This window comes from Helianthus annuus, chromosome 14 (genome assembly GCF_002127325.2).
Source record: "Helianthus annuus cultivar XRQ/B chromosome 14, HanXRQr2.0-SUNRISE, whole genome shotgun sequence".
Classification (NCBI taxonomy): Eukaryota; Viridiplantae; Streptophyta; class Magnoliopsida; order Asterales; family Asteraceae; genus Helianthus; species Helianthus annuus.
Window position 1 is genome coordinate 123,853,885 of NC_035446.2, and position 72,089 is coordinate 123,925,973.

At 41.4% G+C, this 72,089-nt stretch overlaps 1 protein-coding gene and 1 pseudogene across 2 annotated transcripts; both read right to left on the minus strand.

Moving 5' to 3' along the window:
• Positions 1–33,790: 33,790 nt before the first annotated feature.
• On the minus strand, positions 33,791–34,920 carry LOC110909262 (probable disease resistance protein At5g66900). The gene has a single exon (XM_022154295.2). It carries the CDS (start codon positions 34,742–34,744, stop codon positions 33,890–33,892), a length of 855 nt encoding a protein of 284 aa, XP_022009987.1. The 5' UTR covers positions 34,745–34,920; the 3' UTR covers positions 33,791–33,889.
• A 4,193-nt stretch (positions 34,921–39,113) lies between these two features.
• On the minus strand, positions 39,114–42,549 carry LOC110909263 (annotated as a pseudogene). The gene is made up of 12 exons (XR_002575304.2): positions 42,435–42,549; positions 41,284–41,323; positions 41,039–41,142; positions 40,880–40,928; positions 40,660–40,766; positions 40,445–40,532; positions 40,235–40,363; positions 40,066–40,140; positions 39,920–39,973; positions 39,784–39,821; positions 39,534–39,693; positions 39,114–39,394 (listed from the first exon to the last, which is right to left on the minus strand). The product of XR_002575304.2 is annotated as a glutamine synthetase nodule isozyme-like (transcript).
• Positions 42,550–72,089: the final 29,540 nt, after the last annotated feature.

Sequence of the window (72,089 nt, forward strand, 5' to 3'; positions counted from 1 at the left end):
CGCGTCGTTTGCGTAAAACGCGCTTGAAACGCCTAACTAGCCCTATGACAAGCAAGATATGCCTTAACACACTTAATATTGTTGCTAAATCAGTTTAGGTGTCAAAATTTATGTTACATAAGTTTAAAATGAATTTTAGTGTAAAAAGGGCATTTTGGTAATTTACCTAAAGCATAAGAACCACTTGTCATACAACTACTCAAATGGCGTGACCATAAGGTATAACCTTGAAAGGTTATTCCCTATACACTATGGTCACCTAATGTGTTTGGTCGGATCCTAATGATCGACCAAATGGGTCGGGTTCGTAAGAATAAGCGATTGATTAGATCGCTTACCCTTACGACCCTAAACAAGCACAAACCTAAAAGCGACGAGCTAAACATGCTAGAACATGTTTAGTAATGTTAGAAAACAGGTTTGGTATTAAAACAAACGGTTTTAATACCCTAAAGTAGTTTGGTTACAAAATGCGCAAGAAAACGCATTTTGACCGAAACTACGGCTCGTCACTAAGCCTAGATAACGTGGTAATCAGTAGGTATAGTCGCTAGGGACTATAACCAACGTGATTACGCTCACGTTATGAAGTTCAAACGAACTTCGCATTGACCATAAACTGGTCAATGCAGAAAGTCAAACAAAGTTTGACTTTCGGACTCGAAAAGCAATAAAAGAACGAAAGAATACTTACAACGGGTCCCCGCAAGATTGAATTCCGAGTACTCTCAGGTATGAAGTGTCAAAGCACCCCAACTTAGAGAGCAACCTCAGAATTCAAGTGTGAGGGAAATGGGCAAGACATGGAGGGGTATATATAGGATTTGGTGAACCGTTAAGATCGTTCCTCGCAAAGCGTGCTTCGATCTTGGCCATCCATGTGTACCCATAGTTTTTAAAAACCATTTGAGCCCATTATTTCAGTCCCCTGATTCGAAAATACCATTTGCAATGGGTTTTTGAGTGCATAACAGCTGTTAGCAGCTGTTAAAACTGTTTTTGCAGTTCTGGGGACCTCACGCGGCCCGCCTAAGGTTTGGGAGAATCCTTACGCGCCCCGCCTGAGGAAAATTTGACAGATTTGTCACTTTTGGTCCCTGCAGCTTAGAAACATGCGTTTCGGCCCATTTTTGACACGTTTAAGCCCCGTTAACCTCATTTCAAGGCTCTAAAATGAAGTTAAAGTATAGGGGACTCAAAACATGCTCAAAAATATCTCGGATGTCGGTTCGTTTGGTCGTACGATCGCTATGTTCGCTTAATTACGACGGAATGCGCATAAGCGCGAAAAACGATCCAAATTGCGCGACGAATGGATTTTTCTCATGCCAAACATTAAAACATAATATTTTAATGCTTACATAAATTTTTGGATGTCCGGAAGTAATCAGAACGTAAGATATGCGCGAAAGTGCAAACTTATGCACTTTTTGACACTTTTAGTCCCTGAATGAGCATAAAGTTTATTTTAGCACACCGAACCCCTCAAAGCCTATTTCTAAGCTATGTAAAGGATATTTAAGGTGTGTTTAACTTATGATCATGTTCCGGAATGTTCGTTACAGTTCAAATCGGCATACTTTCGCAGTTTGTCAGTTTTAGTCCCTGTAAGCGAATTAACTGAATTTTGCCATACCAAAGCCTTCGAAACTTATTTCTAAGTTATGTAAAGGTTATTTAAGGTATGTTAAGCATAAAATGATGTTCCGGAGTATTTGTTTCATATAACTGATTACGTTTTCGTACCAGTTTGCGTAAAATTCTCTAGAAAGCGATATAGAGTTTGAAATCGAATAAAGCCAAAACATGAAAAACATCAAACATGAATAAACAAACATTGGGATCAAATAACTTTATTTCATTGATAACCGAACTGTTTACAATGATTACAAGCACAAATGTCACAGTCTCCCCTACTTGTGGGAATTTCGTCCCGAAATTCGTTTAGAGGAAACTCGTGGGAATAGATGTGGGTACTTCGCCTTCATTTGATCTTCACGTTCCCAAGTAAACTCAGGTCCACGTTTAGATTCCCAGCGAACTTTAACCAATGGAATGCGCTTGCGTTTAAGCCATTTGACTTCACGATCCATAATTTCCACAGGTTTCTCAACAAAGTGTAGTGTTTTATCAACACGAATCTCGTCGAGAGGTATGTGGAGGTTCTTATCAGCTAAGCACCTTTTGAGGTTGGATACGTGGAAGGTTGGATGAACATTTCCAAGTTCAGGAGGCAATTGAAGTCTGTAGGCTACCTTACCGATTCTTTCAACGATCTGGAATGGTCCAACGTATCTAGGTGCAAGTTTTTCTTTCTTTCCAAATCTGATCACACCTTTCCAAGGTGAGACCTTAAGTAATACTCGATCACCGACTTGAAAATCCAAGGGCTTGTGTTTTAGGTCCGCGTAACTCTTATGACGGCTTCGAGCTGCCTGTAAGTTATCACGAACTTTCTTAACCTTGTCAGTTGTCTCCAGAATGAGGTCAGGTCCAGTAATCTGAGCCTCACCTATCTCATTCCAGCAGACTAGTGAACGACATTTTCGACCATAGAGAGCCTCGAAAGGAGCCATGTTGATGCTGGAGTGATAACTGTTGTTGTAGGAGAATTCAATCAATGGAAGATGTGAATCCCAACTACCACCGAAGTCGGTCACACAAGCTCTAAGCATATCCTCCAAAGTCTGGATTGTTCTTTCAGTTTGGCCATCAGTTTGTGGATGATAGGCTGTGCTCAGATTGAGTTGGGTCCCCATAGCAGATTGCATGGCTCTCCAAAATCGAGAAGAGAAACGAGCATCCCTGTCCGAAATAATGTTCAAAGGAACACCATGTCGAGATACAATTTCATCCACGTAGATTTTAGCCAAATCTTCAGCAGAAAAATCCTCACGGATTGGCAAGAAATGCGCTGATTTAGTAAGACGGTCCACAATTACCCAGATGGCATCGTGACCTTTCTTAGTGCGCGGAAGTTTAGTAATGAGATCCATAGCGATGTTTTCCCATTTCCAAACTGGAATCTCTGGTTGCTCCAAAAGACCATAAGGATGCTGGTGTTCGGCCTTAACCTTAAGACAAGTAAGGCATTTTGAAACGTATAAGGCAATGTCTTTCTTCATACCAGGCCACCAATACTGAGTACGAAGATCCTTATACATTTTGTCTGAGCCAGGATGGATAGAATAACGAGATTTATGGGCCTCATCCATAAGCAAAGTACGAAGATCATCTTGGCTTGGGACCCACAAACGGTCCATGAAATAATACGACCCATCTTCCTTTAGAACAAGATCAGGCTTAATGTGATAGGGTAATTCCTTACCCATCAAGTCTTGTGAAACACAAGCATGCTGAGCCTGAGAAATGCGGGCTTGAATATCGGATCGAGCTTGGATAGCAGTTTGATCACGAATACAATGAAGCATAGTACGTTCCTTACGACTTAATGCGTCAGCCACGACATTCGCTTTACCAGGATGGTAGCGAATTTCGCAATCATAGTCGTTTAGGAGTTCGACCCAACGTCTTTGCCTCATGTTGAGTTCTTTTTTATTAAAGATGTGCTGGAGACTTTTGTGGTCAGTGAAAACCACGCATTTTGTACCGTACAAATCGTGTCTCCATATTTTGAGAGCAAAGACAACTGCACCCAACTCAAGATCATGAGTGGTGTAGTTTCTCTCATGTACCTTTAATTGTCTAGATGCGTAGGCTATGACTTTGTTCCTTTGCATCAGGACACAGCCAAGACCCAATTTCGATGCATCACAGTAGACAACAAAATCATCGTTGCCTTCAGGCAAAGTCAGAATAGGTGCATTACAAAGCTTCTGCTTCAAGGTCTGAAACGCTTCTTCTTGCTTAGAACCCCATTCAAAGGGTTTGTTTTTCTGAGTTAGAGCAGTTAGGGGAACTGCAATCTTCGAGAAGTTTTTAATGAAGCGGCGGTAGTAACCCGCAAGACCAAGGAAAGAACGAACCTCAGTAGGAGTAGTTGGCGTATCCCACTCCTTAATCGCACTGATCTTGGAGGGATCTACATGAATACCTTGTTCGTTGACAATATGTCCCAAAAATTGAACTTCCTTTAGCCAAAATTCGCACTTAGAGAATTTGGCAAAAAGTTGCTCTTTCTTTAGGAGTTCCAGAGTAAGACGAAGATGTTGCTCGTGATCAGCTCGCGTCTTAGAATAAATCAAGATATCATCAATGAAAACGATGATGAACTTATCTAAATAAGGCTTGCAGACCCTATTCATCAAGTCCATGAAAACAGCAGGAGCATTGGTCAAACCGAATGGCATGACTGTGAACTCATAATGCCCATATCGAGTGCGGAATGCTGTTTTGGGAATATCCTCTTCATGCACACGAAGTTGATGATACCCAGAACGAAGATCAATCTTCGAAAAGCAAGTAGCACCCTGTAACTGGTCAAAGAGATCATCAATGCGAGGTAGGGGATATCGATTCTTGATGGTAAGCTTATTCAGCTCACGATAATCGATACACATTCTGAAGGATCCATCCTTCTTCTTGACAAAGAGAACGGGAGCACCCCAAGGAGAAAAGCTAGGACGGATAAAACCTTTGTCAGAAAGCTCCTGAAGCTGCTTAGATAGCTCTTGCATCTCAGATGGTGCAAGACGATATGGAGCTCTGGCAATAGGATTTGCACCAGGTACGAGATCGATATGGAACTCGACTTGGCGTGCTGGGGGTAGACCAGGTAATTCTTCAGGAAACAGCTCCGGATAATCCCGAACAACAGGGATATCTTGAATAGACTGACCTTGGTCTTTATCTGCCGTAACATGTGCCAAGAAGGCCACATAGTTCTTTCGCAGATACTTTCGAGCTTGAGAACAAGACATAAGCTTGAGGCTAATAACAGGTTTGTCACCACGAACCTGAAGGATCTCACCTGACGGGAGCGGCACACGAACGATCTTCTCAAAACAAACCACCTCTGCGCGATGCTTGGCTAACCAATCCATACCCACAATAATGTCGAAACTCCCAAGACGCATAGGCGTGAGGTCGATAGGAAAAAGATGGTTGCTAAGGTTTAATTGACAGTTGCGAAGAATGGAATTAAGAACAATGGGTTCACCATTCGCAACTTCAACAGTTAAAGGCTTACCTAGTTTTGTTCTAGACACGCGAAGCAATGGTTCGAAAGATAAAGACACAAAACTTTTATCGGCCCCTGAATCAAAAAGAATAGACGCAGGTTGATTATTAACTAAGAACGTACCGTTCACCACCTCGTTGTCTGCCTGCGCCTCAACAGCATTCATATTGAAAGCTCGTCCACGAGCCTGAGCCTGAACTGGATTTGCATTAACCAGCCTTGGACACTGGTTTCGATAATGAGTCAGGTCTCCACAATTAAAGCATGAGCCGGGAGGGTAGTGAGGTCGTGCAGCTTGCTGTTGAACAGGTGGTTGAGCTACCTGATTTCGAGCAAAACGACAAACTTCTGCAAGGTGACCCGACTTTCCACAGTTGGTACAGAAACGACACGGGAGTTGTTGCTGATGATGACTATTGCACCTATTGCACAAAGGTGCATTCCCTTCATACCGTTTCTTCGCGGGAGGCTGCGCTGGCTGATTGGGAGCTGCCTGGTTCTGTTGGGCAGTGATGGCAAAATTTTGGGAAGCCTTTCGCTTCCTAGAGCCCCTTGATGAGCCAGAATCCTTCCCCTTCTTACCTTTCTTGCTATCCCCTTTGTCAGAATCCTGCTTCTTACCCTTGTCACCCTTCCTATGCAATTTACCCTTTCTGACCTGCGATTCTGTTAATGTCGCAGCTAACTCAATTGCCTGACGGACAGTGGTAGGTTTACTACCAGTAACAATGTCTTGCACAGAATCAGGTAGACCATCGATGTATCTTTCGATAGCTTTGTCAAGTGGGGTGACCATTGTTGGGCATAGCAAACTCAACTCTTCATATCTATCAGTGTACGCCCGGTGCTCACCACTAACCTGTTTCAGATTGTCAAACTCTCTTTCCAACTTTCGTAGCTCATGACGAGGACAGAACTCACTCATCATGAGAGTCCTTAGCTCAGCCCATGATTGTGCTAAAGCGACTTCAGCACCTCGATCTCTCATAACCCCGTTCCACCATGTCAACGCCCTCTTCTGAAAGACACTTGAAGCAAACTCGACCTTGCGATTATCAGGACACTGAACATGACGAAAAGTATTCTCAATGCTCTCAAACCACTGAAGAAGCCCAGTTGCTCCTTCAGTACCACTGAACTTGAGTGGTTTAGCCGAATTGAAACTCTTAAAGTTACAAGGAGCGTTCTGATTGACGTTTGCTTGGTTAAACTGAGCAATAAGATTCGAGAATGCCGCAGCCATATGCTGTGCGATGATTTCCGCCAGTTCGGCATTGGGTAGCTGATTTTCGCGTCGAGGAGGCATGCTAAAAAGAGGAAAAACACGAGAGGAATGAGTGAGAAGATTAGATGAAAAGAACGAGATGAAACAAAATCAACAAAGCAAGGATGGTGGTCATTTGTCTGTATCACAAAGCAAACAAATGACGCACAGTGACTAATCAAAGTAAATGGATCCATAAACAATGCTTAACGAAGACATGCTCGCCTATAAGTGAACACTCACCCCAAGAGTTCCCAGGTAAGAGTGACTGGTCCGATTATGTGGATTTGTACGAACACTCTAGCCTTAGACAGAAAACTCAGGGTACAGGCATTCACTCTTCCAGTTTGCACGTGTTCACATCATTTAGACCCAAACTTTGACGGGATTTTGAAAACTCGAAAGGCACTAAGCCAAATATGAGTTAAACTGGAAGGGTTCAAAATAATAAAATAAATCATTTGAAAAAAATAGAGGATTGTTTTTCAGAAATCGTTTTAGAAATCTGGGTTCTTGTTTTGATGATCACCTAAGGATAGGTGAAGTGCATGTTTTAAAATCTAAACACAAGACAACTTGTGTTGGGGTCCTAGAAAGGTTATAGTCTAGGTCAAAGCATTACTAATAACCTAATTCCCTATAACCATTGGCTCTGATACCAACTCTTCTGTCACACCCCGACCACGTAAAACATCAAATCGTGGCGGAAACGTCGGGGAGTGTTGTAACAGAATTATTGTTTCACAACCATGGCATTTAAAGTTATATTTTATTTATCAATAAAAGAGGTACATTGACTTGAAATAACTGAAACATAGAGTACATAACATGTTTTAATTAGACTAGCTTCATTTTAAAGTCACTAAGGCCCAAGTCCACCCTAGCGTATCACGATCAAGCTATGCATTTGCTCCTGAAACACATGTGAAAATAAAGTACGTTAGCATAAAAATGTCAGTGAGTAACATAGGTTTTGTGAAAATAGGATTCATGACTTAGGTTTTAGAAAAGGGTTGTTTAACAAAGTCAGTCATGATCCTTGTAACATGTTTTGTTTTATAAATCATTTGAAAAGCGATGATAAAGTAGATGATATGTGAAAAAGTAATGTAAGGTTAAATGAATAACTAAGTAAAATGAGTTTGTATATATATATATATCGAACAGTGTTGTAAAACAATGTCTTATGAAAAATGTGTTATTTGTAAGAAAAATGATTAAGTCCAAGTTGAATGACTTAAATAAACCACCCAATGAAAGTTGCCCATGTCTAAACCATTTGCCCAATGTTATTGTGAAAACCATGTCAAAATGTATATATATCTATATCAACATTGTCTATGTCAAATATCAATCATGTAATGTGTAATCAAAATGTCAATGTATGGTTAGTGAAATATGTATCAACTAAACCATAGAAAAAATGCACAAAACAGTGTATTGAAGTAAAACATGGTTTAAATCAACGCTATGTTTTGTGGAAAATGCATGCTATAATGAATACAAACATTTATGCGGTATTGTGAAAATGCATACATTCAAGCCTTGCAACTGTGGTGATAAACCTTTAAACAAATTAAAGGTCTATCTGTCTAAATGTTTTAATCGAATTCGGTCATTCCTTCCAATCCAAACATACCCAGGATTTCAGGAACGGGAGTTGTCAATTCCTATGGTACCATTACCTACTAACGAGCGGCGTGATCAATGTTAATGAATGTATATTGTCCCACTTAAACAAACCAAATGTCATACCCAAAATGTAAGCATGAAAATGTCATGTAAAACAAATGCACTAAGTATGATGAACATACATAGCGTGAAAATGTCATGTAAAACAAATGCACTAAGTATGATGAACATACATAGCGTGAAAATGTCATGTAAAATAAATGTACTAAGTATGCGCTAAACGAACATACGTAGCATAAAATGTCATGTAAATCGAAGTATTTAATGAACATAGCAAGTGTATGATGAGAAAATCATGAAAGCACGAAAGTAACAAGTAGGCACATGTGTTTCACCCCAAAATGTTTGAAAAACAGTAAAAGAGGGGTCTATGTACTCACTTGAGATTGCTTAGAAGTCGTAGAACAACCACCAAGCAATGTTAGAAGATCACGGAATCAAACAGCACCTATAAAGGCACCTACATTAATAAACGGACCTATCGGAGGATCGGGTAGTACGAGGGTTCGCAAACCAAATAAGTGTGGGAACTTATGTAATATGGTTTGACAAAGCCTACATACTAAAACGAAACTTATCCTAAGTGCTTTTGACCCGTTACGACCCGCTTAGGTAGCTTATGCTACTTTAACGCGTCGTTTGCGTAAAACGCGCTTGAAACGCCTAACTAGCCCTATGACAAGCAAGATATGCCTTAACACACTTAATATTGTTGCTAAATCAGTTTAGGTGTCAAAATTTATGTTACATAAGTTTAAAATGAATTTTAGTGTAAAAAGGGCATTTTGGTAATTTACCTAAAGCATAAGAACCACTTGTCATACAACTACTCAAATGGCGTGACCATAAGGTATAACCTTGAAAGGTTATTCCCTATACACTATGGTCACCTAATGTGTTTGGTCGGATCCTAATGATCGACCAAATGGGTCGGGTTCGTAAGTATAAGCGATTGATTAGATCGCTTACCCTTACGACCCTAAACAAGCACAAACCTAAAAGCGACGAGCTAAACATGCTAGAACATGTTTAGTAATGTTAGAAAACAGGTTTGGTATTAAAACAAACGGTTTTAATACCCTAAAGTAGTTGGGTTACAAAATGCGCAAGAAAACGCATTTTGACCGAAACTACGGCTCGTCACTAAGCCTAGATAACGTGGTAATCAGTAGGTATAGTCGCTAGGGACTATAACCAACGTGATTACGCTCACGTTATGAAGTTCAAACGAACTTCGCATTGACCATAAACTGGTCAATGCAGAAAGTCAAACAAAGTTTGACTTTCGGACTCGAAAAGCAATAAAAGAACGAAAGAATACTTACAACGGGTCCCCGCAAGATTGAATTCCGAGTACTCTCAGGTATGAAGTGTCAAAGCACCCCAACTTAGAGAGCAACCTCAGAATTCAAGTGTGAGGGAAATGGGCAAGACATGGAGGGGTATATATAGGATTTGGTGAACCGTTAAGATCGTTCCTCGCAAAGCGTGCTTCGATCTTGGCCATCCATGTGTACCCATAGTTTTTAAAAACCATTTGAGCCCATTATTTCAGTCCCCTGATTCGAAAATACCATTTGCAATGGGTTTTTGGGTGCATAACAGCTGTTAGCAGCTGTTAAAACTGTTTTTGCAGTTCTGGGGACCTCACGCGGCCCGCCTAAGGTTTGGGAGAATCCTTACGCGCCCCGCCTGAGGAAAATTTGACAGATTTGTCACTTTTGGTCCCTGCAGCTTAGAAACATGCGTTTCGGCCCATTTTTGACACGTTTAAGCCCCGTTAACCTCATTTCAAGGCTCTAAAATGAAGTTAAAGTATAGGGGACTCAAAACATGCTCAAAAATATCTCGGATGTCGGTTCGTTTGGTCGTACGATCGCGATGTTCGCTTAATTACGACGGAATGCGCATAAGCGCGAAAAACGATCCAAATTGCGCGACGAATGGATTTTTCTCATGCCAAACATTAAAACATAATATTTTAATGCTTACATAAATTTTTGGATGTCCGGAAGTAATCAGAACGTAAGATATGCGCGAAAGTGCAAACTTATGCACTTTTTGACACTTTTAGTCCCTGAATGAGCATAAAGTTTATTTTAGCACACCGAACCCCTCAAAGCCTATTTCTAAGCTATGTAAAGGATATTTAAGGTGTGTTTAACTTATGATCATGTTCCGGAATGTTCGTTACAGTTCAAATCGGCATACTTTCGCAGTTTGTCAGTTTTAGTCCCTGTAAGCGAATTAACTGAATTTTGCCATACCAAAGCCTTCGAAACTTATTTCTAAGTTATGTAAAGGTTATTTAAGGTATGTTAAGCATAAAATGATGTTCCGGAGTATTTGTTTCATATAACTGATTACGTTTTCGTACCAGTTTGCGTAAAATTCTCCATAAAGCGATATAGAGTTTGAAATCGAATAAAGCCAAAACATGAAAAACATCAAACATGAATAAACAAACATTGGGATCAAATAACTTTATTTCATTGATAACCGAACTGTTTACAATGATTACAAGCACAAATGTCACATTATTTGCTATCCTAATTAGTGATCCTTACTTCTGTGACAGATAGTGATCCTCAGAAGAGCTTCAGGATCAGGATCATGGATCACCCTAAGGATCCTCATACTAACGATTGGCTGTTTGAGTTTCGTATTGTTTTGCAGGAGTACTGAGCTTGACTTGGTCTTGGCAATGTTACTATGGAATATTCCACGGGTATTTCGCACACATTTGAATAGAAATGGACGTTGTGGAGAACGTGGGAGCATGACACAAAAGTCGGACAATTAGTTAGCTTAGTTAGCTTTCATTTAAAAAGGGGTGACGAGCTAAATTTAGAACACTTAGCCATTTTCGATTACACACACACACTCTCGTAAAATTGTAGTCTCAAAGATCTCAGCAAACACTTAACAAATCTCACACTTTTACACGATTAACCATAGTGATCCTTGTACTTAGCTCGTCACTATCCGAAGTTGTAAACTTTTATTGATTTATTTGAGCTTGGTGATCGGTAGTTTCCATCACCCGAGGTTTTTTATGCCGGAGATCATTCATTGATCAAGGGCTTTTTCCTCGTATAAATCCTTGTGTTGTTTGTGCAAGTTACATCGAAGTGGTCCTTATAATTGTTCTTCATTTCAAAGATCATTCCCCATAACTAAGAGTTTGGTTGCATTATCCTCATTAGATTTTTGACCAAAACAGTTGGTAAGCTCCCTAAGGCACCTGGTGGAAAAGTGTTCATGCTAGCCATGACTGATTACTTCTCCAAGTGGATAAAAGCTGAAGCTTTTGCCCAAGTCAGAGAAAAGGAAGTTATATCCTTCATTAAAAGAAATATTATAACTAGATTTGGTATTCCTTATGAAATTATATGTGATAATGGTTCCCAATTTATTGGGGGCAGAACTACTAACTTTTGTGACAGCTGGGGGATTAAGATGATAACATCAACACCAGTCCACCCACAAGCTAATGGTCAAGCAGAATCATCCAACAAGATCATCATCAAAAATTTAAAGAAGAAGCTTGGATCCAAGAAAGGGAAATGGGCAGAAGAATTACCTTATGTGCTTTGGGCTGATAGGACAAACCCTAAGAATGCTACTGGTCAAACACCATTCTCTTTGGTATTTGGGGCAGAATCAGTGATCCCAACAGAAATGGTGGTTCCAACTGCTAGAACAAGTACCCGTGATCCTAAGGAAAATGATGAGAACTTGGCTCAAGACCTGGATACTATTGAGGAAATCAGGGATCTGGCTAGGATAAGGATGGCTAGTTATCAACAAAGAATGGCTGGTGCTTACAACAAAAATGTTAGGATTAAGAAATTTCAGATTGGTGATATGGTATTAAGGAAAGCATTTCAGAATACCACCAATCCTACTGATGGAAAATTGGCACCAAAATGGGAGGGCCCTTATTTGATTGAAGCTGAAGCAGGAAAGGGGGCAAATAGATTACTGACCATGGAAGGTGATTTGTTACCAAGAGCTTGGAATGCTGTCCATTTGAAGAAATATTTCATGTGAGCAGGATCCTCATTACACAGATGATCCTTACATGAGGGGTATCCTGGAAGAATCCTTAAAGTATCAATGATCCTTACTATGGCAACGTCCTAATCTTGAACTAGTTCATTTCCTTATTTTCTCATATAAGGATGAGGATCATATGTCCTTCATCCTTATCTCACATGATTTTGAGTTTTGAAAGTTCAGGTATCCTTAGCAAAGCGTTCATTATCTACAGAAGCAATCCAGTTCCTTGGGTTTAACCCCAGTTATTTGGGCTTGACCCCATTTCCGCCTGTAACGCATGATGATCCTCGTATTGTTCAAGGCAATGGGACCAGTACTCGCTTTAGGGGCTGATAATTCCATTGTACTGGCTATACCTAGGATCCTACGTATAATGGTAGACGTACCATACATCCGTTCCTAAGGTTTCTAACGTTTTCACGTTAGCTAAGGTTTTGGCATTGTCATGTCACTAAGTTTGGATAGTTGCCAGTTAGGGCCATACTCCAGTTTACAAACGATCCTTGGGCTTGACCCCAGTTATCCTTGGGCTTGACCCCAGTTATCCTTGGGCTTGTCCCCAGTTATCCTTGGGCTTGTCCCCAATTGCTAACTCTTATCTTATATTGGCTTAGCCCCAAGTTATGCTCTATTTCAGGTCCTTGAAGTTAAACAGCTAGGGATCCTTGATCCTTACTTCTCCCTAAGGTTTATCTTATAGTTATCCTGATTATGGTTAGGATCCTAACTTGGATCCTCAGGTATAATCCTTAACTATTTCAATTCTATTCGTTGATTATTTGAATAACCCTTATACTTTGACAACTGTACTTATGATCCTTGAAACATATACTACTTTTTGGGATTTTTCAACTATAGGATATTTGATCATGGATCATATCCTAAATGTTTTCAATCTGACTTATTCAAAATTGCTTATTTAATAAGTGCACATCAAAACAATTGGGAATTAAAGGAACCAAAAGGATAATAACACAAGATAGGCGACAAAAGATTAAGATTTTATTTATTAACAAAAAGACTAACCCTTCAAAGGTTGTCAAAATTACCTACCCCGAGCATCTACCAGCAATACGTGGCCCATCCGCTGGGGTAGGTAAAGGGTGTCCATGATAATAGGTTCAAAGTAGTGCAGGAATATAAAGGCGGCAGGATCACAATGGCTTCATCCACCAAACAGAGGATCCCTCCACCATTTACAATCCTGCCTATTGTCTGAAGGATCCTAGATCCTTAATCCTAAAAACTATTGTTCAGTACAAACCATTAAATTGTTCAACAAACTACCATCAAACAAAAAAAATTGGGCTCCGGCTATGTCTAGAAGTTTCCATCATCGCCCAATCCTGCAGCCTAAACCTTCACTGCATCACCACCTCCGGCTCCACTTGCTTCACCACCTTCACCCTTGCCTCTAGCCTCAATCCTCCAGTTCAGCCAGCCTTGCCTTCCAGCCCTCCACATCCCAGGTGCTCTTGTCAAAAGCAGGATCCTGAGCTTCCAGGGCCATTTGTAGCTTGGTTTTGTACATTGCTATGGCGGCGGAGACCTTGGCATCCTTGGTGATCTCATGCCTCTCGTAGTTAAAGTTGATCAACACCTTGGCCGTCTCGTTTCTGGCATTCTGGAGATCCTTCTGAAGATCGGCAATCTTGAGGTCCTTTAGCACTGCAACCTGTTGAAGATCAGCAATCTTACTATCCTGATCCTCAACGTGGCCAACATAGCCCTCAATCTCAGCGAATTTCTGCAAAGAAGATAAGGGATAATGTCAGAACCAAATGATCCTCATATCAGCAGGATATAGGAGCAGGGACGGTGATCCTTACCTCATTGAAGTAGTCAAGGAATTGTTGACGGATCAAGGGGAGACCTTGCAGATCCTCAGCTTCAGAGGCCTTTCTCTTCTTGCCTCCCTTTCCTTTGAAGGGTGCCTTGGGGATCGAAGCTGACGGGCTGGTAGGAGCTTTTCTCTTGGAGATCTGACGGTGGTGAGATCAGTGACACTGAACTTTGAAGCAGATTTGGTGGATTTTCCAGCACCTACACAACCAAAACAAGATAAGTATCTTAATTTCACTTGTATTTCATTATTTATTTGAATTTTTAAGCAAAGATACTTACTTGACATTGTCACAGAACCTGAGGATACTTCCTGAGAATCTTGGGTGGTTGTCTTGAAAGATCTTGTTTCAGGATCAAGCCTTTTGAACGCGGCAAGTCTCTCTTTAGCAGCAGGAGTCAGTCTAAGATGAGAAACGGAGATAACTGCACAACAGGAAAGCAAAAGAATGTCAGTGATTCTTATATTAAAGGATAAGTTCTCTAGTGATCCTTCTCAGGATCCTCCATCCTACCGTGGGTAGCCCACTTCCTGGGTAGATCCTTCCCATCAGGGATAGAATCTCTCTTGACAAAAAAAGAAACGTCGCTTCCAGTTGGTATCATTTTTGGTAGCTTTGAAGATTGGGTGTTCCTCACCAGGTTTACGTTTGAACAGATAACGATGGGAACCAAAGGTAGTGAGATCATACAATTCTCCCAGTTCTGCCATGCCTAAGTCTATCCCCTCCTGCTCGATGATCCTTTCAAGGGTGTGCAAAACCCTCCAAATCATCGGCATGGCTTGGATGTAAGATATGCCGGTTAGGGAAAAGAAAGATTGGGTGAAAGCTGGAAAGGGATATGTGTAGCCTATGGTGAACGGGGTAACAGGAAACGCAACCCAGTTATCAGAAATATGATCATTGAGGGTGTTGGGATCAAACGATTTAAATACAGTGTTCGCCGGGAAGCAGTAGCGGATCCTATCAATTTGCCGATCGGAAAAGCAACATCGTTCTTTTATGGAATCTTCGATGATTCCCTAGCTCTTTAGCGGGCTGTTCTTCGTGTGATCCTTAGATGGGGAGTTCCGGAGCAACATTTTGACAGAATAATGAAAAGAGAAGGAAAACAGAGCAAAAGAAGGAAGAGGATGAATACCTGTTTATCTTCGGAATGCGGTTATAAAGGGAGTAACTCTGGAATTTAAATGCATACGATCCTATCTATATCCCCTATTTATAATCATGATTCTGCAGGGATGTCACTTCTGTGACGTCATAGTTGCAACGGATAGTTCTACATCAACGGCTATATATCCGTTAAGTTAGTTGCGGATAAGATCAAGAAAACATAACTCGCTCATTTTACATATTACTCCTTATATTTTGGGGGCAATTGTTAGGGGAGGATTTTCTAACAACTAGTGATCCTTACTTGTTATCCTAATAGTGATCCTTACTTCTGTGACAGATAGTGATCCTCAGAAGAGCTTCAGGATCAGGATCATGGATCACCCTAAGGATCCTCATACTAACGATTGGCTGTTTATGTTTCGTATTGTTTTGCAGGAGTAATAAGCTTGACTTGGTCTTGGCAACGTTACTATGGAATATTCCACGGGTATTTCGCACACGTTTGAATGGAAATGGACGTTGTGGAGAACGTGGGAGCATGGCACAAAAGTCGGACAGTTTGTTAGCTTAGTTAGCTTTTATTTTTAAAGGGGTGACGAGCTATTTTTAGAACACTTAGCCATTTTCAGCTACATACACTCTCGTACAACTGCACTCTTGAAGCTTTCAGCAAACACTTAAGAGTTTTCACACACTTTTACACAATTAACCATAGTGGTCCTTGTACCTAGCTCGTCACTATCCGAAGTTGTAAACATTTATTGATTTATTTGAGCTTGGTGATCGGTAGTTTCCATCACCCGAGGTTTTTTATGCCGGAGATCATTCATTGATCAAGGGCTTTTTCCTCGTATAAATCCTTGTGTTGTTTCTGCAATTTACATCGAAGTGATCCTTATTATTGTTCTTCATTTCAAGCATCATTCCCCGTAACTAAGAGTTTGGTTGCATTATCCTCATTAGATTTTTGACCAAAACAGTTTGGCGCCCACCGTGGGGCAATTGGTGCTTCATTCCTAAGAAGTTTTTCTGTTGGTGATCATTCCGGTTCATTGCACACAAGTACATGGCTTCATCATTGAAGAATACCTCTACTGCAATGTCTGCGGTCAATTCGTCTCAGGGCATTCCACCTTTGACTCCACCACCTGCTGGATCTCAGAAAAATGCTGAGAAGAAACCAATCATGTTTTTAATATCACGGGTTGGGATAAGTTTGATGTCAACCGGTATCGAGCCAGTACTGGAATCGAAAATACCGGTACGGTCCTGTTCGGTATCGGTACATGAAGATAAAAACCGACACTAATACAGAAAACACCAAAAGTTGGTGTCGAATTGATATTGAAAATCTTTTGGTTCGGGAAATTCAGCGCTGCTACCCGGTACCATTTGCTCATCCCTGATCACGGGCACCGTACGAACAACAACGGTATTGTACAACTTTTTTCTGTTGATTTTCTTCAACTTTTAATTTTTTCTTTTTTTAGTTTCAGGGGTAGGGATGAGCTCGATGTCAACCGATACAGAATCGATACTGATACCGAAATTACCAGTTACGGTACCGGTATATGAAGGTAAAAACGGTAGTAAACCGGTATCAGAAACGCCAAAAGTCGGTACCGAATTGGTACTTAAGATCTTTCGGTTCGTCAAATTTGGTATCGGTACCTAGAACCATTTGCTCATCTCTGACCACGGGTTTCATACGAACAACATCGTTACCATACAACTTTTTTGGTTGATTTTCTTTTGGTTATCTTTTAGTGTTTTTTTTTCTACAGTTTCTTTTTATTCTTGTCAGTAGTTTCGTTCGCAACGCATTCGTAGTAATTTCAAAACACATGTAAAGACAGACTAAATAACAAAAGAAATTCGTCGCAATGTGATGTGTGTGTATATATATATATTACTTATAATACATAGGGGATGGTTCAAATGAAAACCACTTTTATTGTGAAAACTCGAAAACTAACTACAAAAAGGCTAAAAAACACACAAAAAAATTTGTTTTTTCAATTTTTTTTATAAAAATCGCTGGTATTTATATATAAATTTTTTTTTTCAAAAAAACAAAAAAAAAAATTTTGTAGTACACATGTGTAGTACACATACACATGTGTAGTATTACACATGTGCACTACACAATTTTTTTTTTTGAAATTTTTTTTTATATATAAAAACCTGCGAAATTTGGTTTGCAAAAAAAAAAAAAAAAAAATTGTATGTTTTTTTGGCTTTTTTAATTAGTTTTCGAGTTTTCACAATAACTAGTGGTTTTCATTTGAACCTTCCCCATAATACATAACTTGTAAATTGTAGTACTTACAATGTGTGTATATATATAAATATATTAGAGTTTTCATCTTACGTTAAATTATGGTATGAGTTTTTTGAATAACGTTAATGCTATTTGAATAAGAACTAGGATTGCGACCCGCCGCAATACGGCGGAGATTCTTTAGTTATAACTAAGTTGATCTAGGACCTGCACGTTATGTTAAATCTATCAAACAGGGAAATAAATAGACGATGTAAAAACGTTCACCCACACACACACGTTACGTCGTGTTAACTCGCAAAATTTAGAACGAAACGTAAAAACGTTAAACTAAAGACGCACGTTGCGATGTGTTAAGTCACAAAATTTAGAACAAAGCATAAAGCGAAAAATTTGCGGAAAATGAAAACTATAAAGGACCAAAGTTGAAAGTAAAAAAAGTTATGAGGATAAATTGCAAAAGATAAAAAGTTTTGGGTTAAAAGTAAAAAAACAAATAGTTTTGGGTTAAAAGTAATTTATGAAATACTTATGGGTGAAAAGTAAAAAAAATCAAATTTTTTTGGAAAACCCCCAAAGCCAACGTTACGATAACCATATGCATAACCATTTTTTGTTTGAAAACCCGCCAAAGCACACCCCGCGTTGCGGCGGGGCGTAAAACGGTGTCAAATAGTACTAATGTCACACAACCGTCATCGACCACGCACACTGACTCGACCTAGGATATGCGTGTTGCGACGAACCTGTCAAACATGGAAAAATAGAGGTAAAAACGTTGAACCACACATGCACGTTGCGTCGTTTTAACTCGAAAAATTTAGAACTATACGTAAAACGAAAATTTGCGAAAGATGAAAAGTATAAGTGACAAAATTTGTGAAGTTAAATTGCAAATAATGAAAAGTTTTGGGTTAATGTTAAAAAACAAATTATGTAGGGTTAAAATTGCAAAAGGTAAAAACCTTTAGGTTAAAAGTAAAAAATCAACTTTTTTTTTGAAAAATGCCCAAAGCACAATGTACAACTCATTATGCACATATAACTTACAAATTTATATATGGAATAATTCTTATTAAAGAGCCACTTAAAAGTTGGGACATTCGGGTCCCTCGCCACAACAAATACAAACACGACCATTACAAAATGAATGTACTATATGTTGGTATGGTGGCACGATATGTATGCAATCCTCAGCACAAATATAATTATCACAAATGTTTGGTGCATGATCATAAGAATACAGACACACATCATCACCTGCTTGTCAACCAAAATTATAAAAAAAAAACTCAAGTCAGATAAATGAAATTATTTGATTGTTTTTAACAGCTAATATATACTAATGTATCATATTATAATTGAAGAAAATACTTTTCAACAAATTACCGTATGTCTTGCATTCTTCTTAGGGAGTTGCAATACAATTCCAAAGATTTGAGAATACCATGAAAAGAAAAAAATAATGAATGGCATGTTTCTTCATTTTGTACCTTAGAGAACCAAATATCGAGAGTAATATAAAAGAAAACACTATGGCATTCACAGTGCGTGGCTTGAGTAGTTGCTTTTTATACTTGTTTTTCATTAAATATAGAAGATGATATTATATTTGAGTTATTCCTAATTAAAGCGTTAAATAAAAAGCATAACTATAGACTTTAATATGTCATAAATATTTATTATATAATAGAAAGGATAAACATATTATAAACAATAAATTTATACAATATTATATTACCTTATGTAGTTATTTTATTACTATATACAAATGTCATTATAATGGTATATGGAATATCATTTACTTGGTCGGCTATTTACCGACACATCATGAATATCAATATTAAATGAAGCATACATGTTTTGTCGGTAAATAGCCGAACAAATTAATGATTTGTCGGTAAATAGCCAATTCTTGATAAACTGGTTTGTATGTGGATAGTTTAGCGTTGGTAAAATGTTTAAAGTTGGTTCAGTTGTAACATTAGCCAATTCTTGATGCTTTTAGTAAAGTTTAGACACAAAAGAATATAAATCTAATGAGTATCGAATTACACATGTTACAATATTGGGGAATCTTTTTTTTTCTCAATACATTAGTGGGAGAAACACACCTTGAGAGTTACTTTAGATCAATATATGAATTTGGGTTTATGTAGTAGACAAGAATAAATATGTATGGGTTTTAGGTTCACTAATTCAACCAGTCAACATGCCAACTCATATTCCATAACTACGCCATCTCAATTCCATTCTCATTGTGTCGTATGTATTTAGTAAGGATTGTTAAATTGTTTGTCTGACTTTAAAATTAAGCCAACTATTTTTTTAAGTCATATGTTGCGGCAAAATCTAGCAAATGATAATGTAAAACAAACGTGATTTGAAAATAAAGAATTTAGTTTAGAAAACCAAACCATCTATAACGTTTAGTTTATCATTGTATCTTTTTAACATACAAAATAAATACTTTATTTTGAGTACAACTTTGTTTTTAATAAAACTTATAACGGAATGTCGAGTGAAAAAATTAAGCACAACGTACTTAAGTTTTTAGAAAAAATCTATAAACGTAAATTATTAAAGAAGTATCAAATTATTTGATAAATTAATATATATTCTAAAAAAAGAATTATTAGAAAAAATGGTAAAGAAAATATATGGTTTTAAATAGGAAAAAAAATAAAAGAATATGTTACAAAAAGTAAATATAATAATAAACTATTATAATATATTAAGTAAAAATAATAAAAAGCCATATATTATTTAAAAAAAAAAAAGAGTTAAATGCCCGGATAGTCCCTGTGGTTTTCCCTTTTTTGACCTTTATTCCCTAACTTTCTAAAATTACAGCTATAGTCCCCAACTTTTCAATTTTCTTTCCCGAATAGTCACTGTGCCTAACATCAGTTAGTTTTTTCAGTTAATAGGGTGTGAAATGACAAAAATAACATTTCATTTAATAGGGTGTGAAACACGTATTTAAACGACTGATTGTATGTATAACAAATAAGTATAAAGAACGAATTTCATTATGATCAATTCTCGGATTACGAGGCTGGAAATGAAATACGATTACAAAGAGAATAAAAGTTTCTAAAAATAAAAATTGGATTACACTTTCTAAATAAGGAAAGTACGAAATGCGAAGCGCTACATTTTCGATACATGAACTTTCAAATGTTTTTTTTAAGATTAATTTGATACACATTTAAAACACATGAACTCGCCAACTTTTGTTGATGTTTTTAAACTTACATGTATTAAAAGAAATTAAGTGGATCTTGGTGTAGAAGGTTTCAAGTTTCAAGTTTGTCAAGAAGTCGATGTCATCCACATTTTGGAAGGGCTTGGTCCATATATCTCGTCCTTGAACGGGACATAGGATGCAAAGCCTTAATATTTTAAAAACTGTCTTTTGAACAAGTCTATCTTGTAAAACTTATTAACTTATGTTGTCTTTTGTTTCAAACAACTTATGACTTGTAACTTTTATTTGGTAATGGATGAACATCGTTCATGTTTTATTTCATATAGTTTGTTTACTTACATTGTATGCAATGAAAACCGTTCAAGTCACACCACGCTTCCGACTCTGATGCGGGTGTAAAAGGGATTGCCTACTATTATTATTATTATTATTATTATTATTATTATTATTATTATTATTATTATTATTATTATTATTATTATTTTATTTTATTTTATTATTATTATTATTATTATTTTATTTTATTTTATTATTATTAATATTACAAATGAAATGAATAGTAATTTTATTATATTATAATAATATATTAATATAATAACAATTATTAGTTATATTATATTATAATAATATATTAATATAATAATTATTGTTATTATTTTCTTTATTTTCTCAGTTGAATAAGCTTGGTGTCAACCAATACTGATATCGAAAATACAAGTATGGTCCGATTCATTATCGGTGCATGAAGGTAAAAATCGGCACCAGCCTGATGCAGAAAACGCCAAAAGTCGGTACCGGATTGAATTTGAAAATCTTTTAGCTCGGGAAATTCGGTATTGCTACACGGTACCATTTGCTCATCTCTGATCACGGGTGCCATACAAACAACAACGGTATCGTACAACTTTTTCTTGTTGATTTTTTCAACTTTTAATGATTTCTTTTTTTAGTTTCAGTGGTAGGGATGAGCTCGGTGGCAACCGATACCGAAAATACCGGTTACGGTACCGGCATATGAAGGTAAAAATCGGTAGCGAACCGATACTAGGAACGCCAAAAGTCAGTATTGAATTTGTACTTAGGATCCTTCGGTTTGGGAATGTAACACCCCGTGTTTCGAAAGTGAAAGTCAAAGTCAAAGTCAAAGTCAAGATTGTAGTCAAAGGGAGACAAGAATGCTAATTGCGATCTGTCACTCCTTGCTCAATTCCTTTTTTGACTTCTTTGACTTGTAGATAGTCTATTTTATGCTTTACTTTAGTTGTATTATGTGGAGTACTTATTAATAATCGAGGTTTAATCGATGTTTATCGCTTGTTTTATCGCCTATCGTTTATCGCAATCGCACTCGCAACTCGAATTACGCGTTCTGGATATTGTTTTACGTGTGTGTGCCTCATGTGTTACTTGTGCATGTTTATATATGTTTATGTTGAGGGACTAATCGAAACGCAATCGAAACTCAATCGCAATCGAATCGCAAACGCTTAACGCAAGTCAATTAAGGATGATTGTAAGTTGATATAGTAGTTGGGATTAAAAGTAATTTGAATATGATACTCTATCGCATCGCAACGCTCAACACATGAATCGAAATCGCAAAACTCGTCGCGCCGTTCACTTCAATCGAGTGGCCAACCGATCGAGCTGCCACCCGACCAGGGTAGCCACTCGATCGACCAGCCCTCTCCTCCCCCTTTTCCATTTATGGAAACCCTATAAATACCCCCTGTCAACATCATAACTTCACCTTTTGCACTCTCTCGTCCGACCAGCGCTTCTTGCCCACTTTTCCTCCGATTTCTCGCGATTCTTGTAAGTTTTCCACCTAAATCTTGTACTTTCTTAATCTACACGCACTCCTACACCTTTCTATCTTTTGAATCTTAACTTTTAACCGTGAAATCACTAGATTTGAGGTGTTCTAGGATGATGTTATCATGGTGTTCTTGAGAACTTCATGTTTTGGCTTCAATCCACCAAGAACAACTTAGATCTGAACGATTTCCACATGAATAAACAAAGATCTTTCATAGATCTGAACATATTCATGGTGAAAAGGATTGAAAGATGGTTTTCCAACTTTCTTTCAACTCTTTTACACTCAATGCACTCAAAACTGATAGAATCGGAGCTTGTTCTAACTTTCTACTCTTTCTTGTTGATGTGTTGGTTCAAGATCTGGATTCTATCCATGAGACCACCGATTTCGGGTTAACCAAGAACAACCGTCTTGAACCGGTTAACTGGTTGAATGTGGGTGATTCCTGTTCAATCGGGTCACTGGGGTCAAGATGGAGTTCTGTTGATTAGCACGTTGTCACACCGTCTCGATAAAACTACAAAACTATCAAACAACCAAGGAAGAAGACGATCAGGTCGACCAGGTTGGAGTGTCGCCCGATCGGACTACTGTCCGATCGGATTGTCACCCGATCGGGTGGCCACCCGACCGGCTTGCACCTTGGCCCCACACTCAACTTTTATTTCAAAACTTTGAAGGATGAACGTTGAACGAAGTGCTGACCGATCGGATTACCACCCGATCGGACTACCACTCGACCATGTAATGATGAGACTTCAATACTTAAACAATTTTCAACATGTTCAATACATACAGATTGCCACCCGTTCGGACTACAATCCGATCGAGTGACAAACTGCTGTGAACTTGTTCTCACTAAAGTGTCCAACCAATCGGATTGTCGCCCGATCGAACGACCGTTTGATCGAACGACCTGAAAGGTAGAGATACTTCTATATTTTCAAAATGCTACAATGAAAACTTCAAAAGGCAAGCCATCATACACAAACAAATCCTTCCTAAAGGAAGTAATAATCCACTCGAAAGGTCACCCGAACGACCGGCCACCCGATCGGACTACCATTCGATCGGATTACTGTTCGACCCACTGACACTTTGCTTCGGTTTGCTCATCGCTTATCATTATGCTATCGTTCTGATCAGGCTAACCTTACTCTCTAGCGCTCCCTTCAACCCATCAATCGCTGTGAGTATACTCGATCCATTTTTGCTTTACGCACTTTTGGGTGTTACATACGTTACCTATTCTAAATCACATCGAACACACTACGCAATACCTTAACGCTAACCGATTACCGCATGTTATACGTGACTTAATGAATGCTTGTTTGTTATGTTTACACATGGAATGCTGTCTACCTGCCTTAGCAACGATAGTACTATTTGTTTGGACTCAGCACCTGTTCACTTAGGGGTTGTTAAGGACAATTTGTTACATGGCTCACAGTGGTGAGTGTGTATTACGAACTGCCTTGGGCAGTCAACCCGCAGTCATTGGTATCGATAGTAGGGATGAGCATATCGGTATCCGATACCGAACCGATACCGCCTAATACCGATCCCGAATTTCACCCAAACTAGGTACCGATACCGATACCGAAACATGTCAGTTAGGTATCGGTACGGTACGGTATCGGTATTATACCGTATTTTGAGGGTCGGTATCGGTATAATACCGATACCGTACCGTACCGTACCGATACCGAAAACGCCAAAAAGTGGATACCGATCGGGATCGGGATCGGTACGGGATCGGTATGGGATCGGTATTCGGTGGCATATGCTCATCCCTAATCGATAGGTTCATGTCGATAACTAACATCCCTCATTTTACACTGTGTACGTGCTGGATATGCGTAACGATTTCAAACTCTATTATATCTATTAAACTTGTATGCTCACCTTTACACTATGTGTATTGACTTTTACTTTAACGTATGTGACAGGTGCTTAGGATGCTTATGTGCTTAGCTTGCTGTGAAATCGAGGCTAGGAAAGGTCTAGAAACAAATAAACAATTGTCTGTATTTGAAATCTGAGTTGTCGGAACAGAACAATTTGACTAGATCTTGTCTGTAATAATTATGTTATCCTTTATGACATGGTATGGGACATGTTGCTTTAAATAATTGGTAATTATAGTTGTTATGGAAACTTCTGGACAATTTGTTTCGCTCAGTGTCGCGCCCCGATGATCCCGCCATCTGTTGGGGTGTGAAGGCGAAGTACCCGCAGTTGTTTGTTACGACTTCGGCATAATTTCGGGACGAAATTCCCTCAACTAGGGGAGGCTGTAACACCCCGTGTTTCGAAAGTCAAAGTCAAAGTCAAGATTGAAGTCAAAGGGAGACAAGATTGCTAATTGCGATCTGTCACTCCTTGCTCAATTCCTGTTTTGACTTCTTTGACTTATAGATAGTCTATTTTATGCTTTACTTTAGTTGTATTATGTGGATTACTTATTAATAATCGAGGTTTAATCGATGTTTATCGCTTGTTTTATCGCCTATCGCTTATCGCAATCGCACTCGCAACTCGAATTACGCATTCTGGATATTGTTTTACGTGTGTGTGTGCCTTATGTGTTACTTGTGCATGTTTATATATGTTTATGTTGAGGGATTAATCGAAACGTAATTGAAACTCAATCGCAATCGAATCGCAAACGCTTAACGCAAGTCAATTAAGGATGATTGTATGTTGATATAGTAGTTGGGATTAAAAGTAATTTGAATAGGAAACTCTATCGCATCGCAACGCTCAACACACGAATCAAAATCGCAAAACTCGTCGCGCCGTTCACTCCAATCGAGTGGCCAGCCGATCGAGCTGCCACCCGATCGGGCTGCCATCCGATCGAGGTGCCACTCGATCGGGCTGCCACCCGACCAGGGTAGCCACTCGATCGACCAGCCCTCTCCTCCCCCCTTTCCATTTATGGAAACCCTATAAATACCCCCTGTCAACATCATAACTTCACCTTTTGCACTCTCTCGTCCGACCAGCGCTTCTTGCCCACTTTTCCTCCAATTTCTCGCGATTCTTGTAAGTTTTCCACCTAAATCTTGTACTTTCTTAATCTACACGCACTCCTACACCTTTCTATCTTTTGAATCTTAACTTTTAACCGTGAAATCACTAGATTTGAGGTGTTCTAGGATGATGTCATCATGGTGTTATTGAGAACTTCATGTTTTAGCTTCAATCCGCCAAGAACAACTTAGATCTGAATGATTTCCACATGAATAAACAAAGATCTTTCATAGATCTGAACATATTCATGGTGAAAAGGATTGAAAGATGGTTTTCCAACTTTCTTTCAACTCTTTTACACTCAATGCACTCAAAACTGATAGAATCGGAGCTTGTTCTAACCTTCTACTCTTTCTTGTTGATGTGTTGGTTCAAGATCTGGATTCTATCCATGAGACCACCGATTTCGGGTTAACCAAGAACAAACGTCTTGAACCGGTTAACTGGTTGAATGTTTCAATCGGGTCACTCGGGTCAAGATGGGGTTATGTTGATTAGCACGTTGTCACACTGTCTCGATAAAACTACAGAACTATCAAACAACCAAGGAAGAAGACGATCAGGTTGACCAGGTTGGAGTGTCACCCGATCGAACTACTGTCCGATCGGATTGTCACCCGATCGGGATGCCACCCGACCGGCTTGCACCTTGGCCCCACACTCAACTTTTATTTTCAAAACTTTGAAGGATGAACATTGAACGAAGTGCTGACCGATCGGATTACCACCCGATCGGACTACCACTCGACCATGTAATGATCAGACTTCAATACTTAAACAATTTTCAACGTGTTCAATACATATGGATTGCCACCCGATCGGACTACAATCCGATCGAGTGACAAACTGCTGTGAACTTGTTCTCACTAAAGTGTCCAACCAATCGGACTGTCGCCCGATCGAACGAACGACCTGAAAGGTAGAGATACTTCTATATTTTCAAAATGCTATAATGAAAACTTTAAAAGGCAAGCCATCATAAACAAACACATCCTTCCCAAAGGAAGTAACAATCCACTCGAAAGGTCACCCGAACAGATTGGTATCAGAGCCATAACTATTGGGAATTAGGCAAGACTCAACCTAGTCCGGGTCGATGTCTTAGAAACGACCTAGTCTATAGTTAGGTACCACCGACCGACTTGTGCATACCCTGTAAGGGTTAAGTACGAGCTTACTTGCTATTGCTCGCTACTTATCGCTCACGCTACACTATCACTGCACTCTATTATTTCAAAATGAACAAGTGATTAGGTCGAGATTAGGTGTGAAAACCGCAAACTCTCGAATAAATCGCCTATTCGACTCATATTTTTATCTATAAACACGAGAATTTGCGTTGAATCAGGAGTGAATTCCGTACTTTAACGCAGATTTTCGTCGCTATTTTATCAAAAACAGGAACGAAGTTATTAAGTTAGGGGTGAAACCCGAACCTTGACGCCTTATTCCACCCTAATTTTTGTTTTAGAAAACTCTCACCAAAGTCTCGACGGACTCCAACGACTCGAAGTCGCACTATAACCGGAAGGATGCGTGCCGATCGCCCAGATTCGAGGCGAGAGCACAGTCCCGAAAGTTAAAGTGTGTACCAAGAGTCTTTGTGAATAGTCGAACCACTTTGGTTAGTCGACGTCTAATAGCCGCAGACAATCTATTTCTCGATTTTTATGTGTTTCGATTCTGAGATCGCTACTACCGACTCTGATATTTTTCGATTTTCTGAGGAATTATGTGTTTTACGTGATTTATCTATTTATGTGTTACAATTTTTGGTGATTTATTTGCTTTTCTCTCTTCGCTTCGATCGACACACACGACTCGCACTGTACCTCTACCTCAAAACGTCAACAAATCGCTACTACACGAGGAACGACTTTACGCCATGTTGTTTGCTATATTATCACACGCTTATACTATACTACTCGTTATGTTACACGTGATCGCCATTTTCGAATGCTCGCGTACTTTGAATGATAGGTTTCTGTATTCTGACTGCTTCTTGTGATTACATGCTTACGTACCTTTGTGATTATGTGCTTCTGTATTTATGTGAATCTGTGATTACGTGTCTATGTGTTTATGTGATACGTGAACGTGTTCCTGAGCTTTAGTAGTATTAGGCTTGTGAGGTGAGATTCGATTATGTTGTGTTGAGTCCTGTGGCGATGTCTGTTGCAGACAATGTCGTCATCTGGATCTCGCGCTACTCAAGCTGCTCGCCGAAAGCATGCAGATAAATGCCTCGCTGCCATGGTTACTAAGCAAATGGCAAAAGTAGTTCCTCAGATCGTGAGTGAACTATACGAGAACATGAGCAAATCGTCCGAGGAATCCAGGACTTAAACCCCCAAAGCTGCTTTCAGCTTCAAGCAGTTCAAGGCATGCGGACCGAAAGAGTTCACTGGCGAAGAAGGCCCCATAGCTTTGTTTCAATGGTTCGACTCAATCTAGGTCACCCTGCGTCAGAGTGGATGTTCTGACAATCTCCGCACACTAAATGCTACCGGCGTCTTCCAGTCACGCGCCTTAGACTGGTGGATGGCCGAAAGGAACAAACGCGGAAATGATGCAGCCTACAACCTGTCATGGGACGAGTTGAAGAACGTTATGCTCGATGAGTTCTGCCCTCCCCATGAGCGCCAAAAGATGGAGGACGAATTCTGGCACATCAAGCAGAAAGATGGTGACAACGCTGCTTTGACTGCTCGCTTCAAGCAGCTCAGTATCATCTGCCCCGATCAAGTGAAGACTACCGACATGACAATCAAGAAGTACATCTGCGCTCTGCCGGATTATGTTGCAGATTTTGTGCATCCCTCAAAGCCAGCAACAATCGAGAAAACTTACCTGCTTGCCTCTGAAATCAACGACAAGCGAGTAAAAGCTGGTTTTTGGGACAAAGCTTCAAAGAACCTGCACCAAGCTACCGACGTACCAACCGCCGACACCGCCGCTGCCTCACAGTCATTGAAGTCCTCTCGTCACAAGCGGAAGAACAACAACAACAGCTCTAGCAACAAGAACGGTGCTGTTACAACCACTGCTGCTCCACTCCAAGGCGTACCGGCTCAGCAGCAGTCTCAGCACCGATCAGCTCCAATTACCTATGCACCGCCTGCGAAGCGTGCATATACTGACCCTCACCCTGATTGCCCGACATGCACTTATCATCACCCGGTGGGTATCGCCTGCCGATTTTGCGTGCACTGCAATATGTACGGCCACTTCACTACTAATTGTCGTACTGGTCCTCGCCAAGCACCAGCTCAAGCCACTGCTCATCAAGCTCTGCTTCCAGCTCCTCAAGGCCAACAAACGGCTCAGGAACCCGCGATCAACGCTAGAGTCTACTTCGCGTGTGGTGATCCCAACCACTTTGCGAACATGTGCACGAACAGGGTTGTGAAACAAGTGCCCCAGCAGCAGCAGCCTCAGCAACAGCAACAGCAGCAGCAACAGCCTCAATAGCAACAGCAACAAGCCGCCCACACCAGAACATTCAACATTAATGCGCGCCATGGGACGCCTCGCGACATCATCTCTGACCGTGATGTTCGGTTTACCTCGCGACTGTGGGAAACGTTTCAAGCGGCTCTCGGTACTACGCTTAATCTAAGTACCGCGTTCCACCCTCAAATCGACGGTCAGACTGAGAGAACGATTCGTACCCTTGAAGACATGCTCCGTTCGTGTGTCATATATTTCGGTGGTAATTGGGACGCTTACCTGCCCTTAGTCGAATTCTCGTATAATAACAGTTATCATTCCAGCATTCAAATGGCACCGTTTGAGGCTTTATACGGAAGAAGATGTCGATTGCCTATTGTATGGCACGAGATCGGGCACTCGCAATTAACCGGTCCTGAGCTCTTGCAAGAAACGACTGACAAATTCCTCCAAATTCGAGACAATCTGCTGAAAGCTCGGAGTCGTCAGAAAAGTTACGTCGATAGACGACGCAAGCCCCTTGAATTTGATGTTGGCGACTACGTACTCCTAAAGGTATCACCTTGGAAGGGTGTGGTCAGATTCGGCAAGAAAGGGAAACTAGCGCCTCGATATGTTGGACCTTTTAAGATTCTGGAAAGGATCGGAAAAGTCGCCTACAGGCTCGAACTACCGGTGGAACTTAGTAACGTCCACCCGACTTTCCATGTTTCGAACCTCCGAAAGTGCCTGGCTGAGCATGATTTAATTGTACCTCTTGATGATCTCCAAATAAACGAAACACTACACTTCGTGGAGAAGCCTGTCGATATCATGGATCACCAAACCAAGCAGCTCAGACGCTCGCACATTCCTATTGTGAAAGTCCGATGGGAAGGCAAACGGGGCGTAGAGTCCACTTGGGAACTCGAAAGCGACATGAAGGCGAAGTACCCGCAGTTGTTTGTTACGGCTTCGTCCTAATTTCGGGACGAAATTCCCTCAACTAGGGGAGGCTGTAACACCCCGTGTTTCGAAAGTCAAAGTCAAAGTCAAAGTCAAGAGTGAAGTCAAAGGGAGACAAGATTGCTAATTGCGATCTGTCACTCCTTGCTCAATTCCTGTTTTGACTTCTTTGACTTGTAGATAGTCTATTTTATGCTTTACTTTAGTTGTATTATGAGGAGTACTTATTAATAATCGATGTTTAATCGATGTTTATCGCTTGTTTTATCGCCTATCGCTTATCGCAATCGCACTCGCAACTCGAATTACGCATTCTGGATATTGTTTTACGTGTGTGTGTGCCTTATGTGTTACTTGTGCATGTTTATATATGTTTATGTTGAGGGATTAATCGAAACGTAATTGAAACTCAATCGCAATCGAATCGCAAACGCTTAAAGAAAGTCAATTAAGGATGATTGTATGTTGATATATTAGTTGGGATTAAAAGTAATTTGAATAGGAAACTCTATCGCATCGCAACGCTTAACACACGAATCAAAATCGCAAAACTCGTCGCGCCGTTCACTCCAATCGAGTGGCCAGCCGATCGAGCTGCCACCCGACCAGGGTAGCCACTCGATCGACCAGCCCTCTCCTCCCCCCTTTCCATTTATGGAAACCCTATAAATACTCCCTGTCAACATCATAACTTCACCTTTTGCACTCTCTCGTCCGACCAGCGCTTCTTGCCCACTTTTCCTCCAATTTCTCGCGATTCTTGTAAGTTTTCCACCTAAATCTTGTACTTTCTTAATCTACACGCACTCCTACACCTTTCTATCTTTTGAATCTTAACTTTTAACCGTGAAATCACTAGATTTGAGGTGTTCTAGGATGATGCCATCATGGTGTTCTTGAGAACTTCATGTTTTAGCTTCAATCCACCAAGAACAACTTAGATCTGAATGATTTCCACATGAATAAACAAAGATCTTTCATAGATCTGAACATATTCATGGTGAAAAGGATTGAAAGATGGTTTTCCTACTTTCTTTCAACTCTTTTACACTCAATGCACTCAAAACTGATAGAATCGGAGCTTGTTCTAACCTTCTACTCTTTCTTGTTGATGTGTTGGTTCAAGATCTGGATTCTATCCATGAGACCACCGATTTCGGGTTAACTAAGAACAAACGTCTTGAACCGGTTAACTGGTTGAATGTGGTGATTCCTATTCAATCGGGTCACTAGGGTCAAGATGGGGTTCGGTTGATTAGCACGTTGTCACACCGTCTCGATAAAACTACAGAACTATCAAACAACCAAGGAAGAAGACGATCAGGTCGACCAGGTTGGAGTGTCACCCGATCGGACTACTGTCCGATCGGATTGTCACCCGATCGGGATGCCACCCGACCGGCTTGCACCTTGGCCCCACACTCAACTTTTATTTTCAAAACTTTGAAGGATGAACATTGAACGAAGTGCTGACCGATCGGATTACCACCCGATCGGACTACCACTCGACCATGTAATGATCAGACTTCAATACTTAAACAATTTTCAATGTGTTCAATACATATGGATTGCCACCTGATCGGACTACAATCCGATCGAGTGACAAACTGCTGTGAACTTGTTCTCACTAAAGTGTCCAACCAATCGGATTGTCGCCCGATCGAACGAACGACCTGAAAGGTAGAGATACTTCTATATTTTCAAAATGCTATAATGAAAACTTTAAAAGGCAAGCCATCATAAACAAACACATCCTTCCCAAAGGAAGTAACAATCCACTCGAAAGGTCACCCGAACGGATGACCATCCGAGCGGGTTGTCACCCGAACGACCGGCCACCCGATCGGACTACCATTCGATCGGATTACTGTTCGACCCACTGACACTTTGCTTCGGTTTGCTCATCGCTTATCATTATGCTATCGTTCTGATCAGGCTAACCTTACTCTCTAGCGCTCCCTTCAACCCATCAATCGCTGTGAGTATACTCGATCCATTTTTGCTTTACGCACTTTTGGGTGTTACATACGTTACCTATTCTAAATCACATCGAACACACTACGCAATACCTTAACGCTAACCGATTACCGCATGTTATACGTGACTTAATGAATGCTTGTTTGTTATGTTTACACATGGAATGCTGTCTACCTGCCTTAGCAACGATAGTACTATTTGTTTGGACTCAGCACCTGTTCACTTAGGGGTTGTTAAGGACAATTTGTTACATGGCTCACAGTGGTGAGTGTGTATTACGAACTGCCTTGGGCAGTCAACCCGCAGTCATTGGTATCGATAGGTTCATGTCGATAACTAACATCCCTCATTTTACACTGTGTACGTGCTGGTTATGCGTAACGATTTCAAATTCTATTATATCTATTAAACTTGTATGCTCACCTTTACACTATGTGTATTGACTTTTACTTTAACGTATGTGACAGGTGCTTAGGATGCTTATGTGCTTAGCTTGCTGTGAAATCGAGGCTAGGAAAGGTCTAGAAACAAATAAACAATTGTCTGTATTTGAAATCTGAGTTGTCGGAACAGAACAATTTGACTAGATCTTGTCTGTAACAATTATGTTATCCTTTATGACATGGTATGGGACATGTTGCTTTAAATAATTGGTAATTATAGTTGTTATGGAAACTTCTGGACAATCTGTTTCGCTCAGTGTCGCGCCCCGATGATTCCGCCATCGGTTGGGGTGTGACAGGGTTCGGTACCGGTACCCAGTATTATTTGCCCATCTCTAACCATGGGTTTCATACGAACAACATGATTAACATACAATTTTTTTTGGTTGATTTTCTTTCGATTATTTTTTACAATTTTTTTTATTCTTGTTAGTGGTTTTGCGTGCAACACGCTCGTGGTGATTTCAAAACACATGTAAACATAGACTAAATAGCAAAAGAAGTTCGCCGCAACGCGGCTAGGGTGATAAACCTAGTGGAATTAAAGAAAGCTATACCATTGATTATTGTTTTATTTATAAAATATCCTAAATATTGGTTTTTAGGTTGGCATCTGGATTTTATAAGTTGCAAGTACTGTTATGACAAATATTTTGGTATCTGAATTGTAACTAATATATTGTATGTCCCATGTATATACATGCCGGTTTTCTGAATTTTCTTTAAAAACAACCGGAAGCATTTTGAATCATCGGTCATATCATATCATATATAGAGTAGTGGCTTAATTACAAATAAAACTAAATAAACAAATAGTCTATTTGGTTTGATTATAATCGTTAAGTTTATAGAAACTGTTGAAATATATGACTACTTCCAATTTAACACACAGTTTTTTATACGTTATCTCATACATTTTGTTGCTTTGTTTCAGGGATGAGCAAAATGGACCCGGTACCGGTACCGAACCGGTACCGAATTTACCGAACCGGATACCTTTTCGGTACCGATTCGGTACCGACTTTTAACATTTTCGGTACCGGTTCGGTACGGTACCAGTTCGGTACCGGTATTTACCGGTTTTTACCCTCAAATACTGGTACCGTACCGGTACCGAACCGGGTATATTCGGTACCGGTACCCACTTTTGAGGATTTTCGGTGCCAGTTCTTTCGATACCGGTACCGGTTCGGTACTGGACGGTACCGAGCTCATCCCTACTTTGTTTTATATCATGTCTGGGTTAAGAGAAGCTGGGCTAAGGTGTAATGGGCTAAGAGAAGCTGAGCTGGGCTAAGGCATAATGGGCTTTTAAATCATGTTGCTAATGGCTATTGGGCTTAGAGCAAGTGCGCACTGCGCAGTGATGCTATATAATCGATACAATGTCTTCATTCAGAAGAGTAGACACCGTCACATTCTATTTTTCTTAGGGTTTCAAGTCTAGGATAAAGATCAAATACAAATAAAGTTAACGTACAAAACGTACGAACTGAAGGAAAAGATAAAAAAGCACGATGTCATTTTTGTAATTATCAGTAACTATCAAAATTACTCTTGTAGAACATTTTACAAAATTACTCTTAAAAAGGTACTTCTATGAAGCTTAATGCACAATTTTCATAAAAGTTTCTAATCTATCATCTTCAACAACATTTATCTTCAGATTATGAAGATCACTTTCAATATCAATCCACAAATACGACGTTTCTTCATCACATATCACTTCGTCCAACTGTGACAATTCACTCGTGGACATTGGCAACTCTTGCAACCCTGTACAACCGTTCATCTTAAGCACTTGCAGGCCACACAGTTCACCAAATTCTTCAGGCAATACACTTATACTCAAACAATCAGATATATCAATATAACTCAAACTACGCAAACTTCCAATCGAAGCAGGCAATTCCTGTAGTTTCGTGCAGCTATGCAGATTCAAGCTTTCAAGACTTGACAAATCCCCCAACTCTTTAGGAAGAGCATCAAGCTCATGACAGTTGGTGATGCTTAGCTTCTGGAGATGAGCTAGATTACAAATCCATGATGGCAGTTGTTTAAAATCATAGCACATATCGAATTCGAGATGTGTGAGATTCGGTAGCATGTTATAATTTGACTCAGTGGTGAAACTCTTCAAAGCATCACCAATCTCACACATAACAAAGGAAAGTTGTTTCAACTTCCTCAATGCAAAGAGGGGTTGAAGCTGAGAGGGAAGCGACACGTGCTCGAATATGATAGCTGTTAGATTGGATGAACGCCCTAAGAATGAAAGGTTATGTAGGTTAGAAGGATAATCGCTGTTGCCTGTTATACTTAAAACATTCAGTTGGCCGACTCCTTTATTGAAACAAGAACTGTAGCCAAGAGTAAGCCCTACTGGGAGCCCAGAAACACTGCACGGACTGTTTTCAACATTGTCTTCTACATCATTAACAACCCCAATTGAACTCATCATACCACGCGCTAGCCTTAATAAGGATTTTAAGAAAGTAAATTGAGATTGAAGAAATGAAATGATCTTGGAGACGGATATATTATATATTATATATTATGTATAATGGATAACGCGTACCGAGTCATCTACGAGGATTTTTCAGCGAATTTGTAACTTAAACTCCGTGTGGAAGGGTACTTTGGAAAAGAACGAAATATACATATGTGGTTCCTAGATTATTCTCATATATATATTGGAAAAAGTTGGTACATTCAGTACTTGTCAGCTATTTGTGGTCAAGAACGGGAATCATACGCGTTCAAAATTCAACAATGACTTCTATACTTTTTTTTTTTTTGAACTGTAACTTAGCGTTCGTTTCATGGAATGGAATATGATGGAATTGGGAAGCGTTTCTTTGTAAAATTGATATTGGTTTGGGGAGGGAGGAATTTGAAATCCAATGAATTTCTTTAATCAATGAAATTTGTGACTATTTCAACATTCCATTCCATTCCATTCCATTCCTTCATTAGAGTGAAGGATTTCTAAGGAATGTTGAAATAGTCACAAATTTCATTAGAGTGAAGGATTTCAAATTCCTCCTTCCCCCAACCAAGATCAATTTTACAAGGAAAAACTTCCTAATTCCATTACATTCCATGACATGAAACGAACACTACCTAAGGGTCAAGAACGGGAATCATACGCACAGTGGCGGACCTAGAAGAAATATTCAGGGGTATCCCAATTTTTTTTACGATACATTTATAGAACAGAATTTTTTTTACCTGCATTACGGGGCCGGGCCGATCCTGAAAATTCAAGTGCCCTGGGTGAGCCAAAAAAAGGCCCTTAGGCCTTAGACCATGTGTAGTGGTTAAGAAAAATAATGCCTCCATCATGGGGCATTATCCGACACGTGGCAGTCCAGTCAGCATGAGGCGTTATTGCAAAAGTGGCGTAGTAGGAATAATGCCCAATAATCCCTTTTAGGCGTTTTTTTTATAAAAAAAAGCAAGCTAGTTTCTCATTGGCCAGTCAAACCCAGTCAACCCATCACAATCTCTTTTAGGCGTGGTTTTAAAAACGCCAAGCCAATTTTTTTTCAAAAAAACTGCCCCATAACGCCCTATGTAATGGGGAGGGGGCGTTTTTTTTTGGATTTTTTTTCAAAAATAATGCCCCACTACGGGTGGTCTTACCGAATTAAATTTTATAAACTAGTTTTTTTTTTAAGTTATTAGTATTTAGGTTAACGAATCAATATTGAGCATATCACATTTGGGCTAGGCTTTATGAATTAATATTGGCAATAAGTTTTTAGATATTAGATTGGACTAGGTTTATTTTTAATTTTTAGATCGAAATTAAACAATTCAAAAACTCAAGAAGAAAAGAAATAAAGAATACTCACAATCACAATTAGCACAACAATCTAATACACTATTGGGTTATTATTTGGTTATTTGGGCTAATTACTATTGGGCTATCATTTGTTTTTTTTGGGCTAATATAATCAGTATTATTTGGGCTTGATTTCAGTTTGTAATTTTTTTTTCAGGGGTGTCCTAGTACTTGTTGAGGGGTGTCCTTAGTATAAAAATCGAAAAACAAAATAAAATTTTACACTACCGGAAAAAAGTTGAGCCGTAGCCCGTGCTACGCCCCAACCTACATTAGGTCCGCCCCTGCATACGCATTCAAAATTCTAACTATGACTTAGGGGAGGCCAGATGGTGTGTCGGAGGACTTTCACACAGGACCCGTAATTTCAAGGGCATATGTTTTTAAAAAAAAATCCGATGTATAAATGTTATTTTCTTAAATAGTAAACCCATATCAATTTCAAGAAGGCTCGTTTACAAATCTTTTTTTTTTTATGATTTAGACTTTAGAATTTAGCCTACTAGGTTAATTGAGCCCATTACTAATTGAAAACGAAGTCTTAAATAACATAAATTGTGAAGAGTTGATCCACCAATTTGCTATGAAGAATGGAAGGAGTGCTGCACGAATCATTGGTTAGCTATTAGCTTATTAGTTATTACGGTATGTAACTCATTCGAATACTATAATTTTCTCATTTTTCGTAATTGCATTGTTTATCGAATACTACGATTTTGTCATTTTCGTAATTGCATTATTTATCGTTAAGGCATAAGGGCACATTTTTCAAGCTCGAACATGGTACATGAGTTCTCAGAGACGTCACTGCTATGACTTTTATATTTTTTTTAACGGCAAGGTTACATAACACTACTCTTAAATTACACCAAATTTTATCTAATGCCAGGCATTGAACACTGGTCTCTCCCCACCAAAATGGTGATGGCAGGATGACTTTTCTACTATAATGAGAATGAGAATGAGAACGAGAATAGAGTCATCACAGGCGGATGTAAAAAACTCATAACCAGCTTCATATATTTTATAATCCTTTTATCGGGTCGGGTCAGGTCATCGAAGGTTTAGTTATAACCTGCATTTTAAGATCAAGAAATATGTAATAGTAATTAAATAAACAATGTATTAATATTAAATTTAATTCATTCTAAACTCTAAAACAACATTAAAGTTCTACAAATCATGTAACTTTTTTAAACTGGATTTATTGAAATCGTGATATGAGTTTCGTTGGTTGGTTGATTGATTTATGACAAGAGCTTTTATGATTCTTAAGTTACTAGATACTTATTATTATACGTTTATTAATGTATATAGCTATTTATTAAAGTTTTATTTGATTCTATTCTATATGTCAATTTAACACCGTAAGATTTTAATTAATTTTAGGCTATGCGGGGCACCCTCGGTGACTCCCTTCGGGGACCAAAGTTGCCGAGCGGTGAGGTGCTGCCAACCAAGAGGGGAGGGAAATCGGGGGGCCAAATCGGTGGGGAGTCACCGAAGAAAGGAAGGAGAGAGGGAACTGATGGACCAATGAATTTTTTTTTTTTTTGAATAAAAAAACAATTCCCCTAAGAGGGGTGCACCTCGTACGTTTTTGGACAAGAGGGAAGTTATAGAGAAGTTTTCCCTCACCTAATTAGGGGGTGCCCCCTTCACCCTTAAATGTTGAAGGGGTATGGTCCCAATTCTTGCGCCGACCAATCAGGTCGCAGGACCATACTCTTATCAGACTAATATGGTACCTTTCCCAACCTCACGCCGGCAAATCAGATGCAACCTATGTCGCGCGTGAGGTCAGGGCCAACACAGGACCAGATTTGACATTTGGCTCCTTGGATGAAAACCCTTACTTCCTGAACCTTGTGCCGGCTACACGGGGTATCCCCGATGGTCGATGCAGGAAAGAAGCGCAGATAATCCTAGGACAAGTACCAAAGGTACAAGTGCCAGAGCAGTGGACCAATGAGCGTCCAACATGCTGTATCCGATCATGCTCCACGATTAACAATCGTACAGGAGACAAAGAGGTACACAAGGATGTATACGTGGCACCAATCAGCGTGCGCCGACCACTGCTCCACGATCTCCACTTAGCCACTGATGACAGGCAGACAACAAGGACAAGGTCAGGACATGTGGATCCATTCAGTGTGCGCCAGCTACCCTCTCGCCTAGAAACACGAACGGTCGTGGCAGAGGGGACAGAACAGAAATTCTTTGTTGTCGACTATAGGCCCAAGGCCCATCAACTCATCTCCTTCCCACACCTCTCCGGCTATAAATAGTGAACCTCACCTACAGGTTTAAGCATACCATCGCTTCCTTGCTCTCTCACTCTTAATCACACACTTTTATCCTCAAAGCATACACTTATTCTCACGCAAGAGGGTTGTTACGAGGAGAACCCCCCCTATTCCCCTTATACTTATTTGCAGGATTATCACATCACAGCTTGGACGAGATAAAGAAGATTAACCTTATTTGTCGAGGCACAAACTACAAACTAATCACCAGATTAGTTTGGTGTTTCTTCAAATGTATTGCGGGAAAACAGGTCCTAGATTTTTCATAAATTTACATATATAGTTTTACAATTATCATTGTGACATCATCATTACAAAACCGTTTGCCAATAGAGTTATACAATTATCATTGTGAAAAACGATCTATGTTTAAACTTCATCAAGTGGTTATTAAAAACTGAATGTGTTTTAAGATATAAACCGTTTTTACAAAAGACTATGTTCATCCTATCCAACCCGAGATTTCGTCGAACGATCATCCAGTTTGAGGTAGTTTACCTAAGTATATATACTCTATGCTTAGGTCAAACCCGACCCTGTTCCACCGGGTTCTCATATGTAAATCTATAATAACCCAACCCAATTCCTACCCGGTTCTTCCTAAAAACCATAGTTCAACACATCAAATTCACCATGTAGCATACAATATGTAATCCCTTCACAATTCTGGACAGTTTCAAATAGCCAAGTTCATGCCCAACTACTCCATTTGAATCACCAAATTTCACATAGGGACAACAAACCCGATTTATTTACGACTAAAAACAGTACGCTAGTTATTATTCCAACCCACAAAACAATCTCAAGGCTTCCACAAGATGGTTGTTTCGGCAATCATAGAGGTAACCACATACGGGTCCATGTTCGACCCAGGCCTTCGATCCTCAAAATACCCCTTCCCTTCTTCAGCAGTGTCTCTCCCCACCCGTATCGACACACCACGCTTCGCAACTCCCTACAAAGCACAAACACATCTCAATCGTTAGTCGTTACCAAATGAAACGGGCCATGTTTGATGTTAAATCCATCTCATTATTTGAGTTAGAGCATGTAAACTAAAAGTTAATAGGATTAAGGTTTTTGGGTTCGTGTACCCATGAGAAGGTGTTGATGTCTGCGGTCTCATGATTCCCAGTGAGGCGACGCTCGTTGCCTTCACCATAACCTGCTATGTGATCTTCATGCCTAAGTCCAAGCTTCTCAATAGCCTTTTGGATGGCCTCGTATCCTCCGTCTTCACGCATCGATTTCGTGCTAACATTTTAACCATGGTTAGATATTAGCATAACACAACAGGAAGTTGATAGAAGTAAGCTAGCATTATTATATATGCACAACTTATACCTATAGTTAGTGTGACCACCCGCTCCGTTCCAATCACCCTGTTGAAAACATGTAAGAAAAAACACCGAAATAATATTTAATCTAGGGTAAACGTTAATTAATATAGAAAAGTTGTGTTTTTAAACAAAGAGCTAACCGGGACCGGTTTAGGATCAAACGAGACGACAACTCCAGCAATTTCAGTGACTCGCTGTTAATTAATCGTCATTACAACTAATATCATTTTCAACAAGCAACACACATCTATTGTTAGATATATATTTGCACACCTAAATAAATTACCTCAAGTATATAACGCGCAACCCACAACTCGTCCGCAGCAGTGATCCCGACTGAAGGTCCAATTTGAAACTCCCACTTTTCATATTGTGTCACAAAACGCACATAAAACACGTCAAATTCTTAGTTTAAAATCAATAACTTGCATCTAGAATTCGCGAATAATGTTTACCTGACCGGGCATCACCTCGGCGTTGACGCCACCTATATTAATCCCGGCATAGAGACATGCTTTGTAGTGTGCGTCGACAATGTCACGCCCAAACACTTTTTCAGCACCAACCCCACAATAATAAGGACCCTAAATGTGACATATCAACCAAAAATATAACATCAAAAAGTTGTAATAATTAAATTAAACTGATCTAGATTAAATAATTACTTGAGGTTTTGGGAAGCCTCCTCGAGGCCAACCCAAAGGCCACTTGGTGTCCTTCTCCATTAAGGTGTATTCTTGCTCAAGCCCATACCTATGAAAATTAAAATCTCTTAATTTTGTGAATATAATGGTTATATAATTGTTTATTGGTCATTTTCGATATAAACTATCTATTATAAGTCTATAGATGAAATAATAAAAATACATATGACAATTACCATGGGAGTTCAGCAACAACATCCGGATGGTTGAAAATCTTGGCAGCTTCAAACCTCTTGTTTGTGTAGATCGGATCACCCGTTGGGTTGTAAGCATCACACAACACCTTCAATTCATTCAAGTAAATAATATTATCTTTTATCAATTCGATCTTGAGTAGATCATAACAGCTCGGCTCGTGTACACCCCAAGTAAAGTATTAAATATGAAAGTACTAACCAAGATATTGTTGCCCCTCCGGAAAGGATCCTTGAAAATAGCTTGAGGACTATTGAATTCATAATAAATTGTTTAATAATTAGATTTGGGAATAGATGAATATAGAATCATAATTAACAATTTGTAATTTGTGTAGTAGTGATGAATAAAGCTACTCACTATAAGATGACTTCGGTGTCATGGCCATGGGCCTGACCAGTGCTTGATCCATCGTAGTTCCACTTTGGAAGCTTTTGTGGGTCATCCAATGATCCACTAAGAGTCTAAAGTGCACACAACAAAATAGGAAAAAGAAAACCAAGAAATTCCTTTCAAATATTTATCTACTTTATGGATTACTAATTGATAATTGAAAATCATTAATTTAGTTTTAGTTTTAGTTTGTTTGAAAAGTAAAAGCTTACTCTAGCTTTGCTTCTGATGTCCAGACCTGATCCACCAATCCTAAAAAAATTGAAGTTATATTTTAAAACAATATTTAACTAATATTACTCGAAAATTTAAAAAAAAGAAAGAAATAATGCGTGGTTATTTTGGTTGTTCACAAGAGTTGAAGTGTTGGCCCAGTTAAGTAGATTATTCTGGTTATTTTCACAATGAAACGGAAGTGCAATGTTTCAACACTTGTATATTTGTTGATAAACACTTGTCAACAACCATTGCATGAGTGAGACGTGTGTCCCATCAAAAGTACTAAATCATTTTCCAATAAAAAAACTTTTCAAAATAACAATTCTTGTCATTTATGAAGGATTCCACACCCACTATTCTCACACCCATAAAATCTTATTTTCACACCTCTATATGTATATGGCCCGTATAAAGTTATACGGACCGTATAACTGATTGTCGCACAAAAAAATGTCAAAGAATGTTCTTTTGTCCATGTATGTGGGTTGTATAACATTATACGACCCGTATAGATGTTATACGACCCATATAATGTTATACGACTCAAACCTTATATAATGCTATACGACCCATATAATATTATACGACCCGTCTAGAATATTATACGACCTAATATTTTCTCTATGTATACGAGCCGTACAACATTATACGAGCCGTTCAATATTTTTCATGTTAAATTATTCTATACGACGGCCCGTAAAACGGGTGTGAAATTAAGATTTTAGTGTTTATATTTTATCAACCATTAATTATTAGTTGGATGATTATAAATAAAACATAATTTGTAATGCATCCTCATTACAGGATCAGAGGGAGAGATAGGTTAGAGAGATAAGAGGGAAAAGAAAAAAAAGCATAAAGCTCCAATCTTTTTTTTTTTTTTTAATTTTATTATTTTATATTTTATATATAGCTTCATTCTGGTCAAATCTGTTAACCAAAATCAATTTTTAAACTTGATTTTATGGTTTTCATTGCTAATTTCTTGTTAAAATTTAACAATATTGAGCTTTTAAAACAAACTTCTATCTTTGATTTTTCAAAAGAGTTTAATTTTTACAGTTAAAATAAAAGAAAAAAGTAATTATGGTGATTAAAAATTAAAAAATAAAAGAAGAAAGCTAAGTAATAGGAGACAACTGACCAGATGTATTCGGCAATGAACTTGTCATGGATGGTGGAGAGATTGAGGTTCATGAAATCTGTCACCGTCGACATTTCTTTTTATCTGTTGTTTAGAGAATGAAGTAAGAGCATGGTTTTATAGTGCATACACCATATTTACAACGGTTCACTTTTTTTTAATATGTTTTAATGTGAAAATATTAATATTTAAAATAGACATGATAATAAAAAGTAAATTTAGGGGCTGTTTGTAATTTCTTAATGGGTAAGTGTTAAACCAATAAGAGATCTGAATCATTAAGTGTTGAACTAGGAAGATGTCTGAACCATTAAGAGCCAGTATAATGGTTAACCGTTCAGAGACAAATATCTGACCAATTCAAATAAGATGTCTTAATCATTCAAACTCAGTATAATGCTTAACCATTCAAAGACAATTGTCAGAATCATTCAGACATCTGCTCGCGAAACAAACATTCTGAACTATTAATTGTTGAACCAGTAAGAAGTCTAAACGATTAAAAGTCCTATTAAGAGCTAAACAAACAGTCCCGAAATTTGGTTATGATATCTATTGTTTGTATGTACAAATAATTATAAATTATATATAATACTCATTTACTTAGGTGCGGTTTTTATTTAATCTTGTTTATAAATGTTGGTCGTAAGTTGATCAACATTAGAAAATTTTTGCTTATATATAAGCCAGATTAGAAGTTTAAGCTATAAAACTACCAAGTAGATTGAAAGGAAATGGTAAAATAATTTACAAAATCTTATATATTTTTGTAATTGTAATTTTGTGTGATTTCATTTTGAATCTTGACAATTGTTCACTGTGTTAATAATAAATGCTTAATAAATTAACGGATGTTCACTGTGTAATTTAATTTTGTGTGATTTTTAATTTAAGAGATCCCACAAGTCTTTCCATAGTTTCAACTATTGTTAATAATAAATGCTTAATAAATTAACGGATGCTAATTGATCAGTGAACAATAAATTTTTTTTTTTGAAAGGAAAACTTCATTAAAAAACGCGCCCACCCGAAAAGAAGTGAACAATAAATTTAAAAAAAAAAAAACTTGCATATCTAATTACAAGGTTATAGGGTGGCCTCTAACATTTAGAGTGTTAATAATGACATGACATATCTTTCCATCTGTAGCGCAGTGGTTGTGACATCTGGGTGAAGGCTTGGCTCAGGATTCAACCCGGGTTCGAGTCCAACGGGGGGCGAGGGTTTACCCATTCCACAGGGTTCCCGCGCATCAGGGGTGTGCTACGCTTTCTGGCGGTGGTCGAGTAGTCGGCCTTTGAACATAGCTCCGAAAGGGTGGGTTTACACGTGGAAAGCAGTTAGCTCTTCAAAAAAAAAATGACATGACATGTTAAGTAACATTGCAAACTAACAATTACTAGTGCTCTAGTGTTGGCCACGGGTATTTAAGTTCCACCTATGGTGGGCCCGGGTGAGTTTTCCCCTTCACGTCTCAAGTTCGAGTCTGAGTGATAGAGGTTTCTCATTGAGGGGTTTAAATTGGGGATCTATTGTGCGAAGGGCTCTCTAGCGCGGACCTGGTTAACACAACGTATGCTAGATCTCCCTACATTCGCGAATAATTCACACCTTTAAAAAAACTAATATTGCAAACCACTCTCTCATTGTGTTAAAGTGCATTAAATGGGTTGTGTTAACATGTTAACCCAATGTTAAATGAATTGAGTTAATTATTCTTTTCTTTTTTTGGACCAAAAACCACTAAAAGATAGGGCTAGAAGAGGTTAATGAGATTAAACTATTTCCTTGAAGTGAGACAATGTGAAATGGGGAAAAAAGGTTGATGTGTCACTTAGGTAGAGTTAAGATAGGTTAAATATACCCAAATGCCTAATAAAAGAGTCTTTCTAATGCCACATGTCATCTAATTATGATAAATAAGTTCATCTAATATCACATGGCATTTTCTCTATCAATTTCATAATAATATTAATAAATATCTAATATTTCTAAACATATAATAATAAATAAATATAAATATCTAATTATAATAAAAGACTTTAAATAATACCAAATGAAATTCTCTACTTCACTTCATTAAATAATATCTAACTCTAGCCTCTAACTTATGATTAAATAATATATAAATTATCTATAATTTTATTATTTCTTCAAATGGATAAGGATATTGAAGGGGTATGGTCTCAGATCTCACGTCAGCATCGACCGCGAGTGACCATTACCCTTATCAAAACCCCCACTAGCTAACAACCTACTTATGCCCATGCGAGAACGCGTCGGCACAAGGGTTGAATCCAATCTATCTAGTAACGAAGGAGGACTTACATGGAACATGAGAACGGTAGAGTGATGCGACATAGCATCACATCTGGTGTATGAAAACGGAAGTATTCACAGCGATGCGGCCTCGCACCGCATCCAGCGAACACTTCTATCAATACAAGGAAAGCCTTACCTTAGGCATAGAAGAAGATGAACGTAGCGGTGCGGCTGACACCGCACCATACGGGCATTTTCGTCACGACAAGGGATGCAGGCAAGACGACGATGCGGCTAGCATCGCATCTCGCGTATTCCTTGATCACAAGTAGGAGACGCGGTAACTTCAGATGTTACCGCACGTAGCGATGCGGCTTGCACCGCATCCTATGCACTCAAGCAAGTGGTACTGACACCACAGTGCAAGTGGCACCAATGGCAGTTACCTGTCAGAGCTACGTAAGCAATGGACTGACATGGCGTAACCTCCATAACCGACAAGCCTGACACACCTGAAAAGGTGCAGCACGTCGTCAGTCCATCCATCATCATCCTCCTTCACTCCTCGGCTATAAATACCAACCCCAAACCAGGTTTGAGGTATCTCTTCACAACTCTCTCACTACTACTACTATCTTACTTTGCTTCCCAAGCAAACTACTGATTCTCACGCCGGAGAGTGGTAACAAGGAGCACCCCCCACCCCATCCTCCTTGTTACGAGTCACGGTCTGTTTCCTTGTGCAGGAGATCAACCACCGGTGATCCAGCCAGCGATCCTCGAGAGGAAGGGATTAACCCTTCTTGACGAGACCAGTGTGTTAACCCTGCCCGGTTAACCATTGTTTCATCATTGGCGCCCACCGCTACTCTTAGCATTTTCTAAACCATCCTTTTTCCTCTCTCACGATCATGACTGATCACCAAAACAACACTGCGGATAACCAAAATCCTCCAATCCCAAACCCGGTAGGGGTCAATGCCTCGACCTCCCAACCCGGACACATCGGCACGTCCACACAAAGGAGCCCCTCCTTTATGTTTGGACATGACTTATCACAGTTCCCATCTGTGATCCCACCAGGCATGACCATTCATGCCTGGTACGAGCAGCAAGCAGCCACGCTGACCGCAGCATACAACCGCGCTTGTACTGAAGCGAATATACGAGCTGGGCTTCCCCCAGCACCGCACACCCCTGTTGAGCGTATTTTACAATACGACGGCAGGATACATTCACGCCCGGCTTCAAGAAGCCGACGTGAAGAACGGGGATCGTCTTACTGTTCGGTCCACACCCTCAACGAGGACGATTCCTCATACGGGTCCCACACCAGAGGACCGGTACATACCCGCCTTGGCCCCCATGGCGAGGGCAGGAGGCGATCAACCTCCAGACGCGGCCCAGGCATTCAGAGCCGATTGGGCCCACAACCATACACCGAAGGGTACGGTCATACCGACCCTGACGACTATAGCTACCGCGGTGATTCGCATGACACCAGTAGCAGACCGGGAGGACGCAACTATGTTCCTCCCAGTCACCCCCGCAACACATACCTTAGGGCGGCAAAGCGCCCTGCGAACGAGCCATACAGGCCAAAGGCAGCGGCCGAAAATTCCAAGTTCGGCACGCGGATTGCCAACGCCCATGTCACCACGACAAAGTTCCCATTCAACGTTGGGAAATACAGTGGTTCGACCGACCCGGACGACCACATGAACATCTTCATGGGCGCGGGCATCAACGGCCAGTGGGATGAACCCACTTGGTGTAATTTTTTCCCCCAGACCCTTACGAGCCTAGCCAGGGCATGGTTCGATTCTTTGCCAGTGGGATCACTGGATTCATTCGAGGACTTGCGTACCAAGTTCCTCGCCCATTTTTGCCAGCAGCGACACCACGAACGAGATTCGTTGGACGTCATGAACATCTGGCGAAGGGACGACGAATCGCTCGAAGCATTCGTCGTCCGATATAATAAAGAGTGCCTGGAGATAGGTGACGTGGCAGACCAGATGGCACGAAACCACTTCATCCGGGCCGTCAAAGACAGAGAGATGATCATGACCATCTCTGGCAAGGAGGGCTTGCCCAAAAAATGGGAAGATGTCATGACCGCGGTCAAGACATACGCCCAGACACAGCGGTCACTTGAACTGCATGTGACAAAGGCAAAGCCCCAAGCCGAAACATCCCACCAAGGGTCCAAGCGTAACAATAAACGCAACCGGGACGTTGGAAATCGCGATATTTACAAACCATACTTTCCGCGAACCAACACGTTCGACCCAAAGAACTACAACCCCGCCCGAGACAGTCGGGCGTCAAAAAAAGAATCTCGGGACCGCAACTGGACCGAGATCACCATGTCGCCAAGTGAGGTCCTCCTTGCGGACCCACAGTTCTTGCGACCGGCCCAACCAATGAAGTCCAAGAAAAATCAGGACCTCACACTCTACTGTGAGTACCACAAGGACTCGGGCCACACCACCAACAACTGCATCAGTCTCCGACTGGAGATTGAGCGCGCCTTAAAGGAGGGGAAACTGCAACATCTTTTGCCAGGTGGGCAAAAGCCCACCAAGCGCATTACCCCTCATGGCGAAGGTACCTCCTCCGGGAAGAGAACCATGCACGTGGCTTCCACCCACATGATCCACGGAGGCAAGGGCAGGCCGCGAAAAGCGGCAAGAAGGCCGGAATGTGACTGGAAAGACGAGCAAGTCGTCTTTCCAAAAGTCCGAGGCGGACCGCGCGATAGGCGCGCCGTCGTCATTTCAGGCCAACTGGCACACTACTGCACCGAGCGTCTATTCATCGACCCGAGCAGTACATCTGATATAATCTACGAACAATGCTTCAACCAGTTCGACCAGGAGGACAAAGATCGGTTGCAAGCAGTAGATTACCCGTTAACCGGGTTCGCAGGGGAAACTGTCTTTCCCCTAGGCCAGATTACTTTCCCTGTGCGTCTTTCCAGCGGAAACCGCACAAGGACAGAAGAGGTAAACTTCATGGTTTTACCTCACACCTCCAGATATGACGTACTCCTCGGGAGAGAATCCCAAGGAGATTTCAATATGATTACGTCGGTCCCCCACTCTGCGGTTGGTTTCCCAACCGAATCGGGGGTCGCGATAATCTACGCCCGCAGGGACGTCATGATGTCGGACGAAGTACGTCCGACCAAGGTCGCAAGGCCCACTCCCAACGACCAACCAAAAAAATGGGTTCTCAACGCGAGATACCCAGAACAAAAGGTCACATTGGGTCACGCCTTATCCCCGACCACAAAAGCGCAACTGAAGCAACTTCTCTTTAGGAACCAGGACATCTTCGCGTGGACACCCGCAGACATGACCGGGGTCCCACGTGATGTTGCGCAACATCATTTGAATACCTTGCCAGGTATTAAGCCAGTGATCCAAGGCCAACGCCACCTTGGATCAGCTATAAATCAGGCGATGCAAGAGCAGATCGAAGAACTGCTCTCCGCAGGCATCCTGCGGGAAGTCAAATACCAGACGTGGTTATCCAATCCAGTCATGGTAGAAAAACCGTCCGGGGGCTGGCGCATGTGCGTCGATTACAAAGACCTTAACAAAGCCTGCCTCAAGGCTGTTACGCGCTTCCAGAAATCGACGAAAAAGTCGATAATCTCGCACCATTCAGGTGGAAGTGTTTCCTCGATTGCTACAAAGGGTACCATCAAGTACAAATGGCAATCGAGGATGAAGACAAAACGGCATTCCGGACTCCCACCGGAAATTACTGCTACACAAAGATGCCGTTTGGGTTGCGCAACGCGGGCTCAACCTACCAAAAGTTGATGAACGACACTTTCCGCGGCCAAATAAGCAAAAGTGTCGAAATCTACATGGACGACCTGGTCGTCATGAGCATGGAAGAGGATACCATGCTCACAGATATTGAAAGAACATTCCAAACTCTGCGCAGCGTTAACATAAAGCTCAATCCAGGAAAATGCTCGTTTGGAATGGAAGAAGGAAAATTCCTTGGGTTCATCGTCACTAAAGATGGATTCAAGGTAAACCCGGAGAAAGTCCAGGCGATCGAGCGCATGCCATCGCCTTCATCGATGAAGGATATGCAACGACTAGCCGGCAGGCTAGCGGCACTTAACAGATTCTTAGCTAACCACGCAGCTAAGTCTTATCCGTTCATCAAGACCCTGCGGAGCTGTTCAAAGAAAGAACAATTCCAGTGGACCGCAGAGGCTGAACAGGCCTTCCGGGAAATGAAGGAATGTTTGATACAACTCCCAACTTTAACCGCACCACGCAAAGATGAGCCACTCATATTATACCTATCCGCCGCGGATAACGCGGTGGGTGCGGTATTAATAGTGGACCGAAAGGGGGTTCAAACACCCATCTATTACATCAGCAAGATGCTCAATGACCCAGAGACGAGATACTCAATAATGGAGAAATTGGTGCTAGCATTAGTGCACGCTTCAAGACGGTTGCGACGCTACTTCGTAAACCACGTCATCACAGTGCTAACCAATTACAGGATCGGCCCGATCCTATCCGAACCCGACATCTCTAGGAGATTAGCGAAATGGGCAATCGAGCTGGGCGCGCACACGATACACTATAAACCGCGCCCCGCGATTAAAGGCCAGATCTTAGCTGATTTCGCCGCCGAAGTACCGGTGAATCGCATCCAAGAATGCGAAGAAGCACAAACTCCTGCACCAACGCCACCCTCCTCAGAGACATGGGCACTCTTCACAGATGGTGCCTCCAACGACGAAGGTGCGGGTGCAGGTCTGCGACTCGTCAGCCCTGACGGCCAAGAGCTTACATATGCAATCCGCCTCGAATTCAAAAGCACAAACAACGAGGCAGAATATGAGGCTCTGTTAGCGGGGCTACGTTTAGCAGTCAAAATCGGCGTGCAACATCTGGAAGCACACGTCGACTCTTTGTTAGTTGCAGGCCAAGTACGCGGCGACTATGCCGCAAAAGGGGATATCATGATCCTCTACCTTGAGCAAGTCCTGCAACTAAAATCCAAATTCGCTTCGTTCAATATTCGCCATATTAATCGAAGCGAAAACAAGTCCGCAGATGCACTATCGAAACTTGCATCTACCAGCTTCCAACACTTGGCAAAGGAGATACGCATCGAAATCCTGCAAAATCCTTCGGTACCCCTGCGCCAAGTCAACGTCATTCAATACGGTTCAACATCATGGATGAAACCTATTATCGCATACCTACAGTCAGGTGTGACTCCCGAAAGCAAATCAGAAGCACGCAAACTACAATACAAAGCGTGCCATTATCAAATGGGAGACGGTATCTTATACCGCAAATCATACCTCGGGCCACTACTACGATGCGTCAACCCCCAGGATGCCACATACCTCATTCGAGAGATACACGAGGGCATATGTGTCATACATGCTGGACCACGCATGGTAGTGGCCAAAATCATGAATGCCGGGTATTACTGGCCCGGCATGCACCTGGACGCCGTCAAAGAGTTGCGCAAGTGCATCGACTGTCAACGTCATGCTCCAAAAACCTTGCGGCCAAAAAAACAACTTAGTCCCCGTCACAACCGCATGGCCCTTTCAGAAATGGGCAATTGACGTTGTGGGACCTTTCCCTGACGCTCCAGGTGCGGTTAAATTTATCATAGTAGCGGTTGATTACTTCACAAAATGGGTGGAAGCAAAACCGCTCGCCTCAACCACTGCTATGATAACAAGGAAGTTCATTTGGGAACAAATCATCTGCCGTTTCGGTTTACCAATGTGCATTGTCACCGATAACGGCACCAACTTCGCTGCCGACGAATTCCAAAAATGGCTAAAAGAACTACATATTGAGCACATATTCTCATCAGTCGCACACCCGCAAGGGAACGGCCAAGTCGAGAGTATCAATAAAAGCCTAGTCGAAGGGATCAAGGCACGGTTGGGAACGGCCAGGCGTGGCTGGGTCGATGAACTCCCAAGTATCTTATGGGCTCACCGTACAAGCCCAAAAACAAGCAATGGGGAAACACCCTTCAGCCTAGTCTACGGTTCAGAAGCGGTGATCCCCGCAGAAGTAGGTCTCCCCTCTCCTAGAATGTTGGCTATTGAAAAACTAGACAACAACATGGAACGCAGGATCGATTTGGACCTCTTGGAAGAAAGGCGCGAAAACGCTGCCATTAACGAGGCCAAATATAAATCCAAACTTGAAAAATACTACAACGCGCGCGTCCGCGTTTGTACTTTCAACCCAGGAGACTACGTCCTACGCGACAATGAGGCATCTAATGCCGAGCGCCCAGGCAAACTTGCCCCCAAGTGGGAAGGACCCTACCTCATCAAAGAGGTCTTAGGGAAAGGCGCGTACAAATTACAAACACTAGAAGGCGAACCTATCGCACGCACGTGGAATGCACAACAGCTTCGACACTGTTATATGTAAGCCATGTTTTTACATTTCTCTATGTAACCTATCGGGCCGCAGGCCATTTGCAAATAAATAAATAAGCAATTTTATACATTATTGTTTGTTATTACTATTACAAATGCGTGTTCCACTTTGCGGTATCCCAAAAACAGATTGGCAAAATCTTCATTCGCGATACCCATACAAAGTGGTAACCACACACAAATATTGTAATAGGCCAGCAAAAGGCAAAAAGACTTGCATGTTTATCCGGCCGGATAAACAAGTTTTTGTTAAACACTTAACACAATTCCTGAGCCTAAAAAGGCAAACAATGGAATTGACGCGGACTCATACGACAAAGGTATGGAGTACACTTGACCCCATTCACAAATGGGTAGAGTTCCAGATATATAAGCTTTTACAAAGCTTAAGCAATTCTAAAACCCTCACACGGTAAATAACAGAATTGATGCGTACTCATACAACAAAAGTATGGAGTATACTTGACCCCGTTCATAAATGGGTAAAGTTACGCATACATACGTTCAGACATGCAAGAATTAAAAACACTTGTACAAACTGAACAAAGAAACTTTGTATTCAAAAAATTCAAGCACCCACATGATGCTTAATGAATTTACATAAAGTTCCTATTCTATACAAGAGGAATACAAAAAGGAGGCACACTAGCCAACCTAAACCCTATTTTGTACCGCTGGTTCCCGCATCTCCTCCGGCACCACCAGCGGGTTCTTCCTCTTCCGCATCCGGATAAAGCATCCGCAAGCGGTCAACATAGTCCGCAGCCTCCAAAAAATCGTCCAGTTCCCCTACACAGGCAAGGGGCGTATCATAAAAGGAGACTTCGGCCGCTTTAAGAAGCGACTCGGTGTCCACACCATGGAACCCGGATCGCTTATCAGTATAACCGCCTGCGGATAATACATTGATATCGCCAATGCAGCGGTTATAACCAGCTTTAAAGCCTGCATCACGCGCGCGATCCCTGACCAGATCCAAATCAGCCGCGGTCTCAGGGGCATTCATGATAGCCTCAACAATCTGCAATAAAAGGATCATAAGTCTTGAATACTAATCCAAGCAAATGTAAAGGCAACGGATACTTACACGCGCGATGCCGTGAGTCCGCAACCACTCACGGTCAGCCTCCAACTGGTCAACAGAGGACACCAAGGCATCCTTGGCCTCAACAGCGGCATCAGCCCGCTTCTCCGCAACAGACACGCGGGCAGTAAGGTCTGTAACCGCGACCTCCCGGGCCTGAACCTCAGCCTGTCAAAAAACAGTAAACAGTTTACACGATAAACATTTACGAAACAAGGAAGAAAGTAACAAAGTTAAAGAAACATACCTGCAGGCTGGCAACAACTTTGCCCAAACGAATGCGCTCCGCATTCGCCTCTTCAAGAGCCTTAGAAGCACGGCTCTCCCTCTCTTCAGCCTCCTCAAGGGTTTTCGCGGCACGAGCCCCGGCTTCTTTGGCTTCTTCAAGCGCCTTCAGGGCGTCGGCCTTCGCCTGCAGCGCTTTAACAGAAATGGCCTCAGCCGCAGCTTTCTCCTGGCTCAAGGTAGCGTTCGCTGCCTTGGCATTTGTCAACTCCTGCCGAGCATGAAACAGAATGTCATTCTGCTTAGCCCAAGATGATTTCCACTTCTTGCGCTCATTGGACATTTTTTCATTCCAACTCTTGCGCTCATCAGCAAGAAGTTTAGCAAGGGTACGCACCTGTTTCAGCTGGGCAGTGGCAGCCCATTCAGAAGTCTGCTTCTGCTTCTCAAAAGCAGCCTTGTCCTTCTCGAGCTGCTCTGCACCCGCATGAGCAGCCTGGACTAACTTTTCCGCTTCCGCCCGCATACGAGCAGCCTCCTCCTCGCGGCGACCCAACACCTTGTAGTCTTCCAAGATGGCATTCGCCACAATAGAAGACCCTACTAACATTGTTGAGAGCTGGTTTATGCGCAGCTCACGGGGTGCAGCGCGGGCTCGCTCCACTTCAAAAGGGGTGCCCAAACCACCCAAAATCTCCTTGCATGCAGAAGGGTCATTGGAAATATCATCCCCCTGCATAACAGTCCAGGGGGGTCGGTGATACACAGTACTGCGACCCTGGGTGTAAGTGCGGTAGTAATACTCCAACTCAGACTCCCCAGGCTGAATTGGAGGCCCATCATACCCCGCACCACCGGCAGACGAGCCGGTACCCTTATCAACAGGAGACTTCTGCGGCTGAGCATCATGCTGCCGCGCTTCAGCGCCAGTTTTTTGCGGTCCGGCATCAGAATGTTGCTTCCCAGTATCAGCGAACCGCACACTCAAATTGTCTCCCTCATTGAGGGAGATCAGATTGTTGGACGAGTCAACAGTGTCAAATATCTGGGTCGCAGCATTCTCTGCGGTACCCTCTGTCCGCACCGTCGACTCCGACACCACCTTGGCAGGGGGTGTTGATGGCACTTCAGTTGCACCCGCATCCGTGGCACGCGGGGATGACCCTGGAGCATCAAAGATAGAGACATCTTCATCTTGAAGCTCTACAAAAAACAAAGTCAAATAGCTATCAAAAACAAGTTACACATAACAGTTAAGACAAGCTAGCCTACACTTACCAACGACAACCGCAGGTTTTTTCTGCGTCGGAGCAGACCTTTTGGTTACCAGTCTCCGACGTTTGGTTTCAACACCACCAGTAGCTTTCTGCTCTGGCCTTCTCTTCTCACCAATAACAGGGGGACCCGCAGCTGTCCCTCCCGCGGCCGTCTCTTCTGCCTGTTTCTTCGCAGCACCAGAACGCGACCCCGCAGCTGTACCCAAACCCTCAAGGGTATCAGATACTATCACATAATCCTTGTATCGACGAAAAGAAGAGTGAGAGATACCTGCCGCCTGCGGCACCAGATGAGGCAGAACAGTGACCTCCTTTATCTTCTTTTGGCGAAAGCGCACGCCCTTCACAGTTTGCCTCTTTGGCACACCTTTCGCTTCGGGGTCCCCTAAGGCCCCAAGATCACCTGCATGGAATCAATCCAAAGGGTGAGTCAATAAACCAACATTATCATCACAAGTGAAAAAGCTTCCAAATTATACCTTTGCCTGGCGGCAACTCAACTGCTAGTGCGGCCTCAGTAGGCACCCGGAAGTTACTACGGATGATAGCATTATGATCCTCCTCACCATCCGCACAAACTACGGTCTCAACCGTCCCAAGGAAATCCGGGGCAAACATCCTCCATGCGGGAGCATCCTCTGATAACACATAAAATCAGTACCGCCAAAAAGAATAGGGAACTTAAACACATGAAGAGTACGTACCACCGCTTTTCTCCCGCACCACGGGTCTCGAGTTCTTGTTCCTCCTCGTCAACATCATACGCAACAACCACAGTTGCGTATTGGTCAGCTTCACAGACTCAATAGTCTGAAGCTGCGGAAACCACTGCACTGATTTCAAGCTGGGCATCGCAATGGTCTCCCCTATGATCGTCTCGGTCACATTCCGAAACGTCATGTCTGCAACAATGGCAGCAGCCTTGACGTAGAAGAATTTCTTCTTCCACATCGTCATCCCCTTGGGAGGAGTCATCAGCTTGGGGCTACCGTCTCGTTGACGGAAAGAAAAGAAACCCAATGATACAGTCATCTGATAAAACCGTCGGAAATCTCCGACGGTAGGCTCTATACCAAGAGCACGGAAGGTGAACTCAAAATTACGAATCCGAATCATACCAAACGGACTCACTTGAGAAATGTGGACCTTGTACCACTCCAAGACATCAACAACAAACACCGTCAACGGTAACCGGAGATTACAGTCACCAAAAAAGTCGGCCCACATGGTCACATAACCGGCCGGAGCGTCGGCACCAGTATCACCCTCCGATGGATACTGAGCCCCATACTCAGGGGGCATTTGGACATCAAGCATAAGACGATCAAAGGTTTTTCTGGTCCACTTCAACGCCGGTAATCCACCACCGGCAGCCCCCTCTTCTTCTTCTTCAGCCACTACCGGCTGTTCTGGGTTTTCACCCTCCACATTGTGTGGATTAGATGGTTCAGCCATCAAGAATATCAAAGAAACAGAAGATGGTGAACAGAAAAACTAGAAACCCTCACTGGAACTTCAAGGAATTTCGTCGGAGAAGACAAAGAACAAGGTTTCTCTCACCGGCAAATTTTTGAAATTTCAAACAAGTGAGGGAAACCACGAACGGTTTCCCCTTATATACCCATCGCAATTAATGCGGAGGGAGAAAACAAATCATCACGTTCAAAAAGAGTGAATCGTATGACACCACGTGTCGAGCGCCGTTTCCGCTGACGGTTATCACGCGCGCGTGGCCGCCCACGCGCCTGACACAAGAGACGTTTACACTCTTCACTACAGTGCATTTAATGCCTCGGGCAGTGCAAACGTCCTTTCATTTCAGCACATGCCAGGAAGATCTCACCAACTTCCACCAACTCACACGTGAGATCAGCCACGTTTGCAACAAAAAGCGACTACATTCTCCAATTATAAGCGGCATGCGGTTTCTCTGGTATACCGCACCATAACCCATACCGCATGTCGTTTTTTAACATACCCCTAAAAATAGGTAAAAATATATATCTCTACACTATAAGGGGGTATAATACCTATCCGCACTACCCACGAGCACACGTGGAATATGCGGACATGACACACACGATGTAACACCTCGAATTTTTGTGTCCAATGATGTGTTAACACGTGTCATTTGTTTACACGTGGCATCTATAATAAACAAAGGACTAATTTTGACAAACCTTGAAAGTATATAAATTCGAGGGTTATAAATGTCAACAAGGGTAAATATACTGTATAGTATCCCTAAATAATGCTTAAACCTTCAAACGAATAAATTATAGATCGTACAAAAACAAAACGCGGAAGAAAGTGAGAGATTACAAACTACAGGGGTTAATTGTGTCAACATGTTTAATAATACCTCTGAGTGACCCTTTAACGTTCCAAAGACTTTGTAACGGTATTATACCCTCACTAAAATAATATATATGAATTTCGCGAAGTTTCGATATGAAACGAGAAAGTTACGATCGAATTCGTAGAAGAAGGGTTAAAAGCGTCAATAATGAAAGTTAAGGCTTTCTGAATAATTAATAAATAAACCGGGGACTTTATAATGCGGGTAAATAACACGAGGCCCCTATCGGTAAATAACCGAGGGCCAAACCGCAAAGTTACCCCTTCAAAACCGAAAGGTCAGGCGAATCATTACGAAAGATTTCCTTATTAATGACCAGATTCTGTAATCATTACAAAAAGATTTAAAAATCCTGAAATCTTAACCTTAGGCGACCCGCGTAAGGTTTAAACATAAGTTGAGGCGGGCCGCGAGCCTCCTCTATTTCGCGTCTGATCTTCTGATCCCAGGCGACCCGCGTAAGAGTTGCATGGAATGTCCATGCGGGTCGCGTACGACGCCCAGATGCAGAAATGTAGTAACTACTTGGCTTTTGGAACCTTTGAATGATCAAACACCAATGTATGAGGCATGGGCACCCTACAAGTGACCCATATCACTCAGGGGACACCTACCCATCATCATGATCAGTAGTAGCATGTTGTGTAATGATTTTGGCCTTGTTTTTGGCTATAAATAGCACCATTGTGCTCACAACATTCACAACATCAAAACTCACTCATCTGGTCATTCCAAGAGCTCTAAAGCATTCTCCTGTATTCTTAAGTCTTCTCTTGAGCTTCTGTAAGTAATCCAACCTTTGTGGTTCAACATTCGCTTAGTTTTTAGCTAAAAACTCAACCGTCGTAACTAACGGTTGTCATTGCAATATCTTGCAAATGGTTCAGTCTTATGACGAATCAAAAATGGTTATGAGTTGGTATTTATGTGGGTAATAAACCTCTAAAATGGTTCCCCCTGATCACCACTCTAACTATGTCAATTATCGAGTCAAACGTGCGGTTAAAAAGTCAACAGAAAGCTATTTTAGCGATTTATGCATAATCTGTAATATATATGTTATGGAACCTGTTTTGACAATCATAAAACATGATAATAAGTATATAAACATGTTTGCGCTCGTTTGAATCGATCATTTACTATATTGAACCGGTTCGGAGCCGAAAGTCGCAAAAGTTTGACTTTTGCTTTGACTTCAGTTCTGACCCGTTTTAGTGAGGTATAAATATACCTTAGGACTCTCTTAGGACCAGGTCACATGTTGGTATACGCCTCTGTGGTCGGTTCATGAGTTATCCGAGTCTTTTACGCAATTCCGTCATTCGCCTAAAAATTGACCGTAACGGCCTTTTAAAATTAAAACGAGTATTTCGGACACGTGAACGGACCAAAACCTTGCTTGTTAAATTATAAGCATGTCCTTAAAGTTTCACGTCAATCCGAGGCCTAGAATGAGAGTTATGCTAAAAGGCGCACTTTTAAGAAAGTTTTGTAATTAACGGCGCAATTAGCATAACGCCCATCTAACCCAAGTTTTCGTCACCAAAACTTTTACCCACTGTGGTAAAATAATATTTTGGGAATTTTAAAGATTTTTAATAAATTTTACCTTGCTCATAACCTGTGGTTATGGCTACGGTTCGGTAAATACCGAATATGCCCTTTTTGGCCAAAACGGGAGTTCTACAAGGTCTTTTGACCCGATTCCAGTTGCTACTGGTTTTAAATAATAAATAAAGTATTTTAAGCTTTATAAGCTGTTCGGGAAACTCAGATTTCCTGTAGAACTCGAAAATCCCTTTTAAAGTCTTTAAAATGACCGAAAAGCCCCTACGGGGCATAATATCAACTTAAACTCGTTACGGGCATTACGGAAGGTATCCTACTGATACCAAAATACTTTTAAGGCATATTGACTTAGGAAATAAGCGTACGACTCTCATGGTTAACCGTTTCGCCTATTGCGCGCACGGTTCGGCCTATGAAACTAGTTTTCATACATTAGCCGATATGGGTCAAATTATATTATTTGAACCCCAAAAATCCAGAGTATGAACTATAAACCCATATAAAACAAGTCTCTGAACTTGTTGGGTCCAAATCATACTCCATTCTCGGTTTTCGCCTTTCCGTGCGAATTAACCATATCTATATATCGGAATCAACCGGTTTAAGCTACGGCTAATACAAGGACCGTTAGGATTCTAAGAGGTTAATTAAAACCTTCGTTCCAGATTAGGAGCCCCAGTAAAAGCTATCGGTGACTTGATCTAAATTAAGGATTAATACTTGCAAAGGTAAATACTTTTGACTTATTTCCCCTATATGGGCTTGGGTTACGGTATATTAATACCGCTTGATTGAGCATTATATAATTCCATCGATTAGGTGGTTAATTGATTAAATATGATTGGCTCATTTAAACAGTTTTGTTGCTTATAAGCCTTTGGGGGGTTTAATGACCGTTGTCCCGGATATCCTCGGCATCATTTTACGAAATGGCCACGACCATCGACATCCCGGTGTAGGCGTACACCCGGTATAAAGTGTCGACATTAAAACTAAAAGACGTATCCGTTGGTTTCTGTACTACGGTTTTACGCAAACGTGGTGTGTCTATAAATCTTTAACCCGGCACGACCCGGGCTACTGAACGCATAAAAGAACATGTAAAACGTTCACAAGATCATTATGAATTTTCCCATGTTATAAAAGAGTTTGTGCCTCGTGCATTCAAATCAATTTTGATAAACATTTTCAAATGTGTCAGTTGAATGTATTTACCAGTGTAAACTGACGTATTTTCCCCAAAAAGATTAAGTGCAGGTACCTAAACGTAATTGGCTGGTATTAGCTCCCTAGCGTCGGGATAAGCCTCGCAAGCTTGATTGCAGTATCTAATGGAACAATACTTTATCTGTATTTACGATCCACTGTGGATATTCAACTTCTGTAATACATTTTGATATTAAAATCAGAGGTTGAAATTATATATTTAAATTATGCTTCCGCTGTGCATTATATAATTGTGTGGTTTGACTATATTGTTGCCAACATCGTCACGGTAATCCCCCACCGGGCCCACCGGTGAGACACGTGGAAATCGGGGTGTGACAGGTTGGTATCAGAGCCAACATTGAGTGAATTAAACACTATCCTATTGTGTTTAATCTCAATGACACAATTGCACATACTTGAGTCTAGACAAGAACTTAGGACAAATTCGGATTGATACTCCTTTTTGTCTTTATTTTCGATCTGATTATTAATAAGTTTTGGAGCAGGAAAATGCCACCTGTTATATTCCGAGGAAGAGGAAGGGGACGTAGAGGCCGAGGAGAAATCGTGACACATCACGATCAAGAAGCTGGACCATCTGGTACAAGACATCCTTCGATGACAAGGAGCGAAGAGCCACAACGACGAAGAGATCTTTACGAACCAGCGAGGCATTCCACTTCGCACAGCTCGACGCCATCCTACCGGCACTCCTTTGGGCCAGATTCAGAAAATAATCCCAACAACCCACAACCTTCCTTCATACCTCTACAACGTTCGGTTTCGCACCGGAATTATGACGACCCTACTCCATACTACGTAGCTCAGTTTAATCCGGCTGACTACATACAGGAACCTTCAGGTTTTGTTCCACTAGGGCCACAAGACCATTTTTCTGAAGATCCCATGGAGGAAGATGAGGATCCAACTGAACCAGCTCGTGGTACGCCCACGCATCCGATAGAAGTATCTGATGGATCTTCATATCATGGTCCGCAGTATCAAGGCCCAGACAGCTTTATGGCCTTGTTTGACCGACATGAGTGGTACAACACACCATCTCATCAGACATCGCAACCGAGACATCCACAGGATCCCTCTGAGGATTCACGCTTTGAGGCAGTTACGCCACCACCTCCGCCACCGGCACAACCAGTTATACCTGATCCGCCGAGGCGTAGGAGGACCAATGCTCGTATGTCTACACGAGGAGGAGGGGGTAACCACTTCAGCACTCCTCGACATTCTAGTAGTAGCCACTATCCGCCACTACATGAAGAAGGACCTTCAAGTCCTATACAGGAGGCGAACTCCGCGCCTACTGCACGAAATTCGCCACCATTTGGGTATGACCAACCCATACCAGCTTACACAGGTCCAACGGCTTACAACCCGTTTGAACCGTCACAAGCACAATACAACTACGGCTATGAGCGCGACCCATATGTGGTGTCGGCTAGATATAATGCGCGCTACCCTGACGGAGCACATGGAAACATGGGACCACCGGATTACTCAGCACATGGGTATCCAATACCTCCCAGACCTCCAGTTCCGCATCAAGCGCCACAACCACGATTTTCTCCTCCTGGACAGGAAGAAATACTCCATCGACTAGATCGTGTGGAGAGAGAGTTCGAGGAAGAAAAGAAAAGCCACCGAGGATTTCTCAAAGGCTTGGCAAATCTACTAAAGGGCAAAAAGAAGAAACGTGACCACTAGCCCTTAATAACTGTACTACTGTAATTTCTACTTTAAATAAGTCCCTGTGTGGACAACTTATCATATTTCAGCCCCTATGTGGACTTATCTTTCGTCCTTGCACGGACACCTATCTTGTATTAGTCCCTGCGTGGACTTGTCACTTATTTTAAAACCTCTATGGAGGTATGTACTATTTGAAAGACCCGTTTAGGGCAATATGTAGTTGTATTTGAAATTTCGGAATGTATGTTATGAGTTTTGTTTTAATATACATACAAATAAATCAAAACCATTCCTTTTATATTGATCTGCCTAATAAAGAATCTTAAGGGGGGGTGAAACCTAGCTTGGGGTCTTTTAAGATCAGTCAAGATGGTACGACCTAGCTGAAAAGATTCTAATTCCCTGTTAACCTCTGTGCGCATGTTAACATTTATGGCAGATGTGATTCGTTATAATCACGCACGTCATTCTTATACAATAATCCTTTGAGGATTTCAAAACCCAACTAAATGATTTATAAATCGTGGGTTAAATCACCAATGAAGGTAATCACTATTAAAACATCCATTAGTGATGTAGTGCCTACGGGCCAATATTATAAAGACATCCATTTAGCGATGCAGTGCCTACGGGCCAGAACTATTAAAACATCCATTAGTGATGTAGTGCCTACGGGCCAATATTATAAAGACATCCATTTAGCGATGCAGTGCCTACGGGCCAGAACTATTAAAACATCCATTAGTGATGTAGTGCCTACGGGCCAATATTATAAAGACATCCATTTAGCGATGCAATGCCTACGGACCAGTATTATAAAGACATCCATTAGTGATGCAGTGCCTACGGGCCAATATTATTAAAACATCCATTAGTGATGTAGTGCCTACGGGCCAACCATATTAAGACATCCATTAGAGGTGTAATGCCTATGGGCCATAATAATTGTCTTATAAAGACAAAAGGCAGTGGTAGTCTATGACTCTCTGTCAGAAAGAGATAAAAGAACTACGGTTCAACTCTCTATGCCTTTGATTCTCTGAAATCTCGGTTAATATTATAAAACATCATCGTGATTAGACTTTATGCCGCCAATACTATTATATAGTTAAAATAGGATATATTCAAATCCTAATATTTAATGTAATGAGATAATAAGTTAACCGAATATGGTCTCTGTACCATGGTTGACAAATTGTCATAAAAGACAAACACATAATAATCTCCTAAATTAAAGTTTTGTTATCTTCTGTAACAGATTCAAGTTACAATGGCGGATCCCAATGGAGAGAACAGCCACACAAACGAAGATGACTATGACAATGCGTCAGTACATTTGACAGGCGCACAGCTAAAGGCTCTGATCAACAATGCTGTCCAGGCCAAAACCACCCTCTAAACCAAAGACACACTCCAAACCACCCTCTGAACCCAAGAAAGATGACGACAAGCATTCGTCTACTGAGCACAGCGTTCACCGCGATAGAGAATATACTGATGCGTCCAGTGCTAAGGGTTGCACCTACAAATACTTTGTATCATGCAAGCCCCGTGAATTTACAGGGGAAAAAGGTGCGGTTGATTGTATCACCTGGCTGGACGAGATGGACACGATTGTGGACATCAGCGGGTGCGCTGAGAGGGACGTGGTTAAGTTTGTGTCCCAGTCATTCAAGGGCGAGGCCCTGGCATGGTGGAGAGCTCTGGTGCAGGCTTCAGGTAAGTCTGCCTTGTACAAAATGTCATGGGGGGAGTTTATTACCCTCATAAAAGAAAACTACTGCCCTCAGCACGAGGTTGAGAAGATTGAGGCTGATTTTGTCTCACTAGTGATGACAAACCTGGATTGTCAAGCTTATCTGACAAGCTTTAACACTATGTCACGCCTGGTGCCATATCTTGTGACACCAGAACCACGAAGAATTGCCCGATTCATTGGGGGCTTGGAACCGGCGATTAAGGCCAGTGTAAAGGCCTCTAGGCCAACGACCTTCAGGTCAGTTACTGACCTCTCCTTGTCTCTTACACTTGATGCTGTCCGTCTGAGGGCACAAAGAAGCAAGGAGGCTGAAAAGCGAAAGCGTGAGGATGATACCTCACGAAAGTCCGGTAAAAAGCACCGTGGAAACGGTGAGGGCAAAAGAGGGTCGGAGGCAAAGAAGGAGGGGCAAGCTGATGGAAGACCTCACTGCAAGGTCTGCAAGAAACCTCACTCCGGGAAGTGTAGGTTTGCGTCTGGTTCACAGTCGCAACAAAGGACTCCACCCTGTGGGCTATGCAAGTCCAAGGAGCATAAGACAGTGGAGTGCAAAAAGATAAAGGACGCAACCTGCTTTAATTGTAACGAAAAGGGGCACATAAAGAGTAATTGCCCGAAGTATGCCAAGAAGGCGGAAGAGACGAAGAAGTCGAATGCGAGAGTTTTCCGCTTGGATGCAAAGGAAGCGGTTAAGGACGACAATGTGCTTACAGGTACTTTTCTCGTAAATAATATATTTGCAAGAGTACTATTCGATTCTGGCGCTGATAAATCCTTTGTAGACCAGAAATTTTGCCAACTACTAAATATGCCAATCAAAACCCTTGACGTGAAATACGAAGTAGAGTTAGCAGACGGCACGATAGAAACCGTCTCTACCGTTCTAGAAGGATGTGAAATGTCCATTAGGAACCATTCTTTTCCTTTATCTCTACTTCCTTTCAAACTTGCGGGTTTTGACATCGTGCTAGGCATGGACTGGTTATCCCATAACCAGGCCCAAATCATTTGCGGCAAAAGGCAAATAGTTTTAAAGACTCCGAGTGGTGAATCTCTTACCATTCGAGGGGATACGCATTACGGATTGCCCGAAGACGTATCTATGCTGAAAGCTTCAAGGTGTTTGAACAGAGGCTGTGTAATTTACATGGCTCAGGTGATAATTGAAGAACCAAAGCCGAAGATCGAGAATCTTCCTGTCATTTCTGAATACCCCGAGATTTTTCCTGAAGAACTACCTGGTTTGCCACCAGATAGACAAGTGGAGTTCAGAATTGACATCATACCTGGACCAGCTCCGATAGCACGAGCACCTTACAGATTAGCTCCGACGGAAATGAAAGAACTGAGGACCCAGTTGGATGAACTGCTGGCGAAAGGTTTTATCAGACCTAGTTCATCTCCCTGGGGAGCTCCTGTCCTATTTGTAAAGAAGAAGGACGGATCGATGCGGTTGTGCATCGACTATAGAGAGCTGAATAAAGTTACCATAAAGAACAGATATCCTTTACCAAGGATCGATGATCTATTCGATCAGCTGCAAGGAGCAAGCTACTTCTCCAAGATCGACTTAAGGTCGGGTTATCATCAACTAAGGGTCAGAGATGAAGATGTACACAAGACTGCATTTAGGACTCGCTATGGTCATTACGAGTTCCTAGTGATGCCTTTTGGGCTCACAAATGCACCGGCTGCGTTCATGGACCTCATGAATCGCGTGTGCAAGCCGTATTTAGATAAATTCGTCATAGTCTTCATCGACGATATCCTTATCTATTCCAAGAATCAAGCTGACCACGAGAAGCACCTCCGTTGCATTCTCGAATTACTACAACGTGAGAAACTCTACGCCAAATTCTCGAAATGTGAATTCTGGCTAAGAGAGGTTCAGTTTTTAGGACACGTTGTGAGTGAGCGTGGTATCCAAGTGGATCCCGCTAAGGTGGAGGCAGTCATGAACTGGCAAGAGCCAAAGACGCCTACCGAAATCCGTAGTTTCCTGGGATTAGCAGGATATTACCGGAGATTTATTGAGAATTTTTCAAGGATTGCTGCGCCCTTGACTTCCTTGACCAAGAAGAAAGAAAAGTACATTTGGGGCCCAAAGCAGCAAGAGTCCTTCGAAATACTGAAGCAAAAGCTAAGCAACGCACCTGTGTTGACCTTACCTGAAGGCACAGATGAATTCGTAGTTTACTGCGATGCATCACACACAGGCATGGGGTGTGTGCTTATGCAGAAGGGCAAGGTGATTGCCTATGCTTCAAGGCAATTAAAGGTGCATGAAAAGAATTACACCACCCACGACTTGGAGTTGGGTGCCGTTGTATTTGCACTTAAGTTGTGGAGGCACTACCTTTATGGCATTAAATTTGTGATTTATTCTGATCACAAAAGCCTCCAGCACCTGTTCAACCAGAAGGAGTTGAACATGAGGCAGCGCCGTTGGATGGAAACCCTGAATGATTATGACTGTGAAATCAGGTACCATCCCGGCAAGGCGAATGTAGTCGCCGATGCCTTGAGCAGGAAAGAAAGTGTAAAACCCATTCGAATCAATGCCAAGAGCATTGAAGTTAAAAATAATTTGATAGAAAGGATATTAGCTGCGCAGTGTGAGGCTGTGTTGGAAGCTAATTATCCTAATGAAAAGCTGGGAGTAACTGAGGAGCAGTTGACTCTTAGCAAGGATGGAATTCTTAGGATGAACGGACGTATATGGGTTCCGATTTACGGAGGACTACGTGATGTTGTTCTCCAGGAAGCCCATAGTTCCAAATACTCAGTCCATCCTGGTGCTGATAAAATGTACCAAGATTTAAGGGCAAATTATTGGTGGATAGGCTTGAAAAAGTCTGTAGCCGCCCATGTAGCAAAGTGCTTGACTTGTGCTCAAGTCAAAGCCGAGCACCAAAAGCCGTCTGGCTTGCTACAACAGCCTGAACTTCCCGAGTGGAAGTGGGAATGTGTAACTATGGACTTCATAACCAAGTTACCCAAGACCAGGAAAGGAAACGATACAATATGGGTCATAGTCGATAGGCTGACTAAATCAGCTCATTTTCTACCCATCAAGGAGACGTATAGCTCCGATATGTTAGCCCAACTGTATGTTGATAAGATTGTAGCCTTACACGGCATACCTGTGTCTATTATCTCCGACAGGGATACTAGATACACATCTCACTTCTGGAAAAGTTTCCAGCAATCTTTGGGCACGCGTTTAAATTTTAGTACGGCTTACCATCCACAGACGGACGGTCAAAGTGAGCGTACTATCCAAACGCTAGAAGACATGCTTCGTGCATGTGCGATCGATTTAGGTGGTAACTGGGATAAAAACCTACCCCTGATCGAATTCTCCTACAATAATAGCTACCACACCAGCATAAAGGCTGCGCCTTTTGAGGCATTATATGGTAGGAAATGCAGATCGCCTGTTTGTTGGGCGGAAGTAGGAGAGGTCCAATTATCGGGACCAGAGATTGTTTTACAAACAACGGACAAGATTGTCCAGATACGGGAACGTCTCAAGGCTGCCCGCGATAGGCAGAAGAGCTACGCTGATCCAAAGCGTAAGGATTTTCACTTTGAAGTGGGTGAAAAGGTATTACTTAAGGTGTCACCCTGGAAGGGGGTGATGCGTTTCGGCAAGAAGGGCAAGCTGAGTCCGAGATACATAGGGCCTTTTGAGGTCATTGAACGAGTCGGATCAGTTGCCTATAAACTGAACTTGCCTGAAGAGCTCAATGGAATTCACAATGTGTTCCACATCTGCAATCTCAAAAAGTGCTTCGCTGACGAGTCGTTGGTGATTCCACACACAGATGTGCATATAGATGAGAGCTTAAAGTTCATAGAAAAGCCTTTGTCGATTGAAGATCGACAGGTGAAGAAGCTTCGCAGAAAGCACGTACCGATTGTTAAGGTCAAATGGGATGCTCGTAGAGGTCCTGAATATACGTGGGAAGTCGAAGCTACAATGAAAGAAAAATACCCCTATTTATTTGAGTAAATCTCGGGTCGAGATTTATTTTAAGGGGGTGAGGATGTAACACCTCGAATTTTTGTGTCCAATGATGTGTTAACACGTGTCATTTGTTTACACGTGGCATCTATAATAAACAAAGGACTAATTTTGACAAACCTTGAAAGTATATAAATTCGAGGGTTATAAATGTCAACAAGGGTAAATATACTGTATAGTATCCCTAAATAATGCTTAAACCTTCAAACGAATAAATTATAGATCGTACAAAAACAAAACGCGGAAGAAAGTGAGAGATTACAAACTACAGGGGTTAATTGTGTCAACATGTTTAATAATACCTCTGAGTGACCCTTTAACGTTCCAAAGACTTTGTAACGGTATTATACCCTCACTAAAATAATATATATGAATTTCGCGAAGTTTCGATATGAAACGAGAAAGTTACGATCGAATTCGTAGAAGAAGGGTTAAAAGCGTCAATAATGAAAGTTAAGGCTTTCTGAATAATTAATAAATAAACCGGGGACTTTATAATGCGGGTAAATAACACGAGGCCCCTATCGGTAAATAACCGAGGGCCAAACCGCAAAGTTACCCCTTCAAAACCGAAAGGTCAGGCGAATCATTACGAAAGATTTCGTTATTAATGACCAGATTCTGTAATCATTACAAAAAGATTTAAAAATCCTGAAATCTTAACCTTAGGCGACCCGCGTAAGGTTTAAACATAAGTTGAGGCGGGCCGCGAGCCTCCTCTATTTCGCGTCTGATCTTCTGATCCCAGGCGACCCGCGTAAGAGTTGCATGGAATGTCCATGCGGGTCGCGTACGACGCCCAGATGCAGAAATGTAGTAACTACTTGGCTTTTGGAACCTTTGAATGATCAAACACCAATGTATGAGGCATGGGCACCCTACAAGTGACCCATATCACTCAGGGGACACCTACCCATCATCATGATCAGTAGTAGCATGTTGTGTAATGATTTTGGCCTTGTTTTTGGCTATAAATAGCACCATTGTGCTCACAACATTCACAACATCAAAACTCACTCATCTGGTCATTCCAAGAGCTCTAAAGCATTCTCCTGTATTCTTAAGTCTTCTCTTGAGCTTCTGTAAGTAATCCAACCTTTGTGGTTCAACATTCGCTTAGTTTTTAGCTAAAAACTCAACCGTCGTAACTAACGGTTGTCATTGCAATATCTTGCAAATGGTTCAGTCTTATGACGAATCAAAAATGGTTATGAGTTGGTATTTATGTGGGTAATAAACCTCTAAAATGGTTCCCCCTGATCACCACTCTAACTATGTCAATTATCGAGTCAAACGTGCGGTTAAAAAGTCAACAGAAAGCTATTTTAGCGATTTATGCATAATCTGTAATATATATGTTATGGAACCTGTTTTGACAATCATAAAACATGATAATAAGTATATAAACATGTTTGCGCTCGTTTGAATCGATCATTTACTATATTGAACCGGTTCGGAGCCGAAAGTCGCAAAAGTTTGACTTTTGCTTTGACTTCAGTTCTGACCCGTTTTAGTGAGGTATAAATATACCTTAGGACTCTCTTAGGACCAGGTCACATGTTGGTATACGCCTCTGTGGTCGGTTCATGAGTTATCCGAGTCTTTTACGCAATTCCGTCATTCGCCTAAAAATTGACCGTAACGGCCTTTTAAAATTAAAACGAGTATTTCGGACACGTGAACGGACCAAAACCTTGCTTGTTAAATTATAAGCATGTCCTTAAAGTTTCACGTCAATCCGAGGCCTAGAATGAGAGTTATGCTAAAAGGCGCACTTTTAAGAAAGTTTTGTAATTAACGGCGCAATTAGCATAACGCCCATCTAACCCAAGTTTTCGTCACCAAAACTTTTACCCACTGTGGTAAAATAATATTTTGGGAATTTTAAAGATTTTTAATAAATTTTACCTTGCTCATAACCTGTGGTTATGGCTACGGTTCGGTAAATACCGAATATGCCCTTTTTGGCCAAAACGGGAGTTCTACAAGGTCTTTTGACCCGATTCCAGTTGCTACTGGTTTTAAATAATAAATAAAGTATTTTAAGCTTTATAAGATGTTCGGGAAACTCAGATTTCCTGTAGAACTCGAAAATCCCTTTTAAAGTCTTTAAAATGACCGAAAAGCCCCTACGGGGCATAATATCAACTTAAACTCGTTACGGGCATTACGGAAGGTATCCTACTGATACCAAAATACTTTTAAGGCATATTGACTTAGGAAATAAGCGTACGACTCTCATGGTTAACCGTTTCGCCTATTGCGCGCACGGTTCGGCCTATGAAACTAGTTTTCATACATTAGCCGATATGGGTCAAATTATATTATTTGAACCCCAAAAATCCAGAGTATGAACTATAAACCCATATAAAACAAGTCTCTGAACTTGTTGGGTCCAAATCATACTCCATTCTCGGTTTTCGCCTTTCCGTGCGAATTAACCATATCTATATATCGGAATCAACCGGTTTAAGCTACGGCTAATACAAGGGCCGTTAGGATTCTAAGAGGTTAATTAAAACCTTCGTTCCAGATTAGGAGCCCCAGTAAAAGCTATCGGTGACTTGATCTAAATTAAGGATTAATACTTGCAAAGGTAAATACTTTTGACTTATTTCCCCTATATGGGCTTGGGTTACGGTATATTAATACCGCTTGATTGAGCATTATATAATTCCATCGCTTAGGTGGTTAATTGATTAAATATGATTGGCTCATTTAAACAGTTTTGTTGCTTATAAGCCTTTGGGGGGTTTAATGACCGTTGTCCCGGATATCCTCGGCATCATTTTACGAAATGGCCACGACCATCGACATCCCGGTGTAGGCGTACACCCGGTATAAAGTGTCGACATTAAAACTAAAAGACGTAGCCGTTGGTTTCTGTACTACGGTTTTACGCAAACGTGGTGTGTCTATAAATCTTTAACCCGGCACGACCCGGGCTACTGAACGCATAAAAGAACATGTAAAACGTTCACAAGATCATTATGAATTTTCCCAAGTTATAAAAGAGTTTGTGCCTCGTGCATTCAAATCAATTTTGATAAACATTTTCAAATGTGTCAGTTGAATGTATTTACCAGTGTAAACTGACGTATTTTCCCCAAAAAGATTAAGTGCAGGTACCTAAACGTAATTGGCTGGTATTAGCTCCCTAGCGTCGGGATAAGCCTCGCAAGCTTGATTGCAGTATCTAATGGAACAATACTTTATCTGTATTTACGATCCACTGTGGATATTCAACTTCTGTAATACATTTTGATATTAAAATCAGAGGTTGAAATTATATATTTAAATTATGCTTCCGCTGTGCATTATATAATTGTGTGGTTTGACTATATTGTTGTCAACATCGTCACGGTAATCCCCCACCGGGCCCACCGGTGAGACACGTGGAAATCGGGGTGTGACACACGAGCCCGTTCAGGTGTGTCAGATGCTCAGAACCAGCGTTGTCCGTTGGACTGAACCGCATCTCAGACACAGGGGAACCGCATTGCCTTCGTTCTCTTCAAGCTTCAAATCCCTCTTGTCCGGTTCACAACCGCAGAGGGTACATGAACACCTTCTTTAACAAAAGGAAGGAAGGGAATGCACGCGAACGCACATCAGCAACCCTCTCTCCTGAACCTTCAAGAGCTACATCCGAGCCACACCCGCTTCGAGCAAATGTGGTAATGCAAAACCACAGACACTCACGAGGAGCTACGGACATAACCATAGCTTCCGCAGAGTGGTTGCTACGGTAAAGCCAAGCTCACTCCACATCACCGAGCAATGCTACTGCAAGGCAAACTCGGTATTGGAGCGGGAAGGTAAGTGGCTCCAAAACGAACGCAGATAAGCGCTCTAAACGAGCCCTCGTCGAACAACAAGCGTCCGAACAACGGTAACAAGTCTGCTTATGACTTTGTTTGCCCGCCTATGGGCCGCATAGAATAAACAATGGTGGGCATACCCTTGCCTATGACCATGTTTATTTACCCATAGTACGAATATACATTGTTCGACCAAACATGGCCAACAATGACGCAACGAGGTAACCGCAAAGAACGTGCGGTTACTAGAGAGCTATGACGACAAGCACGAGAACCCAACAAAAAAGGGATCGTCGTCTCATAACTAGATGCTGAACATAGAGCTTGAGCAAAGCACTTACAAGCATCAACAACTTTTGATCCCAGTCTCAAAGATTGGTCCAAAAGTTTCTTTTCTTCTTCATGCACCAATTCAACAATTGGTATGAAGAAAAGACCACCTTTAAAGGATGGGGAACCTCCACATACCTTCAAACCACCATCTCAGAGGTTGGTTCGAAGTTTGTGCAGCATTACTAACAAGGTCTCCAAGAGACCTTCGGCACAACAACAGGTGGCAAGCCACCTGGTGACATAAATCGGCTGAGAATCTCGCATCAGACGAAGATTCCTTCACCGATACGGAAGAGGCGTCAGATGACCCTTCCAGACCTCCAGCTTGATTTACATACAGAAAAGACCACACATGGTCTAGGATCTTCTCCAGACTCCAAACTACCTTCCAAACACCATAGTCCAGTACTCCTCCCACATACAACTTGTATGTGGCAGCAACACTAGACTGGGGGGACTTGAAGGGGTATGGTCCCAGATCTCGCGTCAGCATCGACCGCGAGTGACCATTACCCTTATCAAAACCCCCACTAGCTAACAACCTACTTATGCCCATGCGAGAACACGTCGGCACAAGGGTTGAATCCAATCTATCTAGTAACGAAGGAGGACTTACATGGAACATGAGAACGGTAGAGTGATGCGACATAGCATCACATCTGGTGTATGAAAACGGAAGTATTCACAGCGATGCGGCCTCGCACCGCATCCAGCGAACACTTCTATCAATACAAGGAAAGCCTTACCTTAGGCATAGAAGAAGATGAACGTAGCGGTGCCGCTGACACCGCACCATACGGGCATTTTCGTCACGACAAGGGATACAGGCAAGACGACGATGCGGCTAGCACCGCATCTCGCGTATTCCTTGATCACAAGTAGGAGACGCGGTAACTTCAGATGTTACCGCACGTAGCGATGCGGCTTGCACCGCATCCTATGCATTCAAGCAAGTGGTACTGACACCACAGTGCAAGTGGCACCAATGGCAGTTACCTGTCAGAGCTACGTAAGCAATGGACTGACATGGCGTAACCTCCATAACCGACAAGCCTGACACACCTGAAAAGGTGCAGCACGTCGTCAGTCCATCCATCATCATCCTCCTTCACTCCTCGGCTATAAATACCAACCCCAAACCAGGTTTGAGGTATCTCTTCACAACTCTCTCACTACTACTACTATCTTACTTTGCTTCCCAAGCAAACTACTGATTCTCACGCCGGAGAGTGGTAACAAGGAGCACCCCCCACCCCATCCTCCTTGTTACGAGTCACGGTCTGTTTCCTTGTGCAGGAGATCAACCACCGGTGATCCAGCTAGCGATCCTCGAGAGGAAGGGATTAACCCTTCTTGACGAGACCAGTGTGTTAACCCTGCCCGGTTAACCATTGTTTCATCAGATATGATTTGATTTACTTTATCTGTTTTGCGTAAATCAAGTATAAATATATTTAAATGATATGTTTACCTTTGAAAAAAATAATTGTTATTATCTAAGAAACATGGAGTTACGTTATTAAAAATATTTTTTTTTAAATTATATGTATTAATATT

What these genes read in the sequence shown, in the direction of transcription:
- LOC110909262 (XM_022154295.2), bottom strand. Translation starts at nt 34,744, where the DNA reads ATGATGAGTTCAATTGGGGTTGTTAATGATGTAGAAGACAATGTTGAA.